Raw genomic sequence first — 72,089 nt, forward strand, 5'->3', positions numbered from 1 at the left:
ACCCAGCAATCCCACTACTGGGCATATATCCTGAGAAAACCATAATTCAAAAAGAGTCATGTACCACAATCTTCACTGCAGCACTCTTTACAATAGCTAGGACATGGAATCAACCAAAGTGTCCATTGACAGATGAATGGATAAAGAAGATGTGGCACATATATACAATGGAATATTACTCAGCCATAAAAACAAACGAAATTGAGTTATTTATAGTAAGGTGGATGGACGTAGAGTCTGTTATACAGAGTGAAGTAAGTCAGAAAGAGAAAAACAAATACCGTATGCTAACACATATATATGGAATCTTAAAAAAAAAAAAAGGTTCTGATGAACCTAGGAGCAGGACAGGAATAAAGATGCAGAAGTAGAGAATGGACTTGAGCACATGGGGAGGGGGAAGTGTAAGCTGGGATGAAGTGAGAGTGTAGTATTGAAATATATACACTACCAAATGTAAAATAGATAGCTAGTGGGAAGCAGCTGCATCACACAGGGAGATCAGCTCTGTGCTTTGTGACCACCTAGAGGGGTGAAATAGGGAAGGTGGGAGGGAGATGCAAGAGGGAGTGGATATGGGGATATATGTATACATACAGCTGATTCACTTTGTTATCTAGCAGAAACTAACACAACGAAAGCAATTATAGTCCAATAAATATGTTAAAAAAAGATAACGTTAGTGATCTGTTTTCCAATTGCGTAGTTCAACAATTCAAATACAGAATCTATAATATTTATGAGTCTAGAATCTTATCAAAAGAGGAAATGCAATATTTTTGCACATGATACCATTACTGAACTTATTCTAGTTTCTAAAAATTAATGCACTCTATCAAAAAGGATTTAAATGAGACTGTTTTAAACTTTTCTAAAATCTTGCTGAATGATAAGCATTATCTTTACTAATTCTTAATATCAGAAATCACATGATTTTGTTTTAAAATTGGAATAGCAGCTATTACTCTTTGCGTCTCTATCCTTTTAAGCAAATATTAAAAAATTATTAGATAGTGTGCCAATATTATCTGCAATTACATTATCTAGTAGGAATATTACCTGTAATGGAAGAAGTCCATGCATATATAACAGTCATGCATTTTATTTAATCTTGTTACCTCCTTTGCAATTGAATTGTTTCATAATATTACTTGTTTTACCATATCCAGGTCAATTATCATTCTTCTTGAGAACAAAGAAATAATCAATATAAGCAATGCATAATTCCCTATCCTTAATGTTGTCTGCTAATATAATACCTTTTCTCAAAGAAGGTGATTTCTTTATTCAAAAATTTTTTTTCTATAAAAATACGTTTTTAACTAAAATTTTAGACTTTAGATGTAGGGGATTTAATTAATCTTACTCTTAAATTCATAGTATATTATATTCATTGAGTCATGTAAAACCTTTTGTGATTTTAATTTTTTCACTTAATACTGATTTCCACTCATTTTCTTTCCATCCCTCCAGCACTGCTATATAAACTTACTCTGATATTTTTGATAAAAGTCCTTAAATATTCATGCGCCTGCACAAAGTGCATAATTATGTTTTTGCTTAATAGTTTTACTTTTGCATAATTGAAATTGTTCTATGAAATTTAAACATTTCCATGTTTTTGTATGGAAGTACATGGTATTTTACTAGATGGTGATTATTCCTTATTGATGGTTACTAGTTTACCACCTTGCTGATACAAATAATATGGGACACCTTATATTTACATCTTACATGTTTGGACTAAGTTTGGCTCATCAGGTCAAAGGGCATACCCATAATTAATTTAATTAAATATTACAAAATTGCCTTCCAGAATGACAGTTCCAATTTACTAACTTTCCAAGAGCTTGCTATCTTTCCAAAAATGCTCTTTCCAAATTGCCTATGTCCAAAACAACGCTTTGATAATTGAGGTCTAGGATTTTCTATACTTGGATGGATTTAGTTGTGTATATCATCACTGATGTAATTTGTATTCCGTATTACAGTGATTTGGACCATCTCTTGCAGCCTTTCAGAGTTCACCTTCTGTGACTTGAATCTACATATTATCAAATACATATATATATCTCATTGGAGATATATATGTGTATACATATGATATACATATCCTACTGGTTTCCTTAATTATCCAATTGGATTTACATTTTTATATTCAGCTTATACACTGTATTGTCATTTCCATGGTCAATATTTCATTTAGTACTTCTTCAATACTATTGTTCTTCCTTCTTGTTTCCAATTTTTAAACATCTTTTTGGATTTTAACTTTTCTGAGTTCTTAATTTTAATTCTTCTAATTTTTCCAATGTGAACAAATCTTGATTTGCTTGATATACTCCATACCTAGGCTAGTTATATCTTCTTGTAGCTATAAATCGAAGTTATCCCCTAAAGTGAGTTCCCGCCATGAGCGGAGGACGGGTGTCCATTTATGATTGCAGTGTGAGCCTCATCATTCCATGTGGACCCTGCCTCAGCTTATCTCCAAATCGCTGTATTACAGACCATGCTCTTGCTTTTAAATGTAGCTTTCCTTTTAATTATTCCCTATTCCAAGGGTTAGGTAAAAGAGAGTTCAGAGGTCTGCAGTCCAGATACCCTCAAGTTCTTGGCTTCTCAACCTGGTAATAATAGTCTAGCATATTCTTGATATTACCCTACCTGTTGGTTCTACTGCTTTGCTGCCTTTTTGATATGAGTGGATCTGGCAAGATTCTGGGATTACAAGGTCTGGGCCAGAGGTGCATAATAATTAAATCATTTCTTACTTATGTCTTACGTTAGTTTAGAGGGTTTGTGGCAGCATGAACACTCCTACTGGCTCGAAAGTGTGAACTGATGTTTGTGAGTACAACCTGGGTCATTTTCAACTTTGGCCTCATAATTATGTTGTCATACCTCTGGCTTCAGGCTCTCAGAGTCACAACATGAAGGGCAAGGGAAAAATTCTAGACTTCTTCCTCAGAATACTCCTACAATCTGATCCCCTAGTCCTCTCCAGCCATAAGCTTCCATTTCTCCCAACAGTTGTAAGCCAGCTACTGCCTAATTCTTCGGGGCTTTATCATATGTGTCCCATTATTTGGATTTAAATTTTATTGCATTGAAATATTTTTTCTTAAATTTCTACGTTTTTACTCAACAACTGGAGCCACTAGCCAGTTCCTATTTGCTGTTCTTACTCCACTAAACATTTCAATTCTGAGTCAATCAAGAAATAACTCGAAACTTTTGCCTTTATCAGCTCATGCTAAATCACAGTCTAAAAACCTATATCAAATATGACTGATGGACCATTATGTTTCTCATAATTTTTTTTTTCTTCCACTCAAATTCAGTAACTGGTGGGTTTCCCTTGGAACTGTTACATATTGCCATGTCATGTTTAAGTTTTCTCAGAGACAAATTTCTCACATTTTTCTTCTCTCTTGACTAAATGGGTAGGACTGAACATTTTATCCTTACTCTTAATTTCTCTCTTATTACCCCTTATTGAAAATTGTATTTCACTTAGCACAAAGTGTTTTCCTTGAGTCAACTAGATTGATTCTTAGAGAATATGTTTATATTCTCCACTATGTGGAAGTTAAAAAATATGTCCCATACCTGTTTTATGGTTTACTTGGTTCAAAATTCTTTTTAGTTTTCCTCAACATCTTTGTCTTGCTTTTAGTCAAAGTTTGGATTCCTTTCTGGCTTTTCAGAATTGTTTGTTCATTAAAATAAATTTATGTTCCATTAAGTATTTGTTATGGATTATTGGATTAACGTTATACAAGTTTATGGATTTCAGGGAGCAAGGACAATGGACAGTAAGTTATATGTTTGAATCATGGTCCTAAAGTAATATGAGCATCTAGAATAACAGGTTGAATATAAGTTGATTGAAACAGTGGAAAAATGAAGTTTATACTTCAGTGAGTAAAACAACTAATATTTGCAATGGGTATTACCTGGCTTAACATTAACATGTGGAAAATATGCCCTTTGGTTAACAGAAGTTCTATCAGTGTGTTGCAACTCTCAAAAATGTATGCAATTTTTCATTTTTCACTCAATGTGTAGAAAGAGGAGGATTATGGCTCAGTTTTAGTCTGTTCCTTTCTGTGTACAGTGTTTTCCAACAAGATGAATGTGTCAAAGGTAGTGGAGATCAAAAGCTCTGCCCAAAATTGGAAAATTTGAAGAAATAAGATTTATCACGCAATGCTTGTTTTCAAATATTATGAAACATTATTTGGTAACAATCACTTTTGCTTCTTCAGAGGAAATAATTAGCCTACTCTGTACAAGAGCGAATATAGAAAATAGACAGGCTTCTGGAAAAAACAGTAACAAAATCAAGAGTTCAATCCTCCAAAATGAGATAGCAAGGGATGGCATATTTATTTAGAAATCAGGCTCAGAAACCTCAGTCATGGAGTGAATCCATTGCCCAAATGCTACCTCTGATAAGGGCAAATAAAAAAAAACAAATTATCAATCTATTGGTCAGTCATGTGTTATTGTTTCCAGCAAGTTAAAATTTGAAAGGTTCAGATTTAATCTGTTTCATCACAAAGGAAAACTAATCTATGACATGTGGATCATGATTATAGGAAAACAGACTTAGATTAATGAAAATGATGCTTTTTTTTCTCCATTAGAGTGGTCAGAAAGCTACATGGATTGCCTTAGGTAAGCCTTAGGTAAGTCCATCATGCCTGGCTGGTGAAGAAGGAAAGGAGAACTAGAGTTTCAGCACTATTCTGCTTCGTGTCTACACTGCTTTAGAAACCAAGAAGGGACAGAACCTGCAGTAGGAGCTTCTGTGAATTCACTTCTTTGAATAAAAGAGGTAAGGGAAATGACAGGAAGCTGAAAACATGTATTGATTTTAAGGCTATTATTAAAAACACACCATAAAATTTCAACACCTTTGTAATCTGATGATTCTACCACACTCATCGTTACTCTTCCAAATTAGTTTGGGCTCCTGAATGACACTCATTCCAATTGACTAACCTGCCATCATCCTTCATGATGTCAAGAGCTATTAAACCTGGTCTCATCAATCCTTAAACTCATCCACTGCTGCAATTTTCATTCCATTCCACTTTAACTTTATATCCCATTGCCACACCAATACATCATCATAATCAGAAATACACAGAAATACAGTCTCTGAACTCTTAAACTGAAATATTCTACTTAGAATAATATTAATCCTTTCTCATCTAAGTCTCCTAAATTTGTTCTCCCACTACACTTACTGTTTTAATGCTTTTAGTGAACTACACCATATATAAAAATATGTATAATATAAATGAACAATTTAAAGAGTAATAACAAGAGAACTCAAGCACACAAGAAATAGTGTATGTATGTATATCTCTAGTATTCTATATATACATATATGAAAGTATACATGTATGTGTCTTTTATATAAATTTATTTTATACATTTAATGCATATTGATATGTAATGTGTAAATAATACGTATAAAATGTGTGTATATGTACTCTGTGTGTGTGCATGTGTATATATTATTACACATGCACACACACACACATATGTGTATCTCCAGTGTTTTGGAAACAACCATATATTCCTGCCTTATCACATACCCTCCCCCAGTGATAACTGTTAATTTGCACAGTATTTTCTATATTCCAAGCACAATTTTAGATCCAAAGAGAAAGAAAAAAATATCAGTAGAAAAACTGAAGAAATACTTTGCCTTTGTTAATTTTACATTCAAATATGTACCTTTCAGAGCATGGGAAAGCATACAACAATTACATGAAATATGTTGTTTTCTAAATGGTAATAAATACTATACAGAAAACAAAGCCAACAGTGTCATAAGGATTGTTGATTGGGAGGACTTGCAACTTTAAATGTGTCATTCAGGCAGACTTCACTGAGAAGGTACAACGTGTACTTTCACTCATGTATCATTGGTCAGAGCAAAAAGTTGACCACCCCTAACTTCACAATGATCCTTCCCTATGCACTAAATTGGAAAAGAACTGGACATTGGTGAATAATGACACTTTCACATCGAGTTAGTACTGCTGTGAGACATGATAACACATTTAGCATTGCAGAGTAATTACAGATATACAGAAAAACTAAGAATAGTGTTAGTACCATGAATTATGCTGTATATAATAGGACATTATCAATTAACAAGACTGGGAAGAAAAGTATTTGCAATATAAGGTACTAGGCACTGGGTGAAATAACATTTGAACAGATTCCTTCTCTATAAGAGATTAGAATTGAGACTGAAAGACTTACAAAGCAAAATCATTTGTTGTAAATGGAACCTTGACCCAACCAAATTTTCTTTTGTGCTCTGTTTATGCATACCATATTTAACTATCTGTTTACCAGTTTCTCTTATTTAAGAGATTATAAACTTTGTTTAGGTACAGAATCTAGCATCATTCCTGAAACATAGAAAGCAATAAATAATAATTATTAAATTGATAAATAGATGAACAAATTTACATTAGTGATATCATAGAACCCAGGCTTTAAAGTATCATCTTTTTCACATTTTATTTTGAAATGATGAAACAATGAAAATTTATTCATTTTCAGTTAGGTATATGTGTGAGAAGGAGAGAATGTCAAAACTATTTTTCATTTTGTCTCTAGACTTCAATTATGGAAAAAATTCTACTGCTTAGATATGTGTTATGTGAATTCTTAAATGAATTTTCCAGTAGTAGGGTAATAATTTTTGTTTAGAATTCATACTTTCTTGAACTATAGTCAAACACCTTTGAGTTTGCTGGGGCTAAGGTTTTAAGATGAAGATATTTGCGACAATTCACTACCAAAAAAAAAAAAGAAAATTTAAAAAAGAAAAAGAGGGTAACTGCCTAGTTTTGAGTTGTGAGCGGAAATTGCTCCGACCACTCAGTGACACGCAATGCAATTGCTGAAACATTAACAATAAGAAAGGCAGCCAAGAAAATTACTAGAGTGGACAGTCACAAAATGCTTTTCCAGTCCATTAGACCACAGCATATCCAACTAGATTTTAACAGATGTTCTGAGATGCCTGTAAAATATTAAAACGCTCTTTAATTCAATCATAGGGTTTCAGCTGAAGAAACAGCCCGATTTATTGCACCTTTTTCAGCTAATACCAAAGGTCCATTGATAGAACAGTGAAAGCACAAGGAAGCCTGGGCCAGCTCAGCCTCTTTGGCTCCAGGCCAGGGCTCTCTAGCTAGCCACTGGGTGTTACTGCGATGCAAATGCCTGGAAGCCAGGCATTAATAGAGAAGGAAACAAAAGTAACAAAAAGCAAAAACACAAGCAGAATCATAGTTTAGAAAACAAATCTTGGCATGTTCAGTGGCATTTCGAGCCTCTAAATAAGATATTTAAAGCAATTTATTCAGCAGGGCCAAGGAAAAACAACAGCATATCAAATCTACCTGAAGGGTTTTATGAGGTGGTGATGGCTTGACAAAATTTAAAAGAATGAAAAGAATCTTTATTTCCCTCTCATCCAAACAGCTTACCTTACAGACTTTTTAAAGTGTTTTTAAACTTTTGGTTTTAATTAAAAGTTTTAAAAAGTATATTGGTGAGATGCATTTCAAAATGAAAAAACTACGCAAATAAAAATCAGAATATATCAGTTATTCCAAAAGAAGCTTGATTACTATATTCTAGATAAAACAGATAATCTTACTATAAAAACTATACAATTAACCAGGATTAACTCCACATGTCAAAAGAGAATATATAATTATTGATTATTTTTTGTTCTAAGGACATGTGTTCTGAGCTTTATGATCTGTGAACACAATGAAACCCCTACCAATTTGCAACTCCTGTATCTTCAACTGTTTGCTAAATATTCAAAATAATATAACAAAATTAAATATAAAAAAGCTCTATTCAAATATTTGCAATGAAAGAGAATATGTATTAATAAAAAATTATGCTGGGCAAGTTCTAAACTTCCTTTCATTCTTTATGGATAGATTGTCTTACTTTCCTTTGTGTTGTTGGTATACAGACATTGTGTTAGACATTAGTGCTGTTCACCAAAGATTTCTGGGCCATCTCTTTAAAGAAGCACATGATAAGACTATGTTTCTCTATGCCCTTGAAGTTAGGAATGGACCTGTGACTTGATTTGGCCAATGGAGTGGTAATTTAAGTGATAGGAGACATTTCTGGGCAGAAGTATTACAAGCCACACTATTTATATTGTTTCTTTCTACTGTCATGGTGATCTTGGAAGCAGAGTCAAAATGAAATGGAACTAATCTGTGTTTTCTAGTGAGGCTAATGTCAAGCCAACCAACTCATATTGGAAAAAGTGTAAGTAATAAAATTTTGTTTTACTAAGCCACTGGAATTTAAAAGCAGTTTGTTACTACCTCAGCATAGCTGACCCCATTCTGATATACATAGTCACAGAAGGAGATGCTGCTTTAACAAATAACTACAATGTATGGCACATTTTAAAAGTCCTGCAGTGAGCAGAAAATAGGAGAAACTCTTATTGCAGCATGGAAAAATAGTGATTCAGGCAATAGAGTGATAAAAAGAACTGGTAAACTGGCTACTTTTGATAATAACAAGACAGATCATGGATGTAATGACCTTATATCTTTTAGATAAAAAGTTGGAAACCAAATATTAGAAGTGTGTATGATTGGATATTGACTGCGAAAAAAGGTCAGATATTAATTTTCAGGTTTGATAAAACGAATGAAAAGAGATAAGGAGTACAAAAACTTAGCAGTTTGAAAAAACAGCTGCTTCTCACATGCAATTTCTAAAATATATTTTTAAAAAAGAAAGTCTTGGACTACAAAAAACATTTAGAATTCACCATTACAATAATCATGAAACCAATCATATGTACATCATACTTACTGTTCAAAGCTCTGTTTAGATTAAGAAGTCTCAGATTAAAGGACTAATAGTGTGGTTTGCAGTAAATCCTGTTTCTTAATTGGACAAAATATTGTACTTCAGAGAAAAGAAGCTAATCATTTCTCCCAGTCTAGCACTGTGGGCTCACAGTACGTGAGACTAAATCATAAAGGGAGGCATAGGGATGGGAAAGCAAAGATGTATACAAATATAAGGAGTAGATTATGAAAATTATCATGAGTGTGATTATTGCCTCAGAGTAGTGTCCGTTACCACAGAAATAAAAATAAAAGCCAATTAAATTAAGGAGAGTTATGTTTTCTACTCTACGTGAATCAAGAGGCTAAAAACTTCTGAGATTTAAAGCTTGCCTTGGTGCCCCCTCTACAAGCTGTTGAAAGGAAATAGGATGAAATGTTTTCAATCTATCAGGTTACTGATGCCAAAAACAATGGAAATGAAGGGATCTTCCAGAAAGTGAAAACAGGGTTTCTGGAGAATCATGAACATGGAAGCTCCTTCCAGGGAGCAGAACTAAAGTCTCATCAAGTGTCCCCTTCCCTCAGGAAGACACAAAGCATCAACCAGAAATTCTGGACTCTGAGCTCAATCTCATAACTAGATTGAGATATAGGGATTTTGTCTCACTTAGGAACCTTGGGGGTATGTATAGTTTATGTAGAAATCAATCCTACTTCTGCATATACATCCAAAGAAATTTAAAGCAGGATCTCAAAGAGATATTTGCATGCCTGTGTTCAAAGCAACACTATTCACAATAACAAACAGGGGGAAGCAACTCAAAGGTCCATGGACAAATGAATAGGTAAACAAAATGTGGTGCATACATGCAATGGGGTATTAGGCAGCCTTAAAAAGGAAGGAGATCCTGTCGCATGCTACAATATGAGGACATCATGTTAGGTGAAATAAACCCGTCACAAAAGGACAATTACTACGTGATTCCACTTATATGAAGTATCTAAAGTAGTCAAATTCATATATATAGAAAGTAATGTGGTTACCAGTGGTTGGGGGAATGGGGCACAGGGGAGTTGTTTTTTTAATGGATATAGAGTTTCAGTTTTGCAAGATGAAAAAATATTGGAGATGAGTTTTACAACAATGTGAATATACCTAATGTCACTGAACTATACATTTAAAAATGGTTAAGACAATAAAATTTATGATGTGTTTTTTATTACAATTAAACAAAATTTAAATTATGCTCTTAGTAATGTTACATTACTGCTATTTTAGAGTTGCATTATTTTATTCCAGTAAATCTACAAATCTAGCCTATAATGTGATACCGAACAAATATTCTCTGGTTTTCTACTTAAGCAAAAAGAATAGGAAATATATATAGATTTCTACATGAACTGTTATTGTATGAAAGTGCTAATGACCAAAACACAAGCATAAAATATAACATTGGGCACACTGAATTGCCTTTCTAGTTCTACTCATTAATTAGGGTAACAATAATCAGGTAACAAAATTGCATTAGCTAGCCTGCTTTCTCTTGGACTTTGACTTTAGATCAGGGACAAAAGGAGTGCACAATACAGTAAACAAATAGTAACAATGTATCATGATAAAGGCATGCAAAAAGGCTATTGTGAGAAGGAGGGGTGCTGCTCCTGTTTCTAACAACAAAAATTAGCCAATCTCACATTCTTCTTGCTAGAAAACACCTCCTACAGTTAAGAGGAAATGTGAAACCACAACATGTTAACACCAAAATAGAGAGACAGTTTAGCATTGGTAGACCCTCATTTTAAGAACCAGTAAAAGGAGTGCACGCAAAAAAAGAAAAGACTGCCTATACAACTACTAAGCAGTAAATGCTTTCCTTATAAAGTAACAGTTAAGGGGTGTATGAATAAAAGATAAGGTTAGTCAAGTGGAAAGAAACTGAGGAATAGAATAGGCATGAAAAGAAATGTATTTCAGACATATGAAAGGTCACCCTGAGGTGCAGGAATGGGATCAGAGGACAGACTCAGGATATATGTAGATTCAGTATCAAAAGCTATGTAACAGTCATATTACAACGTCTTACGTGCTATACCAGGAAGGTGTTCTATTATTAACCAGGCAATGGGGAGGGAGGGTAAGGTCTTAAGTAGTTTGTTGACATTCAGATTGTGTTTCCAAAGCACAGATATTATAGCAGTTTTGTGGGTTGATTGTAATGGGAGGCCCATAAATATGCAAAAAAAAAAAAAAAAAAATCGAGCAAATCCTAAAGGAGAGTAAGGGAAGTGTGAATGAAAATTTTATGAAGTTGGAAAAGCTTTTGTGAATGAATGTGTGAGAAAGGAGAAAGGGGAAAAAGAATTTACTTTTTTTTTTTTGCTGAGTGTCTGGGAGGATATTGATCACATTTATTGTGGTAAGAATTAACCAGAAGGGAAAAACATGGAATGATAAATAGGAATGGGGAAAATGTTTAACTGTTTTCAGGAGGGAGTACATAAGGAGGAACGAATGGTGCAATCCCAATGTTCTTATTAGAAACATTGAGAGCTCAAGGCTTCCTTTCTTGCCATACACACAATCTTGGCAAAATCTAAACATAGTAATGATATTTTCATGTTTTTCTTATTTTTTTTTTTAAACATCTTTATTGAAGTATAATTGCCTTACAATGGTGTGTTAGCTTCTGCTTTATAACAAAGTGAATCAGTTATGCATATACAATATGTTCCCATTTCTCTTCCCTCTTGCATCTCCCTCCCTCCCACCCTCCCCATCCCACCCCTCTAGGTGGTCACAAAGCACCGAGCTGATCTCCCTGTGCTATGCGGCTGCTTCCCACTAGCTATCTATTTTACATTTGGTAGTGTATATATGTCCATGACACTCTCTTACCCTGTCACATCTCACCCCACCCCCTCCCCATATCCTCAAGTCCATTCTCTAGTAGGTCTGTGTCTTTATTCCCGTCTTGCCACTAGCTTCTTCATGGCCTTTTTTTTTTTTTTCCCTTAGATTCCGTATATATGTGTTAGCATACTGTATTTGTTTTTCTCTTTCTGACTTACTTCACTCTGTATGACAGACTCTAACTCCATCCACCTCATTACAAATACCTCCATTTCATTTCTTTTTATGGCTGAGTAATATTCCATTGTATATATGTGCCACATCTTCTTTATCCATTCATCTGTCGATGGACATTTAGGTTGCTTTCATGTCCTGGCTATTGTACATAGAGCTGCAATGAACATTTTGGTACATGACTCTTTTTGACCTATGGTTTTCTCAGGGTATATGCCCAGTAGTGGGATTGCTGGGTCGTATGGTAGTTCTATTTGTAGTTTTTTAAGGAACCTCCATACTGTTCTCCATAGTGGCTGTATCAATTTACATTCCCACCAACAGTGCAAGAGTGTTCCCTTTCCTCCACACCCTCTCCAGCATTTATTGTGTCTGGATTTTTTGATGATGGCCATTCTGACCGGTGTGAGATGATATCTCATTGTAGTTTTGATTTGCATTTCTCTAATGATTAATGATGTTGAGCATTCTTTCATGTGTCTGTAGGCCATCTGTATATCTTCTTTGGAGAAATGTCTATTTAGGTCTTCTGCCCATTTTTGGATTGGGTTGTTCGTTTTTTTGTTATTGAGCTGCATGAGCTGCTTGTAAATCTTGGAGATTAATCCTTTGTCAGTTGCTTCATTTGCAAATATTTTCTCCCATTCTGATGGTTGTCTTTTGGTCTTGTTTATGGTTTCCTTTGCTGTGCAAAAGCTTTTAAGTTTCATTAGGTCCCATTTGTTCATTTGTGTTCTTATTTCCATTTCTCTGGGAGCTGGGTCAAAAAGAATCTTGCTGTGATGTATGTCATAGAGTGTTCTGCCTATGTTTTCCTCTAAGAGTTTGATAGTGTCTGCCCTTACACTTAGGTCTTTAATCCATTTTGAGTTTATTTTTGTGCATGGTGTCAGGGAGTGTTCTAATTTCATACTTTTACATGTACCTGTCCAATTTTCGCAGCACCACTTATTGAAGAGGCTGTCTTTTCTCCACTGTATATGCTTGCCTCCTTTATCAAAGATAAGGTGACCATGTGTGTGGGTTTATCTCTGGGCTTTCTATCCTGTTCCATTGATCTATATTTCTGTTTTTGTGCCAGTACCTAACTGTCTTGATTACTGAAGCTTTGTAATATAGTCTGAAGTCAGGGAGCCTGATTCCCCCAGCTCCATTTTTCGTTCTCAAGATTGCTTTGGCTATTCGGGGTCTTTTGTGTTTCCATACAAATTGTGAAATTTTTTGTTCTAGTTCTGTGAAAAATGCCAGTGGTAGTTTGATAGGGATTGCATTGAATCTGTAGATTGCTTTGGGTAGTAGAGTCATTTTCACAATGTTGATTCTTCCAATCCAGGAACATGGTATATCTCTCCATCTATTTGTATCATCTTTAATTTCTTTCATCAGTGTCTTATAATTTTCTGCATACAGGTCTTTTGTCTCCTTAGGTAGGTTTATTCCTAGATATTTTATTCTTTTTGTTGCAATGGTAAACGGGAGTGTTTTCTTAATTTCACTTTCAGATTTTTCGTCATTAGTGTATAGAAATGCAAGCGATTTCTGTGCATTAATTTTGTATCCTGCTACTTTACCAAATTCATTGATTAGCTCTAGCAGTTTTCTGGTAGCATCTTTAGGATTCTCTATGTATAGTATCATGTCATCTGCAAATAGTGACAGCTTTACTTCATCTTTTCCGATTTGGATTCCTTTTATTTCTTTGTCTTCTCTGATTGCTGTGGCTAACACTTCCAAAACTATGTTGAATAATAGTGGTGAGAGTGGGCAACCTTGTCTTGTTCCTGATCTTAGTGGAAATGGTTTCAGTTTTTCACCATTGAGGACAACGTTGGCTGTGGGTTTGTCATATATGGCCTTTATTATGTTGAGGAAAGTTCCCTCTATGCCTACTTTCTGCAGGGCTTTTATCATAAATGGGTGTTGAATTTTGTCGAAAGCTTTCTCTGCATCTATTGAGATGATCATATGGTTTTTCTCCTTCAATTTGTTAATATGGTGTACCACGTTGATTGATGTGTGTATATTGAAGAATCCTTGCATTCCTGGGATAAACCCCACTTGATCATGGTGTATGATCCTTTTAATGTGCTGTTGGATTCTGTTTGCGAGTATTTTGTTGAGGATTTTTGCATCTATGTTCATCAGTGATATTGGCCTGTAGTTTTCTTTCTTTGTGACATCTTTGTCTGGTTTTGGTATCAGGGTGATGGTGGCCTCGTAGAATGAGTTTGGGAGTGTTCCTCCCTCTGCAATATTTTGGAAGAGTTTGAGAAGGATAGGTGTTAGCTCTTCTCTAAATGTTTGATAGAATTCACCTGTGAAGCCATCTGGTCCTGGGCTTTTGTTTGTTGGAAGGTTTTTAATGAGAGTTTCAATTTCAGTGCTTGTGATTGGTCTGTTCATATTTTCTATTTCTTCCTGGTTCAGTCTCGGCAGTTTGTGCATTTCTAAGAATCTGTCCATTTCTTCCAGGTTGTCCATTTTATTGGCATAGAGTTGCTTGTAGTAATCTCTCATGATCTTTTGTATTTCTGCAGTGTCAGTGGTTACTTCTCCTTTTTCATTTCTAATTCTATTGATTTGAGTCTTCTCCCTTTTTCTCTTGATGAGTCTGGCTAATGGTTTATCAATTTTGTTTATCTTCTCAAAGAACCAGCTTTTAGTTTCATTGATTTTTGCTATTGTTTCCTTCATTTCTTCTTCATTTATTTCTGACCTAATCTTTATGATTTCTTTCCTTCTGCTGGCTTTGGGGTTTTTTTGTTTTTCTTTCTCTAATTGCTTTAGGTGGAAGGTTAGGTTGTTTATTCGAGATGTTTCCTGTTTCTTGAGGTAGGCTTGTATTGCTATAAACTTCCCTCTTAGCAATGCTTTTGCTGCGTCCCATAGGTTTTGGGTCGTCGTATCTCCATTGTCATTTGTTTCTAGGTATTTTTTGATTTCCCCTTTGATTTCTTCAGTGATCACTTCGTTATTAAGTAGTGTATTGTGTAGCCTCCATGTGTTTGTATTTTTTACACATCTTTTCCTGTAATTGATATCTAGTCTCATAGCGTTGTGGTCGGAAAAGATACTTGATACGATTTTAATTTTCTTAAATTTACCAAGGCTTGATTTGTGACCCAAGATATGATCTATCCTGGAGAATGTTCCATGAGCACTTGAGAAAAATGTGTATTCTGTTGTTTTTGGGTGGAATGTCCTATAAATATCAATTAAGTCCATCTTGTTTAATGTATCATTTAAAGCTTGTGTTTCCTTATTTATTTTCATTTTGGATGATCTGTCCATTGGTGAAAGTGGGGTGTTAAAGTCCCCTACTATGATTGTGTTGCTGTCGATTTCCCCTTTTATGGCTGTTAGTATTTGCCTTATGTATTGAGGTGCTCCTATGTTGGGTGCATAAATATGTACAATTGTTATACCTTCCTCTTGGATTGATCTCTTGATCATTATATAGTGTCCTTCTTTGCCTCTTGTAATAGTCTTTATTTTAAAGTCTATTTTGTCTGATATGAGAATTGCTACTCCAGCTTTCTTTTGATTTCCATTTGCATGGAATATCTTTTTCCATCCCCTCACTTTCAGTCTGTATGTGTCTCTAGGTCTGAAGTGGGTCTCTTGTAGACAGCATATATATGGGTCTTGTTTTTGTATCCATTCAGCCAGCCTGTGTCTTTTGGTGGGAGCATTTAATCCATTTACATTCAAGGTAATTATCGATATGTATGTTCCTATTCCCATTTTCTTAAATGTTTTGGGTTTGTTATTGTAGGTGTTTTCCTTCTCTTGTGTTTCTTGCCTAGAGAAGTTCCTTTAGCATTTGTTGTAAAGCTGGTTTGGTGGTGCTGAACTCTCTCAGCTTTTGCTTGTCTGTAAAGGTTTAAATTTCTCTGTCGAATCTGAATGAGATCCTTGCTGGGTAGAGTAATCTTGGTTGTAGGTTTTTCTCCTTCATCACTTTAAGTATATCCTGCCACTCCCTTCTGGCTTGCAGAGTTTCTGCTGAAAGATCAGCTGTTAACCTTATGGGGATTCCCTTGTGTGTTATTTGTTGTTTTTCCCTTGCTGCGTTTAATATGTTTTCCTTATATTTAATTTTTGACAGTTTGATTAATATGTGTCTTGGCGTGTTTCTCCTTGGGTTTATCCTGTATGGGACTCTCTGTGCTTCCAGGACTTGATTAACGATTTCCTTTCCCATATTAGGGAATTTTTCAACTATAATCTCTTCAAATATTTTCTCAGTCCCTTTCTTTTTCTCTTCTTCTTCTGGGACCCCTATAGTTCGAATGTTGGTGCGTTTAATGTTGTCCCAGAGGTCTCTGAGACTGTCCTCAGTTCTTTTCATTCTTTTTTCTTTATCCTGCTCTGCAGTAGTTATTTCCACCATTTTATCTTCCAGGTCACTTATCTGTTCTTCTGCCTCAGTTATTCTGCTATTGATCCCATCTAGAGTATTTTTAATTCCATTTATTGTGTTTTTCATCGTTGCTTGGTTCCTCTTTAGTTCTTCTACGTCCTTGTTAAATGTTTCTTGCATTTTGTCTATTCTATTTCCCAGATTTTGGATCATCCTTACTATCATTATTCTGAATTCTTTTTCAGGTAGACTACCTATTTCCTCTTCATTTGTTAAGTCTGGTGTGTTTTGACCCTGCTCCTTCATCTGCTGTGTGTTTTTCTGTCGTCTCATTTTGCTTATCTTACTGTGTTTGGGGTCTCCTTTTCACAGGCTGCAGGTTCGTAGTTCCCGTTGTTTTTGGTATCTGTCCCCAGTGGCTAAGGTTGGTTCAGTGGGTTGTGTAGGCTTCCTGGTGGAGGGAACTAGTGCCTGAGTTCTGGTGGATGAGGCTGGATCTTGTCTTTCTGGTGGGCACGTCCACGTCTGGTGGTGTATTTTGGGGTGTCTGTGGCCTTATTATGATTTTAGGCAGCCTCTCTGCTAATGGATGGGGCTGTGTTCCTGTCTTGCTAGTTGTTTGGCATAGGGTGTTCAGCACTGTAGCTTGCTGGTCATTGAGTGAAGCTGGGTCTTGATGTTGAGATGGAGATATCTGAGAGATTTTTGCCATTTGGTATTACGTGGAGCTGGGAGGTCTCTTGTGGACCAGTGTCCTGAAGTTGGCTCTCCCACCTCCGAGGTACGGCCCTGATGCCTGGCTGGAGCACCAAGAGCCTTTCGTCCACACGGCTCAGAGTAAAAGGGAGAAAAAATAGAAAGAAAGAAAGAAAGAGGCTATAATATAGTGAAGTAAAATAAAGCTATTATAAAGCAAAGCTATACAGACAAAATCTCACCCAGAAGCATTTACATATACACTCACAAAAAAAGGAAAAGGGGAAAAGTTAATATATCCTGCTCCCAAAGTCCACCTCCTGAATTTGGGATGATTCGTTGTCTATTCAGGTATTCAACAGATGCAGGCACATCAAGTTGTTTGTGGAGCTTTAATCCGCTGCTTCTGAGGCTGCTGGGAGAGATTTCCCCTTCTCTTCTCTGTTCGCACAGCTCCTGGGGATCAGCTTTGGATTTGGACCCGCCTCTGCGTGTAGGTCGCCTGAGGGCGTCTGTTCCCCGCCCAGACAGAACGGGGTTAAAGGAGCAGCTGCTTCGGGGACTCTGGCTCACCCAGGCCACGGGGAGGGAGAGGTACAGAGGAGGCGGGGCGAGCCTGCTGCAGCAGAGGCCGGCGTGACGTTGCACCAGCCTGAGGCACGCCATGCGTTCTCCCGGGAAAGTTGTCCCTGGATCACGGGACCCTGGCAGTGGCGGGCTGCACAGGCTCCCGGGAGGGGCGGTGTGGAGAGTGACCTGTGCTCGCACACAGGATTTTTGGAGGCGGCAGCAGCAGCCCCAGCGTCTCACGCCCGTCTCTGGGGTCCGCGCTGATCGCCGCGGCTCGCGCCCGTCTCTGGAGTTCTTTTAGGCGGTGCTCTGAATCCCCTCTCCTTGCGCGCCACGAAACAAAGAGGCAAGAAAAAGTCTCTTGCCTCTTCAGCAGCTGCAGACTTTTTCCCGGTCTCCCTCCCAGCCAGCTGTGGTGCGCTAATCCCTTCAGGCTGTGTTCACGCCGCCAACTCCAGTCCCCTCCCTGCGATCCAACCGAAGCCCGAGCCTCAGCTCCCAGCCCCGCCCGCCCCGGCGGGTGAGTAGACAAGCCTCTCGGGCTGGTGAGTGCTGCTCGGCGCTGAGCCTCTGTGTGGGAATCTCTCCGCTTTGCCCTCCGCACCCCTGTGGCTGTACTCTCCTCCGTGGCTCTGAAGCTCCCCCCTCCGCCACCCGCAGTCTCTGCCCGCGAAGGGGCTTCCTAGTGCGTGGAAATCATTCCTCCTTCACAGCTCCCTCCCACTGGTGCAGGTGTCGTCCCTATTCTTTTGTCTCTGTTGTTTCTTTTTTTCTTTTGCCCTACCCAAGTACGTGGGGATTTTCTTGCCTTTTGGGATGTCTGACGTTTTCTGCCAGCGTTCAGTGGGTGTTCTGTAGGAGCCGTTCCACGTGTAGATGTATTTCTACTGTATCTGTGGGAAGGAAGGTGATCTCCGTGTCTTACTCTTCCGCCATCTTCTCTCTCTCCCATGTTTTTCTTATTGAGCTTAACATTTTAACTATGGCAAAATACTAGGCAGGATAATATTCATTTTGGAAGAACACAATCAAATAATTAACAATAATATTTTCCTCTATATAGTTGAGCCATGGGAAAAATAGATTTTTAAAATGTATTTTACTTAAGATTATTGCAAAGAATTCAAACACACAGAAACTACCAAGAGAGAACAACTTAGTGTTTTGGTGACTGTGTATGCACCTTGGTTACCATTTCTTTGTGAAGTTCAGAGGTACTAATTCCATGTCCTAGTTAGTGACAGCAGAAATGAAACTTATTAAATCTATCATCTTCCTAAGATGCAATCCATTTTTGATATGCACTGAGATATGCTCAAGTGTTTCCAAATATCTTGTGATGGAGGTCTCCAGACCTTCTGGATTTAATTTTACAGGACTCACTCTTACTGAGGAATACTGACTGCTAAGCAAAAGATGGTTTTTTGGGGCCATATCTAAAATGAAAAAGCTCAGAGGCATCTCTCTGTAGGGAAACCTGGCCCAAAAAAGCTGTATACGTGTCAGTTCTAAGAGTAGATGCTGCTATTTCCAATCCCTAGCCCCTTTCCTGGCCTACTTTCCATCCTCCAGCTCTGTTATTGTTGCCTGATAGCAGTTCAGGCTTCCCTCTTTTCTTAATTGAGCATGGTCAAATGGGAGCCACTCTACGCAGACCTTGCCTAATGCCTGACATAGGGATGCCAAAGGCCAGCCTTTTGTCTCAAGGTGAGAAAACTGTTCTAAGTTGTGCTCCAGGACTTGTCTGTGTTTCTAAAGCTAAGAATATATTCTTGCTTAACTTTATTTCTCTATCCCTTCTTGCTTTCTCAATTCCCCTTCTCCTGAAAGCATACCCCAAATAATACTTGAACAAGAATCCCCACCTCAGAATCTGCTCCTAGAGAATAACTGACCTAAGTCAGCTATTTTTTTTTTCAAAGTGAGCAGTCCCATTCAACATTATTACATTAAATTAGAAGTCCTTCCAGTCGAACAGGCCAGAAGCTTCTGGGTTAAAGCTATTTGGATCTTCTCACTCATCCCCTTGTATAGGAAGTTAGATTTCTCCAGATTGCTATTATTTTTATTTAGGGAAGAGTAGACATTGTTGCACTATGTTCAGAGCTATGGCAATGGCTGAGAGAGAGCAAGTATGTCTGGGAGGTAATATTATCCACATGCCAACTAAACTAACTCCATATATATATTATATATATATATATATATATATATATATATATATATATATATATATAATATATATATTATTCATTTCAGGCTAAAGAAGTCTTTTGGTATAGCTAGTGCAAATGGGAGACTGAGTGTGACCATCACATTTTTTTGGTTGTTGAAAGGAAATTCTCTTAGGTTAGTTTTATGATAGAAATAGAATCCATTATGGATTAGAAAACTTAATGTTAGTCAATGGTGTAGAAAATGCATTTGACAAAATCCAACACTTATTCATGACAAAAACTCTCAGTAAGCTCTTTCTTCAAGTTGATAAACAATATCTATAAATAACTTACAGCTAATATCAAACTTAGAAACTCAAAGTGAGAAATTCTCAGCTCTCCCACTAAAATCAGGAATAAAGCAAGGATTCACCCTCTCACCACTGCTGTTCAACATCATAACTAATGTACTAAGTAAAGAAAAGGAAGGAATAATTGGGAAAGAAGAAATAATAACTGTATTTGTCCCCAGATAACATGATGGTCTGTGTGGAAAATCCAAAAGAATCTACAAAAAGCATCCTGGAACTAATTGATTATAAAGAAGTTGCAGGATATAAGGTTAATATAAAAAAGTCAATCAACCTCCTATATACCAGCAGTAAGCAAATAAAATATGAAATTAGAAACAAAATATTCTTTATATTCACACCCCCCAAAATAAAGTACCTAAGTGTATAAATCTAACAAAATATGGACAGGCTCTATATGAAGAAAACTACAAAACTTTAGTACAGTATAAGTGGAGAGATACTCTACATTCATGTATAGAAAGATTCAGTATTGTCAATATGTCAGTGGTTCCCAGTCGATCTATAGATTCAAAGCAAGCCTACTCAAAGTCCCACCAATTTGTTTTGAGGATACAAAAAAAAAATTTTTAAGTTTATATTGGAGAGGCGAAAGTTCCAGAGTATCCAACACAATGCTTGAAGAATAAAGTTGGAGGACTAACACTGCTGCACTTCAAGACTTACTATAGATGTAAGTAATCAGGACTGTGTGGTGTTGGCAAGATAATAGACAAATAGATCAATGGAACATAATAGAGCGCCCAGAAATAGACTCACAAAATATGGTCAACTGATCTTTGACAAAGGAACAAAGGTAATACAATAGAGCAAAGATAGTCTTTTCAACAAATGTCACTGGAACTACAGGACATCCACAGGCAAAAAATAAAACTAGACATAAACTTAATACCCTTCACAAAACTTAACTCCAAATGGACCACAGACCTAAATTAAAAACACAAAACTGTAAAATTTCTGGAAGATGATGTAGAAGCATGATGACCTGGGGTATGATGATGAGTTTTTAGATTCAAATTTAAAGACGTGATCCATGAAAGAAAGAATTGAATAGCTGGACTTCATTAAAATTAAAACCTCTGCTCTGCAAAAGACAATGTCAAGAGAATGAGAAAACAAGCTCTTGACTGGAAGAAAATGTTTTCAAGAGACATATCTGATAAAGGATTGTTATTCAAAATATACAAATAATTCTTAAAACTCAACAGAAAAAAAAAACCTGATTAAAAAATGGGCCAAGACCTTAATAGGTACCTCACCAAAGAAGATATATATATGGTAAGTAAGCATATAAAAAGATGCTCCACATCATATGTTGTCAGAGAAATAGAAATTAAAACAGCAATGAGATACCACTACATACCTAGTAGAACAGCAGAAATCTAGAACACGAATAACACCAAATGCTGGCAAGATGTGCAGCAATGTGAACTCTTATTCATTGCTAGTAGGAATGCAAAATAATACAACCACTTTGGAAGACTGTTTGGTGGTTTCTTACAAAACTAAACATACCCTTACTATGCGATCCAACAACTGAACTTCTTAAACATATTTACCCAAAGATGTTAAAAACTTATGTTCATGCAATTACCTGCACATGGATATTTATAGCAGCCTTATCCATTATTGTCAAAACTTGGAAGCAACCAAGGTGTTCTTTAGTAGGTGAGTGGATAAACTGTGGTATTCTAGACAATGGAGTATTTTTCACAACTACAAAGAAATGAGCTATCAAGCCATTAAATGACATGGAGGAACATTAAATGCATATTAATAAGTGGGAGAAACCAATCTGAAAAGGCTAAAACTATATGATTCCAACTATGTGACATTCTGGAAAAGACAAAATTATGGAAACAGTAAAAAGATCAGTGAGTTCCAGGGATTGGGTGAGGATGAGTGGTGAATAGCTGGAACACAGAGGATTATTACAGGACTGAATATCCTCTATATGATACTAAAATGAAGGACATATTTCATCTCCATAAAAATTAAATGTACAAAACCAAGAGTGGATTTTGGGTGATATTGATGTCTCAGTATATATTTATCAATTATAACAAATGTTGATAATAGAGGAGTCTATGCATGTGTGGGGGCAGGACGTTTATGGGAAATCTCTGTACATTCCTCTTAATTTTGCTATGAGCGTAAAATGGCTCTAAAAATGAAGTCTATTAAAACAAATAAGTAGGGAGAGAATACTTACAAAGAAGAGGCTCAAGTCTTCTTGAGTTATTATAGAGTACAGATTTTGGGGATACATAAAGGAAAAATATGTAATTTCTATCTCTATCTCTATCTATCTATCAATCTACCTACCTATTACCTAGAGAGAAAGGTTTTAAATGAACAGTGTAGTAAGTTGATATGCAAAATAAAGCAGTTATCACGGAAAACCAATCTATGTCAAATGCAGCTAATACACTGAATGAATTGTAGAATGAAAATTGTCATTAGATCGGCATAGTGGAGATCATTGGGCTTCTTTCCTCTGTGTAGTGGGGACAAGGATCTGACTGGCCTGGATTCCAGAGAATTCAACAGGAGAGAATGGAGAATAATGTAAGTAGAACACTCCTTGATGATTTGCTACAAAACAGAAACATGCACAAGAGTAGTAAGTGGAGGAAGATGCTGCAAAAGGTTGTTTGTTCATTTGTTTTGCAGTGAAAAATATTAAAGTGTTTCCTACTGTTGACAGGAATTATTCTTGAGGGAAAAAAAAGGGAAACTTACAAATAGGAATTCTTTGTAGAGATACACCAGTGGGATTCAATGCACATGTGGAGATTTTGGCCTTGGATGGAAATATTTCTAAACCATTCATTGTAAAGAGGAAACAAAGCAAAAGTCTGATAATTTTTGCACTGGGTAGATATGGGAGACCTCTTTTGATTGCCTACATTAGCTCAGCGATGTAAGAAGCAAAACTAACTGAGGACTGAGAAGAAGGCATAGAGAATTAGTTGCATAGAAAAATAGGAAAAATGAATTGATATAAGTATAGGAGAACTCCCTTGAGGATTATACTGATTAATGAAAGGTGAGAATGTGCACACGTGTGCATGTTTGTGTGTGTGTCCCCAGCTATATTCACATGCTGCATTGCAGGCAGAATGTAAAATTCAAATGTGGTTGTAATCAACACCCCCCTGCCAATCTCAGGAATTTAATCAAGGGAGAGAGCAAACTTGAGGATATATGCAAGGAGAGAATTATAAATGTGGACAACTGGTTCTGTATGCAGAGAAGTCAGGCTGTGAGAGGTTGATGAAAAGTAAAAAAGGTCAGTAACTTGTAGGTTATAGAAATGACTATAAAAATTTAGAATCAAGTTATTTGAGTGATTGCATTATGAAGATAGAAGGCAATAGAAAGATAAAAGATATTGAAATTCAGGAGGTGGTTCAATTACTGCTCATTGAAAACCTAGGTGTCGCAATTAGTATGTCTGAGGTCAGGTGGAAGAAAAATTCAATAGAGGAGAAAACGTCAAGAAACTATGGAGAATAGATGATATATTTACATTGAATGATCATGAATGATGAAATATATAACTGGTAATATACAAGGAAGCACATTAAAATCTTCACTGAATGAGGGGAATTACAGAAGGACATAGATGACTGCAAACAGGGAGGAATCACATTATAACAAGCAAATCAAAGTGCTGGTCTTTTAAGAGTCTAAATATTAAGGAATTTGGGGGCGGTTGACTAGTTTGTGGGGACTGAGATCACCTAGAATGAAAGGCATGATGAGTCTAGCTCTCATGCTAAATTAGGGAGTTATGATGACCACGGAAGTGTAGGTAGCTATGCTAATAACAGTGTCCTTTTATGGGACTGGACGCTTAGGCAGGATATTTGAGAGAGAAAGTAAAGTGGCTGTCTCAGTGGGAGCATAAGAAGTTTTCTAGGTCTTACTTCAACCCTGTTATCTTACTGTGTGTGGAAAATAGTCTTACAGTTAATGCTAGAACCTGGATGAAAGCAGTATTGAACCTGAGGGAAAACTCATGCCATCCTGCCAACTACTTAACAGAGCACAAATCTTCTTTCATAAACTAGTACAGTATATGTCATGGTATTGGCCAGTATATTATTTTGTTAATATTTTGAATATTATAATAACCTTGAGGACTTACTGATGTATTATTTCAGGAATATTCTGATGGTTATAAACTTGTCTTCAGTGGTGGGAACCAAGCAACTAAAAATGCAAAACAAAAAATTACAAAATTACTGAAAATTCATACATGAAAAACTGACCTTATAAAATATCTTTCAATGTTTAGGAAAGTTTTGTTTACAGTAACTTTTACTTTTAACTTTTCTCAATCACTTGGACAATTTTTAAAGCAAGCATATATTCTTTTTATTTCTTTGTTTACAGAGATCCAAAACTATTATGAAGATTATCATTGCTTTAGTGGAAATAAGTCAAAAATGTATTTTATCAAATAAAAAGTGAATTATTTTTTAAAAATCATTGAAAAATTTAGTAATTTAGTAAAAGAGAAATAGAGGTGAAAGGATGGCAAAAGGAAAAGTGATAGAAGTTTGACCAAAATCACGAGTTGTCTGAAAGTCATTCAGATGCCTTTCTGTACAAATAATTGAGTTGGAAATACTAGAACAGACTGTTCTTGCCAGAATAAAAAGTTACTACTTTGACCATGCTAGGAATGTGACAGCTTCATCTACTGATATTTTCACATAAAATAGCTCTTCCATTCCCAGTTTCTTTGGGAAACAGAAGAGCAGGGATGTGTAAAAAATTTACAAATTGTAGAATATAAGATAAAATAGAACTTCAAGGACATATGAGTCAAAATGAATTTTCAATGTAAGTGAAGTAATATTAAAGTCATCCTTTATTATATTAGCATCATAGATTTCGATGTGTAAAAAACTTAGTATAAAACAGGAAGATTTAACATGGCTGGCAAAAGATCATGCAACAAGTATCATATAAGCATGAGTCAACATTATAAGAATAATGAAGATAACCATGTTTGCCTGAATTAAAATATTTTCGATTGTATATCTTTTCACAAACATTGCAATATTGGGGTAGAGAAACCAAAACACACTCATCTTAATTCAGTTTGGGGGGTTCATTTCAGCTATTGAGTATAGGGAAGTTTATTGATCAGTAAGAAAAGCTGATTTTCAAACAGTATTATTTTACTGTTTTTTCAATAATGCATTATGACAAGCATGCATAATAATATTACTTTGTTCTACTATTAGAATAGTAAAGTATTCCAGAAATGAAAAAATAAAATCCTTGGTACTGCAAATTAATAAAATTAGGGTTATTAAGTTGTTTAAAAATCATTTCAGGAGCTGACCTCATATTTTAAGAAGGCCATGTACTGGGAATTTCAGAGACTCAAGAAGCTATTAAAACACACACACACACATTCAAACACATGCACACACAGACTTCTTGGGTAGGTTTTTATATTGTAAGCTCTTTGATTCTCATGCTTTCGGAAAGTTGTTTGCAAGGGTTCCCTTAGTATAAAACATACAGTTCCAAATTAAAACGTGGAGACTTGGGTCCTGTTTTTGGCTCTGCTAGTTACCAAATCTATCACCTTGGACAGATCATCACCCTCTGAATATCCTTTTCTGTAGCAGGAATAATAACTAGGCCTACATCACATGCATATTGTGCATGCATAATTTAAAAAGAGCTCGGGAATGGCCTACAGTATAAAAATATGACAATATCTTAATAATTGTGAAAGGCAAGAGAAGTTCCAAAAATAGTTTTTTGCCTTCTCCTGAATTTCCTGATGCCTCTTGAAAGCTTTATTAAATGCCCACAAGATTTAGGCATTTAAGTTTTATGTAAGCTCCGTGGGAACCACAAAACAATAACCTATAGGAGATACACAGGGTCTACGTGAAGTTGTTCTGGGTTCCCGTCCTAAATTAAAGGAAACTTTTATAATGTCTGAAGATACCGATATGCTACAAATAAAGGAGAAGGATGTCCTAAATTCCTTTAAGCAGGAATCCACTTAGGAGGCACCAACCGTGACTTCCACATGGAACAGTACTTCAACTAGAGGTAAAGTGATGGTATCTGCATCATAAAAGTGAGGAGAACCTGAGAGAAGCTTTTGCCAGCAGCTCGTGCTATTGTTGTCATTGAAAACCTGAATGATGTAAGAGTCACATCCTCGAGGAATGCTGACCTGGGAGCTGTGCTGACGTCCGCTGCTATCACTGGAACTACTCCTATTGCCGCAGCTTCGCTCCTAAGCCTCCGGTTCACCAGATCCAGGAAGCCTTTCAGGAGCCGCGACTCCTGGTCACTGATCCTAGGGCTGCCCACCAGGTGTCACAGAGGTGTCTGGTATTAACCTGTCTACCAATGCTCTCGGTACCAGACCCTCCTCTGTGCTAACCAGACATCGTCATCTGAGCAACAACGGAACTCCCTCAGCGGGTCTCTCGCCGTGCAAACTGGCCTAGCCTGGGAAGTTCTGCGCATGTGCGGCATCTTCTCGCGGGAAAATCCAGGGCGGTCGCTCGTGATCTCCACAGGTCCTGAAGAGATTGGAAAGGAAGCGCAGGGTCTGCAGAAAGGGCCGCAAATGAGTAGGAATTTCACGGTGAATGGACTGCTACAGCTCCCGAGGTTACTGCTCCTCAACCCGAGGCCGCAGACGGTGCTGAAAGAGCCCCAGTGCCCATCCTGCCACTCCCTGCTGAGGACCGACTAGGCCTCAGGCCTCTGCTGGAGTCAGGACTGCAGCTCCCACTGCTCAGGCCTCTGAACGGTAAGAACAACCACTGAGTGGTCTTATGTTGTTTTTCCACAGAGTCTTAGAAAATGGAATAAGGTTAACAGAAAATAAGTAGTTTCTAAGGGAAAAGAAAAAAAAAAAAAATAACCGCTTCTTTGTTTGCTGTAGTGTGGGACTCGTCAATAGCTTTCATTGCCACGGGCTTTCACGGCTTGGCGTTTTGGGCCCCGCCCTTCCATTGGGAGTCTTACAAGTTTGGGCACTAGATGTGAGGTCCTAACTCTTCTCTCCTCAGGGAGAATCTGGGAGTTGGGGGTTCCCTCCTGATTGTAGGGTGCTGTGCGGCGCTGGGGTTTATGGCGGGAGTGTGTCTCAGCCGTTCCTGCTTTGATGTGGGTATTTTCTCATTAACTCAGCGTATAGGATTCACTCAGTTTGTTTCTGCATTTCTCTGGGGGTAATTGCTCCATTTGTAGCTGTAAATGCCATACACCTGTGGGAGGAGGGAAGTAAAGCAGGCTTTTATGTCATTATCTTTCTCTCTGTCTCTCTCTCTCTCATAGATAATTCACCAATCCTGATTTTTATCTCCAAAATTTTAGATGTTTACTTATTTTTTTTTTTTAAATGTTATGCTGGCTAATCAAAAGACACCTGACAAACAGATCTCATTCTTAAATATCCTTAGATCTTCTAGAAAAACTGTTTGGAAAAGTAATAGCAAGTCTAAAGGTCACATGAATATTAAAAATTGTGTTAAAGTTTGTGGCCTGAACTTTTCCTAGGACTGTTATTACATTTTGGTGTTATACTCCATGCTTGATAAGGGATTCCTTAAACGTTTATAGCTGTCTGTTTAGCAGTCTCTTATCTACAAAGCAAATTATTTTAGACTACTCTGTTTTTATATAATTTCTAAGAATAAAAGATCAAAATAAAACCTAAGTAAGCATTTGAGCTACCAAGATAAGTTCTTAGATATAATTAAAGACATATTACATATAAATTAATTATTCAAGTAGCAAACCACCTGCAAAATGATGTTTGAACTCACATGCCTCACTGATCCCCAGAAGTTCAAGGCAGCACATTTATTTTCATACTTCTTACAATTTTTAAAAGTACTTTTAATCATGGAATATATTATAAGTTGCTGTTTTTAGCTTCCACATAGGGGCCTGGGTGATGAAGGAATAAGAAAGACTCTGGTAATTTGAAAATTTCTCCAAATTACCTTATATATCTTAAATGCACTTAAAAGAAAATACGAGCATGCATCAAATTCTTTATTATACTGAAAAGGAGAACATAGAATTAGAACTCCTTGAGAAAATAAGTAAACTTCCAAGACTTGCCAAGAACACCAAAATCTTACGAAAAGAAAAAAGTGAAGACTGGGATGGTCTGCTGGAAAGCAAAACAAAATGTACACATACGGATTTTAGAGCTCGGAAAACCCGTATTCAGATATCAACTTTGACTTAAGATAGGTGTATACTTCATTTTTTGAACCTTTGTTTTTCACTAGTGAATTGAAAGTAGCAACCAAAGCAAAGAATTATTATTTTAATTTATTTTAAATTTTGTTGTTGTTTTACATTATTGAAGCAATCATAGCCCTTTAGGGTAATTTATTTACTTGTAAAACTCTATTGTTTTACAAATCAATCTTCACTGAGAGCAGTTCGCCACTTGACATAATCTTACTGATTTTTAGAGCCTATTGAAGATAAACAAATTATAATTATAAAGTTGTTTACCAGTTTTTTATTTAACTACAAGTTTGGAACTTAACATTTTTACTTAGTATATAAAGAGGTTGAATTATTTCATAATATATATATCATTCATCTTCAAAACGATTACATTGCTACCAGGCTAAGTATCATCTTCATTTTACAGAGGAGAAAGCTATGGCTCTGAGAATTTAAGCTTAATATCCTGATTTTCATAAAGTCAAAATATCACCAAAACAAAACTCAAAGAACATTGGACTCCAAAACAAAACATGCAACACTGCATAACCATTACCTGTTCACAATTTAGACTTGAAAAGAAATGATGTGCCATCGAATCACCTTCATTTATCTAAGTATATGATTTAACTGCTTCATATTTAAAGAAATTAAGAAAATATAGGGGTTTTTTTTAATAAAGTATTTCAAAACCTTCATTGTTCACACTGCCTTGGTTTAAATATGATGTGAACTCTCTTGCCTTTTGTTAACTGAAGCATTTCCTATTAGTATTCTCATTACATCAACCACACATACTGGATCTGTTATTTTGCACTTATTATTTCCATGTAGACTTCTTTGAAAATTAGGATCTAACTTACATTATCTCAGAGGAGTTCCAGAACATGACATTTAGTACTTTAGAGATCAAAGTTGCTTGCTTTTTTATGCTGTAACCGTATCGGATATATGTATGCCTCTTGTCTTTCAAGCCTGAAATTAATTTCCTGAAATGTGCATTTTAACTATAAGATGAGAATTGAGTCCCAAAAAAGTTTGCTTCAGTGAAGAATAACTAAGCCATAGACATTGCTTTCAGTCTTTAAGAGAATGCAGATTACCCATTAAAAAGCAAAACCTTCATTTCATAAATTGAATAGAAAGATGATTGGAAGTAATTATGACTGCTTAAAAGTAGGTCACTTGGAAAAGTCAAATCTAAGAATCTCTTCTGAGGGCCTGTAGTGTTTTTATTTAATTTTGAATAGAAAATATTTTCATTTATTTTAAGCATCTAATGTTTTATTTTATTCCCTTAAAACTAGAATTGATTGGTATGAATAATTCAGCAGTAAGTATTCTTTTATTTAAAAATAAATTCTGAAATTTATATTCATGTTAGGTAAAGAAGCACATCTTCAATATTCATTGAAACTAAAACCCTTACAGTAAACGTTTATTCTGCTTTGCTATCAACTCAACCTTATAATAAGTGGTATGGTCTACTAATAATAACTTACTCTTGATATAAGATGAGTGTAGTAAAATATTTGAAATGTTCAAAGAAAGAAACAAAGGCTAACCTAAAATTCTGTATCTAGTGAAATTATCCTTGAAAAATGAAGAAGAAATACTAAGACAAAAGTTGAGGAAATTTTTTGCCAGTAAGCCTATCTTGAAATAAATGTCATAAGAAGTTCTTCACAGAAAAGAAAAATAATATCGTTCAGAAACTTTGAAACACATAAAGAAAGCAAGAACATTAGAGAAGGAATAACTATGGGTAAAATAAAATATTTTATTTTTTCACTCTCAAATTATCTAACAGATAAGATTTTGTTTCAAAATAATAATAGCAATGTATTGGGTTATTATAGCATGTGGATAAATGAAGTAAATGACAGCAATGTTTTAAGAGACAGGTGGGAGAAATTGGTAATATTGTGTTGTGAGGTGTGTGTATTATACATGAAATGGTATAGTGCTATTGGAAAAGAGATTTATATTAGTTGTAAATTATTTTACAAACTCGGGTAACCACTAATAAAAGAAATAAGGGAAGTATAGTTAATATGCTGAGAGGATAGACATTGGAATCATGAAATGTGATCAATTAATTTCAGAGGAGGCAGAAAAGGAATGGAAGTAAAGAAATAAAGAACAAGGACAACAGACAGAAAAAAGTTCAGATATGGTAGATATTAATTCAACTATATGAATAATCACTTTAAACCTGAATGGTCTAGTACAACAAATAAAAAATAGAGATCGCTGGAGTGGATTTAAAAAAATCAAGATCCAACCATATAGGTTTCTATAAGAAACTCACTTTAAATTTAAGACCCAGATTAAAAGTAAAGAGCTGGAGGAAGATATATCATGCTACCAGTAATCAGAAGAAAGCTGGGGAAGTGTTAATAACTGTAGTGTGTCCTAGGGTTATCCTAACAAAGTACTAACAGACTGAGTGGCTTAATACACAGAAATTACTTTTCTTACAATTCTGAATGCTAGAAGTCTGATATCAGGGTATTGACAGGAACAGTTTCTTGTAAAGCCTCTAACCTTGGTTTATAGATGACTGTCTTCTTCCTAAGTCTTTACACGGTTTTCCCCCTGTATGTGTATCTGTGACCGAATCTCCTCTTCTTTTAAGAACACAAGTAATATTGGATCATTTTAATAATCTTCATTTTAGCTTAATTACCTTTTCAAAAACTTAATCCAAATACAGTTACATTCTGAAGTACTAGGGCTTATGACTTAAACATGAATTTGGGGGGAACACAATTCAATGCATAGCAGGTGGCCATATTAATTTTGGACAAACTAGACTTTAGAACAAAGAAAATTATCAGGGATATAGAGAAACATTATATGATGAAAAAGGGGTCAATTCTCCAAGATGGTATAATAATCCTTAATGTGTATATGTAAGGCAAAAACTGATAGAACTGTGCAATGATATAGACAAAGCTACTATTATAGTTGGAGACATCAGTGCTCCCTATCAGTAACTAACAGATCCAGGAGGCAGAAAATCAGTAAGGATATAATTGACTGAACAGCACCGTCGATCAACTGGATACCTGACATTTAAGGAATATTTTATCCCACAGCAGCAGAATATACATTCTTCTCAAGCTGGCATGGAACATTCATCAAGATAGACCACATTCTGGACAATAAAACACACCTTAACACATTTAAAAGAATAGAAAACAAAGTATGTTTTCAGGCTAAAATAGAATAAAGTAGAAATCAGTAATAAATTCCAAGTATATGGAGGTTAAACAACACATTTCTAAATAACACATGGGTCAGAGAATAATTCTCAAAAAGAATTTATAAATATTTTGAACTACATGAAAGTATAGCTCATCAGAATTTGTGGGATGTAGCAAAAGAAGTGTTTAGAGGGTAATTATTAGCATTGATTGCATACATTACAAAAGAAAAAAGATCTAAAATCAATATTCTAATGTTCACATTCACTCACTAGGAAAGGAAAAATAAATAAATCCAAGGGAAGCAGAAAAGAATTAAAATTAGAGCAGAAATCAATACCATTGAAAACAAATCAGTAAAGGCAATTGATGAAACAAAAGTTTGTTCTCTGGAAAGATCAATAAAATTCACAAGTCTCCAACCAGGTTAGCAAAAAAAAAAAAAAAAAAAAAGAGGAGGCCCAAATTACTAATAAAGAAATGAGAGTGACAGTGAGAGTCTCACAACTAATTCCATGGATATTAAAAAGATGATAAAGAAATGTTCTGTATGACACTCTATGCCCTGAAGTTGATAACGCAGATAAATGAGCAATCTTTCTGAAAGACACAAACTAGCAAAATTCAAAAGGATAAATAGATAATCTGAAATAAGTTTATATGTATCAAAGAAAATGAATTAATAATAACCCTTGAAACAGAAAGCACCAGACCCATATGGGTTCACTAGTGAATTTCACCAAATATTTAAGGAAGAAATTATACCAATTCTTTGCAGTCCCTTCCAGAAAATGTAAATAGAGGGACTGCTTCCTAACTCATTCTGTAAGGCTAGATTTACCCTTTAGTACAGTACTAAAACCAGACAAAGACAAGAAAAGAGAAACTATAGACCAACATTTCTTGTGAACAAAGATGGAAAAATGCTCAGTAAAATTTTAACAAATCTAACTCAACAATGTATAAAAATAATTATATACTATAATCAATTAGGATTTATTTCAGGTATGCCAGATGGTTTGCCATTCAAATATCAAACAATGTAATCCATCATCTCAATAGGCTCAAGAAGAAATATCATAGGATCATATCAGTAGATGCATAAAAATTGTTATTTGTCATTAGAGGATTACAAATTAAAACAATGAGATAGCACTACATACCTATTAGAATGGCTAAAATCGAAAAGATTGGCACACCAAATGCTGGCAAGGATGTGGAGCAACAGGAACTCTCATTCATTGCTGGTGGGAAAGTAGCCACTTTGGAAGATAATGTTAGTTTTTCTCAGCACACTCTTATGATAGTATCCACCATTCATGCTTCTTGATATTTACTCACATGAATTGAAGGCTTATGTTCACACAAAAGCTCACACAAATATTTATAACTTCTTTAGTCATAATTGCCAAAAATTGATGCAAAATGATATTCTTTTTTTAATTGAAAAAAATTAACAGACAAATAGATTAAACAAACTGTGGTGCACCCATGAAATGGAATATTTTTGAGCAATAAAGAGAAGTGATCCATAAAAAGACATGGAGGGATCTCAAACACATATTTCTAAGTGGAAAAAACCCATCTGAAAAGGCTACATACTCTATGTTTCCAACCATATGACATTCTGGTAAAGCCAAAACTAGAGAGAGAGTAAGAAGAGGAGTGGTTTTTAGAAGTTTGAAGGCAGGGTGGAGACATGAATAGGCAGAGCTCAGGGCATTGTTAGGGCAATGAAAGTTTTCTATATAAGACTGTAATGCTGGATATGTGACATCATGCACCTGTCAGAACCCATGAACTATACAACACAAGTGAACACCAATGAAAACTATGAATTTTAGTTAATAATAAAGTGTCAATATTGGTTCATCAATTGTAACAAATGTAGGTAAAAAATAGGGAAAACTGTGTGCCAGGGGTTATGATAGAGGTAGATGAGAAATCTCTGCACTTTCAGCTGCTCATAATTTATTGTTTTCTGTTGTTTGCTTTGTTTTATATTGCTAGATCTCTTTGGGGTTTTCACCAAAGAAGGTCTGTGCCACCTGCAAATCAGGAGAATAAGGAGAGTTTTATCCTCTTTTTTTTTTTTAATCTGCATGTGTTTTCTTTTTCTGGTCTTATTTGACTGGCTCAACCCACCAGTGCTTATGTTGAACAGAGGTGGTAAGGAAAAGGCATCCTTTATCTTATTCCCAGTTTTGGGAGCAAAGCATTTACTCCTTCATCATTAAATATGATGTCAGCCGTAGGTTTTCCATAGTAGTCCTTTAGCTGTTTGAGGAATTTCCATTCTATATGTAGTTTCCGGAATGCTTTTAACAGGAACAGATGTTGCATTTTGTCAAATGCTTCTCCTGCGCTTACACAGATAATCGTGTGTAAGTTTTTGGTTCCTTTGCTTGTATTGCTGTTGTTATTTGTTTGTCCTTTATTCTACAATTATAGTGTGCTATGTTCATTGATTTTTGGATTTTACATTACCAAACTTTCCTTGGACAAACTTCACTTGGTTATGATGTATACAGATTTCTATATGTTGCTGGATTCCATTTGTTCATATTTTTAAGGAATTTCGTGTGTATGTTCACAATAGATATTGATTTGTGGTTTTGATTTCTTTTGATGTCTTTGTCTTGCATCCATGTTGAGGTAATACTGGCCTAATAAAATGAGTTGGAAAGTTTGTGTAGGATTGGGATATCTTTTCTACCTTTAAAGTTTGATAGAACCACCTCAGCTTCTTTTGTGATAAATTCTTAATTCAATTTTATTAGCTCATATAAGTTTACTTACAAATTCTATTTGTTCTTGATTTAATTTCAGTAATTTCTGTCTTTCTAGGAATTTTTCAGTTTCATCGAATTTGTCTTATTTGTTAGCATAAAGTTGTTCATAATATTTTCTTGTAATTCTTTTAGTATTTGTAGGTTTTATAGAGGTGTTTCTCTTTAATTCCCATAAGTGGAATTTTAATAGTCATGTAGATTGACTATATGTCTCCCTCACTCTGTTACTAGAAAAACTCAGAATCAGTGCATTATATAAAAATAAGCTACTTTTAATATTATACATGACAGTAAAGTTCTTTATCTTCAAATATTTCAAGTAACATTTCCTCTATTTTTCACATTTTTATCCCTTTTTCTTTATTTATAAAGGAATATGAGTAATTATTTACTCAGTTACACTTACACTTTTATTCCACTGAAAATAAGCTAGTTGTATGATAAGGAAAAAATAAGAAAAAACAACGCTGACTTTAAAGAGTTTCTCACTACAGAAAGGATTCTCACAATTTTTAATGGCCGTCATGATTTTAATAACAATTCTCCATTCCTAACATCCTCCTACTCTCCCATATGATATATGTAATGCATAGTATATGACATACTAATATGTGATATAAGATAATGTTTCTCAAACTGCAGATTCTTAAGAACCTTGGGGTCCACACAGATTCTGAGTCAGTCCTTGCTCAGTAGTTTCTGGTGATTCTGATGCAGGAGGTCCTGAATACACTTAGAGAACACTGTTCTAAGAGGATCATATAACACTGATGTCTATGCAAGTCAACTCAGCGTTTCCTTTGATTACTCTCCCAAAGTAAAAACTGTCTGTTAACCCGTACTTTGCACTATCAAGCAAACATTTGATAAATACTATTTGACAAAACATCAAAATTGGGTTGGATTTAATTTTTATCTTCATATGTTACGCAGTTTACTGCTGTATAATTTTTAAAAATAATACTGAAATAGAAACAGAGAAGTTTCCAGTGTAATCTGACCTTTAAAAGACTAGTAGTATAGTATAATTTTCAAGATAAAATGGCAAGCCTGGCTTGATATATTTATTTTTCTTCACGTTTAAACTTTATTGACTGCCAGATGAACCTCATACACCTCAAAGCAGACTTTGATTCATTCAATCTTTGGACCATGTTGTACACAAATACATGTTTCAATTTTAAATTGTCATTTCTGTAAGTTGATGTTCAAAAATGATGTTTCGTTTTTGTGTATTTTTGGCTTGATCTTGGACCAGAAAATATAAATAAATTTCTCATCACATTTCTCGCCAAAATATAATTATGGAGGTAATGATTAAGACTCTAATGTGATGGCTGAGAAAATAATGACTCAGCATTTCAAGATTGTGAAATATATGGCAAAACAAAACTACTTTTTTTTTTAAACTGCCAAGCCACTTGATGCCATTTGACAGATGTGGTAGTCAGAATAATGTTCCCAAATATGTCCGTGTTCTAATTCTCAGAGCTTGCGAATGTGTTACCTTACATAGCAAAGGGCCTTTGCAGGTGTGATTAACTTAAGGGGATTATCTGGCTGTGCCCAGTGCAATCACGAGGATCCTTAGAAGTGGAAGAGATAGGCAAAAGAGGAAGAGTGACTATGGAAGAATGAATGGTCAAGGAGATGCAATGCCATTGGCTTTGAAGATAGCAGGGCCACAAGTGAGGAATCAAGCAGCCTATGGAAGTTGGAAAAAGCAAAAAAATTGACTCTCCTCTAAAGCCTCCAGAGGCTTCCTGCAAAAACCTTGATTTTAACTCAGTAAGACTCACATTGGACTCTGGCCTATAAAACCGCAAGGTAGTAAGTTTGTGTTGTATTAAGCAACTGAGTTTGTGGTAATTCGTTATACCAGCAATCGAAAACTAATGTAACGTGAGTAAGTATGATAAACATGAACCACCAGTGATCTATAGACCAAATTTTGTGAAACACTTGACTAGATTTTAAATTTTGTTAGCAATCAGAGCCATTAGAAATGGCAATTTTAGTATGATCAAATGGAATAGAAGTTGGAAAATTATTAAAATTCAAAAATACTTGAGTTAATCCACTCAGTTCTATAAAGATCAAGCTTGTATTTAGTCATCCCTATTATTGCAGTACAGCAAAAGTAAGCACTACTTAAAAGCAGATTTTTGTATACTTATTAACACCTAATTCCTAAAAGTGATTTTTATTAGATTCATTCTAGTCAGAATATTAAAACATTATTTGACTTCATATGTATATATGTGTTCACCAAGAAAGCACATAATTATGGTGTTTATTTTATATTTTAAAAGCATTATTAAACATGTTAAAATGTTTTTATTATCCAAAAATACTATTGTGAGACTTTTTTTATGCTTTCTATGTCATACACAAGAGTACTGTGCAGGTACTTTTCAAGTACCAAATTTAATGTTTACAAAAAACCCTATGTTATAAATGATATGATTCCCATTTTAAGTACAAAGATCTGAGATAGAATGCTTTAGTGACTTTTACAAATTCACCTTCTAAGCTTCAGAGTTGTAATCAAATCTAAGTGAGTCCTACACCCATGTCCTAAATCAGTGTACTACATATAAACCTCAATTTCACTTTTCCATGTTGATCACTGTATTTCTTCTCCTGCACACTTGTTTTTGACTCCATTTAAACACCCAGATGTGGTAAAGATTTTCTGATTTACTGAATATAAATATTTAATGACCTTCTATATTAATTCTTAGTTAAAATCAAATTTTAATTTCCTGAATGCATATGCTTTTACAAAAGAAATAAGACTGAAAAGTTGAATCATGGAGAGCACAGTGGATAAGAATACATAAAATAGATTTGATCACAATTAAAGAAAATATCAACATATATTGGCACATGGCTTTGTACATTGCGATACTCTTTTTTTTTTTTAATTTATTTTATTTTATTTTATTTATTTATTTATGGCTGTGTTGGGGTTTCGTTTCTGTACGAGGGCTTTCTCTAATTGCGGCAAGTGGGGGCCACTCTTCATCGCGGTGCGCGTGCCTCTCACTATCGCGGCCTCTCTTGTTGCGGAGCACAGGCTCCGGACGCGCAGGCTCAGTAATTGTGGCTCACGGGCCTAGTTGCTCTGCGGCATGTGGGATCTTCCCAGACCAGGGCTCGAACCCGTGTCCCCTGCATTGGCAGGCAGATTTTCAACCACTGCGCCACCAGGGAAGCCCCGCGATACTCTTTTAATAGAAAAATATCCTGAACATCACATGAGTTTTCTTATTCAGTGCAGTACACATCACTGTCATTCCATTATTTAAAACAGACAATTCCCCACATCTTCCAGCAGGTGGCAGCACAGTGTCACTATTTGAATCTCAGTTTGCACTTTTACAATAAATAGGCAAAACTAAATGGTAAAAACACAAGAATACAGAATATTTTAGAAACATTTTTGGGGGGTGTAAAACATCTTTCTTTATGAAAAATATATATTAATTATAGCAAAACTTTATATTCATTTATGATTATAAGTTATATTTAAGTGTAAGGAAAGTAAAATTCAAAATAGTGGTTAGTTACCCTTCAAATTATTTCTTTTCCCAGATCATTTCCAGTACATTAAGTGAAGTTATCTTTGAGAGAATATTACTGTTTAATTAATTTAAAATAAAATATGCTTTAAAAATCTGTTTGCCATTAGTGAGATATATTATTTATTGTATATAATATTAAAAACTATATATTTAGTGAATTTAAAAAATAAAACATACCATTAGAAACTCTTTCTAGAATGCTTAATTCTGTACAGCGTAGGGCAAAAAAACATTCTCATTATCCAAACTAACTTTTGTCCTCTGTTCCCTATCTTAATGACGTCACTGTCCGACTGATTTTATCAATCCAGTAAACTCAATTTTTTCAAGCTGGCCATCTCCCTTTACCTTATACCACACATCAACTCTTGTTCTGTCTTACCAATTTTACCACTTAAAAATCTACAGGATCTGTGCAGTCCTTTTAATTCCCCTGTCACTTCACTGGTCTGAGCCACTGTATCACCTTGATAACCTTGCCAGCCTCATAAAATATCTACTGGCCTCAAGATTCCACTGTTACTATGTATCAGTGTGAGAGAAATTTCTAAAACACAAATTGTGTCCTACCGATTTCTTTTTAAAAATCCATTTAAAGGTTTCTCATTGCTTTTGGGATATATTTAACAACATTTACACAACAAATTAGGAGAATTTTGTTAGGTGTTTGAGATTAAGTAATTAATAAAAGAGAAATTGGCCCCAACCATAGAGTTTAAATGTTTGACATAAACATAAATAGAAACTAAATAGAACTATATTATGATTTGATAGTATTGGAGAAGTTCAGGATGTTATAGGAGCATAACATAAAGGGAGATGATCACAAAAATTTTCCCTGAGAAATAACATTTATGTTGAGGGAGATGACAAGATTGGGGAGAGAGAGAAGAAATGGGATAGAATATTTGGGGGCCATGGTACTGGCTAGGGGCGCTTATATTCTCCCATGCAATTTGAGTGGAACATTCAAGAGTCTCAAGAGTGTACTTGAAGTTTGTAGTCACTGAGGAATTGATGCATGAGGAAGTTCCTGATCAGATTTGTATTTTAGAAACTCAAATTGCATGAGAAGACTGATTTGTGGCCCAGACTGAGGAGAATGAAGGAGAAAGCACAGAGATGAGTGAATAGTCTAATGATCAGAGAATGTAGTTTTTAAAGCTTGATAGCTTGATTTAATCTCCTTACGCGTTATTGGTCTGTTGAGATTTTCTATTTCATCAAGATTCCATCCTGATACGTTGTGTGTTTCTAGGAATTTGTCCATTTCTTCTAGTTTATACAATTTGTTGGCATATAATTGTTTGTAGTAGTCATTTATGTTTATGATCCTTTGTATTCCTGTGACATCAGTTGTAATGTGTCCTCTTTTATATTTTTTTTAATTTGAGTTTTCTTTATGCTTCATATAACAAAATGTGAAAGTTTCTGATACTTGCTATTCTAGCCTCCTTTCAATATACAGTATGGTCCATGATCTAGGCTTCACAAACACACCTACCATAGACTCAAATTAGTATCTAAGAATGTGAGGGATTAAGGACTACAGTGGGATAGCAGCAGCCATATGTCTAGTTCCTACAGCAACAGTTGTAGCTGTTTGAATGACAGCATCAATGCCTTATGTTTTTGAATTCAGTAATGCAATTTTTGTTGTTTGTCCCAGTGGAAACAAAAAGGGAAATAATTTAAACCCAGGAGAACTCCTGGAAGTGTAAGAGAGTGTAGCATACACTGGCCCTGTTCCACCCATATTTTCTTGGACCTTTTATATATTCTACAGGTGATTTCCAACAGCCAGTATCTACATCCATTTTACCTTGGATTTTTGGAAAGGCTAGCTTTCTACCTAGCTTTGGCAGCAGGTTGAACACGCTAAGGAATTACAGTGTCCAGGAGAAGCCCTCAACCAATGATGCTTATCCCATGAATAGGCTAAAATGGAAGTGTGCATTTGCACTCTTTCCCAGGGTTTCTCCAACAGATTCAGCTGATGAGCACTTTATGGTAGCTTTGTTAATATCACACCCATTATTGTAAGTTATTTCTTCCCTTATTAATCCTTTACTTATTTAATCTCATTTTATAACTAAAGAATTTCTCTTGAATTCTGGACTTCTTGGTTAATGCATATTAAGACATTCGATTTATACTGTGATGCTAAGTCAAATGGTATACCTTAAAGAAAAACACCACCACTTTACACAGGCAGAACCAACGAAGACTCAGATCCCTTAAGAACGAAGATATGTGTTACCTTACAGGAAAAATCTCTGAGCTGCTGGCTGAAGTTACAGGACATGTGATATGATTAGTGAAGTAGAAAAGTAATGAAAGCCAACTGTCATCTATTGACAAGTTGGAAAATGAGTACTATAGCAGCTACTCATATTTCTTTTTTGCTCTAGCATATGCATGTGCATATAGTATAATTAATTTCCCTCTTCTACACATTTATTGCATAAAGGGTATAAGTTATTTGTAATATCAAAATAAAAATTTTGACAAAATAACATTTTAATGTGCACGACTGAATGACTGTAGTCCAAAATTTGTATTCAGTGATTCATAGTAAGCTTTTCAATGGAAAGGTTAAATGTATTTGATTGTATAAAATATAATTATATGATGTTAGAAAAATAGTTAAGTTTTTGGTGTTTATTTTAGAAGTAAAAACGAGAATACAATGATATTGATATTACACAAAGGTGGTGATGCTAAATATTTTTTATTATTACCTTTTGCTCCTCAGTAAATTAATCTCTAGGGAATCTTCTCTGCTATGAAAAAGGCCCTGCTTCAAACAAGTGAATTAGAAAGTTTCAGTCTCTTGCTTTCCAGGTCTGTGGCAGATAGTGTGTGTTTGGAAACTAGACCCCATTAATCCCATGCACTTATCCCAGACACTGAATTAGAACCAAATAAAATAAATGGCAATGGCCATGTGGGATTTATGGTGGAGCTGGTGGAATCAGTAGTATCCATGTTCAGTTTACAGGATTAGCAGTGGCAGCAGTTCACATGAGGGCATCCTGGGTCAAGAGCACGATGAGGTCAGTACAGTCCAGTGTCTGGGCTGTTTGATGGTAGCAGTGGGGTTTTCCCTAACCACTCCTGTACTTGACTGTGATCACTCTTTCTGGCTATAAAGTGTCCAAGCCAGCTTCTCTAGACTTCTTGGAGATTCTGTGAGCCAAACAATAACCCTTAAGTAATACCATTACTCATTTATATTGACCAGATCGGATTATGTTTCTTTTAACACATAATCTGCACTAATGGGACAATGTTTCATTGTCATGAACTTACTCTGCATCACTCAAAGATAGTTCTATTTTAAAAGAAAGTAATTGAAAAATGTGGTTACATATAAAGTTGACAATATATCCTGATTTCTAATGGAAACTTAACATTTGCTGATGTGGCAGATGGATTTGAGAAATATTTTCACTAGAGGTTGATTCTTAGTTCCTTCAAACCACATTATGCAGGCAGCGGTCTCCCGTGGCTACTTATAAATAAGTGGTTTTATATGTACCCCAAATTTTTAACATTTATAGATAATGATTTTTTGTAGTGGTAAAGCCTTATCAAAAGTATTTGCACTCATTAGTCCTATAGATGAAATGTAAACTAAGAATCCACCCATTTTTTTTTATTCTATTACTTTCTATATGAAGCAGACCTGAAATAGCTGAAATGAATAATAGCCCAATTTTCAAAACTATCCCAACAACTGGAATTTTCAGTTGTTACACTGTGTGAAAAAGTTCAGATCTAAATATTGCAGTCAATTTGGTTTTGAGTTTAGAATAAGTTGACAAAGCCAGTTTTAGACTATGGATTCTCACCATCTATCAAATAGCAATAAAAATTCAAAAAGAAATAAGTAGGCCTTCATTATGATAATTTATTACTATAAGACAAGTGTATCTTTCTCTGGTTCCTTCTCTTTATCCCAGCAATCCCACGTCAAAATTATCTATCTGAAGTCAAAACAAGAGGGCCGATATGAAACTAACATACAGCATGCATAACATATATTTTTGTTGGATAGTTTTTTGAAACAGTTCAAATAAGAGGCAGGGGTTATAGATATACATATAGCTGATTCACTTCATTGTACAGCAGAAACTAACACAACATTGTAAAGCAATTTTACTCCAATAAAAAAAAAAACCAAATAGCCTGATCCATTAGTGAGCATTGTTTATCCATAATGAAAATGAATGTTATCAGCTATCAGGCTTTCCTCTTCTCTCCTCATCCCAAATAATGATGTTGATGGAATTAGTCTTTTAATGAATTTTAAAAAATTATACTACTTTCTCTGACTGGAAAGTGTGTGAAAATGGGCTGAGGATAACCAAGGTGAGAATAGATGTTTTCACTCAATACAGGTATCCTTTAGACTCTGAGGCAGATTCTTGGCAACAAACTAATGGCATCATAATAGGAAAAACAAAAAAAAAGTTTCTAATATGACATTTTTAAAGTCACTGCCCAAAAATGTATTTCACCTACTTACATGAGAATTGTTTTCAGTATGACTGGAGTATTTATCTTTCCTCAGCAGGGAAGGATCTCTGAGTTATTTATTATTAATAATTATATTTTCTGTGTTTTATGAGCATTTCTTATATGTATGTATTATATGGAACATTAATGTTTCCCATTTTCATTAGTTTCCAGTTCTGCTGTTGAAAATTTCTCTACCATTCTGATACTTGATCCTTTATAGCTGTTCTTACCTATTTTTTCTCTTTCAAATGATTTAGAAACTTTTCTTTATCCTGGATAAAAAAAAAAATTTGTGGTGATGTTCCTTCATGGGAGTATTTTTTTCATTTTATCAGGCACTTAGTCTGAAAACTAAAGAGGAATCAAATTCATGTTAGTAGATGACCACAATCAAGAGAGATATTGTATGGTATAAAAATCTGAAGACATGAGATTCAAAATTGGGGGCATTTATGGAGGAAGAATTGAATTTATTTTGAAATCAGAAATAAGCAGGGGTAAGTGTCTCTACCATATTTCTGGGCCCATTTGTATAAGATCTGGGAGAAAAAAGCTGCCACAATAAAAATTTAGAAGTAGCATTGTCCGTGGAGCAGACTCAGGACTGTTCAGAGAAGAGGTTGATGATTTAGGAATTTTCTTGATGATGGATGTTGAGTTCTGTATTGTATATTGTAAGAGTTTTCAAAGTTAGGAAACATGAGATATGAGGAAATTAAATTTGTGCAGAGAAGTGTTAAATGTATAGAAAATTATGACGAATAATTGTAAGTAGGAGTTGAGAAGGGACCTAGAATTCTGGGACCTTTCAGAGTGATTCACATTAACAGGGATAAAGAACATAATATTAGTCCTGGTATCCTTAAGAATGATAATAGTGACAACATTTATTGCTGGTGTTGTTTTCTTTTGTTTTATAAATTTTGTTTCCATCAGTAAAAAATCATTCATTATAATGGAGAAAAAGTAGCTTTATTAAATTATTTTCTGTAATGCATAAAAATGTATAATTTTTTTCATAACATTTCCCTGCAAGATAAATGGTTGTACTAGGTGCTACTAGGTAGGCTCTGAGGCTTAAAAGTGAGTAAAATAATCTCTGCCCATTTTAACAGGCTTAGAATTTTATAAGGAAGACCAAAAACAAATAACTTTTTTTTTTTAAAATTATTTATTTATTTATTTATGGCTGTGTTGGGTCTTCGTTTCTGTGCGAGGGCTTTCTCCCGTTGTGGCAAGTGGGGGCCACTCTTCATCGCGGTGCGCGGGCCTCTCATTATCGCGGCCTCTCTTGTTGCGGAGCACAGGCTCCAGACGCGCAGGCTCAGTAATTGTGGCTCACGGGCCCAGTTGCTCCGCGGCATGTGGGATCTTCCCAGACCAGGGCTCGAACCCGTGTGCCCTGCATTAGCAGGCAGATTCTCAACCACTGCGCCACCAGGGAAGCCAAAAAAACAAATAACTTTAAAGTGCAAAATTTGTCAGTAATTTGTCAGTAAGTGAGTAATGTGTCTTGTTTTATATCACAGACTGCATCAATTTACTAGAGGAAAAAAAATATATAAAGCTTATTATTAAAAAAAAAAAAGCTTCCTAACTCAAGGATGTATTTAGTTAATGTCGAATGTCCAGAAATATATACTCAAGATATTTTTTTCTGCATTCATTTCCTAAGAAATAGACTCATAATTCAAAATACTAGTGGTATGGATATCATAGATTCCTTCTTTTGTGTTACAATGAATGATCACACGATCACATACTTGACCTTTCTAGGGAAGTATATCTTGATCTACATTCCGAAGTGTGGTGGTAGGCTAAGGAAACAGCTGTTATATTGTGGTAAACACAGATTTCTCATTCTTTAGCTCACCTATGAGAACAACAAAATACACACTCATAATGTCCAAATGTCTAAATTACCATACAAATGAAAGGATTTTGGCGGGTGGTTCTTGGTACCCTCTCTAGTGATGAAAGTGGCAGGCGATAGATATGGGAATCATGATTTCTCTTGACTGTGACAAGACTTCTGTAGGTGTCCTCTATTTAAGTTTATGTTTATCTGCCCAAAGTTGCTAAAAAATATAATCAGCATTCTGGACATAAGCCAAAGCAAAAAGATCCAATATGCCAGCTTGTGAAATAGAGGCTGTTTAGATGTATGGTTTTATCCACGTTAGTTTTCAGTGCAAGGAGATTGTTTCTACTTCATTATTCCCAAAAGAATAAAACCCCCAACATCAGCAGAGGGGACGCACTTTGGCAGTACCAACAAATGCCTCTATGTTGCTTAAATATTTCCTGAAAGTTGTTTGTCCATCTAAGTCATTCTCTGCTCTGCATCATCGCTAACCTCCTTTGTTCATTACTTCCTGAAGTCTCATACGTGACTTCTTCATGTTTCTAACTACGATAAATGGAGACACCATGGTCCTCTCTTAAGTTCCTAAATTATAGTGGTTATTAAGCTTGAGTGTTTAATAATAAAACAACAGAAGGAACACTCATTCTGTTCTTCCCTGTCTTTCCAGGCCTATCACTGTGTGGCAGAAAGAAAGCAGCCTACTTTCCACTGTAGGTGTACCACGTCCCACCTTGTGCAGGCCAGACTCCACTGCACCTAGAGAGATCCTCCTGTTCCCAGTGCCTTGTGTAGTTTAAAGTGTAGGCATTTTAACTAATTGTTTTCATTTTCCCAATTTCAGTAAGTAGGAACTTGCCTTATATACATATGTTTAAACTGTTCACAAAAATGTACCATACCAGAGAAAATGCCATTAAGTACACACTGTAATTTCTACCCTAAAAGTAACGGTTTTACAGCTTTACTAAACTTATTATCCAGATTTTTATGGGAATCCACTTACACTCATAAATATTTTGCAAAGAAATGAGGACAAGTTGTGTTAAAAAAAACTGTCCAGATATTTCAACTTGATGCCCAGTACATAATATCCCATTTATTTACAAGGATCTAATTTTATTTCTGTGACCATGAGCAGTTTCTGAGCAGAGTCTCCTAATTTAAACTTATTTTGGGCTTCCTTCCATGCTGCTTTGAGCTGTGACTTGGGAAGCTAATTTTATTTTCTCTCTATTTGGACTATCCTATGCGCTGTAAAAAATGCTTGATTTCTCTCTGTGTTATACCTCATAGGATAAACTTTTTTTTTTAATTTTAGCTTTTTTAAATGCAGGGAGAGTTTTAATTTAAAGATAGAAGGAATTTCTTCCTACTAAGTTACTGGTTGTGGATCAGCAAAAGCGACGAACTTGGTATACTTAGTAATTCCTAACATGGAGCATATCTAGGTGTCTCAAGCTGTATGACTTTGCATTATTATTAGGATTAAACATTTAAGGATGTTATTAGAGAAAAGGCCTGAGATTGCTCCCAAGAGGAAATAGCCTGGAGACTGGTAAAGCTGGAAGATCTGTCATGTTGCCATGCAAGTTTGATTCTAAGTGAAGGAGAGAGAATAGGAATTTATATGAAAGAGTCCTAGACTTTTCTTAGTCTAAGAAAAGTTCAACAGGGAGACTGGAGAGTTCTGGAACCAAAGCTGGCTGTCAGAGGAGTTCTGTGTCTTCCAAGAAAAGGCCAGCTCTAGTCTCCTTGCCAGTCTCAGTCGTTAGCAGAGAGCAGTTAGCAAGAAACTTAACATCGTTACAAATGTGGTTGATGGATTTCAGAGCACAGCAGTTTGGGCCCTTGGTCAGTTATACTCCTGTTCCCAAGGCTAGCAGTTCTACTACTTGGGTTGTACAGACCAGCTCCTCCACACAGCTTCAGGCAACAGCTCTTCTGTGGTCCTCTGGGGCCCATTTTCTTGAGAAAAAACTTTAAAAAGTGATATTGCTTTGAACTTCAGTCCCAACTGATGCAATTGATCTTGAAGCTACAACTGATACTAACCTGTTCCCAACACCACTGTCCATTCTAAATCACTCCCAGTCTCAGTTATCTCTTCAGAGGTCATGCTGGCTTACTTAGTAGTGTGACCCAAAACTTCATTACTGATGGGTCTGATCCCTTGATGGTCATACCCTTCTCAGTTCCAGGTTGCTACGTGTATCTATTCACAGTTAAAATAGAGCAAGGAAGTACTAATGGGACAGAGGCAACCCAAGTGGATCACCTGGGTTCTATGCATCAAATTTGCCCCATTGTCTAAGTACAGTTATTCTTTCTCCTACTGATCAAGGTAAATTATCTCTGACATTAAAATGACCCCTCTGCTTGCCTTCTGATCCCTGGGCATATGAATTCTGAAGTGACCTGTTGGTGGCCATAACTTGTAGTTAAATGGGACCCTTGCTCTCACCTACTCAAATGCTACTCTGTGTGGGATTCCAAGCCTGTAGATCAAGCATTCTATAAGCTTCTGTGTGGGAGTGCTGGCTGAAGCTTTGTGTGCAACGAAAGCAAAACAGTGTCTGGAATAAGTATCTATCACTCTGAGGGAAAAATTTCTGGCACTTCTAGGACCTCATTTCTGAATCCTCCAAGAAGTAGATCCCAAATGGGATTAAATGTGATTAAATGTGCAGACATTTTGTTAGGAAAAAATGCCCATGAGAAAAAAATTGGAGTGAGGTTAGGAAGTTGGAAGAATCTGGGAGAACCTTCAAATTGCAATGCAAGTCTGACCCCAGTGAAGGAGAGATGAAAGAAGGTTGTTGGAAGCTTTCTAGACAGCAGCACAATCTAAGAAAAGTTCATCAAAGCTATGGAGGAGTTCTCAAGTCAAAGATTGCTGTCGGAAGACTATCATGCATCCCAGGAATGGGCCTGGTTTTGTATCCATGCCATACTTAGTCCTTGATTGGGAAGAAATTGTGGAAAGCATGGCCTTGAAATAAACATGAACATGGATATCAGAGCATAGCAACTAGGGCTTCCGGACAATAATGCTCTCATAGTTGGAAAGTCAATCAGTGTATTCTTATCACTGACACACTTCTTTCTTCATTAATATGATGGTTCATGAAAAGTGGTCAATACTTAATTAATAAAAAATAAAATTTATTTAATTGACATTGTTACAAAAGTGTATTTGAACTTCTCTCTTTAGAATTGCCTTGGAAGTCCAGTTAAGAAATACAAAATAAACCCACCATTTTGTTTTATAATGACATTCTTTTTACTCGGAAAATATTATCCAGCTTCTATATAACTTCGATTGCCAGGGTGGTTTTAAAGCGTTGTTGTTGTCATTTATAAATAATTTATTCACAAAAGATGATACATTTTCAAAATTGATGTTTAAATTTTATAAAACATGTTTGTGCAGAAATATAAACTCTACACATAAACTATATTATAACAGCAAGAATAACGCAAGGAGTGAGGTATGCTGCTCACACAATTATATGTGTTATATATAATTTTAATATCACTGATACTTTAATATTTAATATTTTAAAACAAGCCAGGACATATTTTGTGGAACTAACACATTAAATTTATTATGACAGTTTTCATAAACATTCAGCCTCTATTTTGCATAAAGGGCCACCAAATAGTATTATAAATGTTATCAGGGACATTTTTGAATAAAAAATCTTTTGAGTTATTTTGTGGCTACCCACACATACTACACATACTACTTTCACATACTATGGTTGAATTGTTTTAGGTTATATTTTCTTAATATCAACTAAACACCTGCTTAAATCATAAATATTTACTTATGATCACGTGTGTTTGAAGAGAAAGATATCATTTTACTAATTGCATAAACATATTAATATGAAAAGCATATATTTTAAAAATGTGGTATATATATAAATATGCTGTGATGTAACATTTTATTTATCCCTTGAGAAGTTTCTAGGAGAAATTTAAATGTATATTAATGCATAAGAACTAATTTCTAATTATTTGCAGAATTGTTCTGCATCATATTCAATATATTACACATTTCCCTCAAATTTCACTAGATGGTGCTATGTATTAAATATAATAAATTTAGTAATGGATAGTTCATTTTAATGAACTATCTCTTTTATCGTCATTTTATTATATTTATGACTATAAAACAGGAAACTGGCATTAGATGACTCTGTTTTTAACAGCATTTATAGGCCTCATTTATGGAGAGACACAGGTGATGAGAAGGCAAAATGGAAAAGTGCCGAAGACTTCCCCCTAACATGACTGCTGAGGCTGTTTAATGATGTGTGAGAGCTTATCCGATTTGTTATGGTTTATACTCACCTTCTGTGTTACCATACCTCTTCTTTGATGGCTAATTGAGTTATAATTTATAAATTCCATATAAATCTTTTCTAGAATGTGCAATAATTACTGATATATACTAATTGACCGTTCAGAATGGATCTGATGAGCCATAAAAAAACGCAGGCACTTACTTTGAAATTACATATCACAGGTGTTATCAGGCAGAGTTTATGGAGATCTCTGTCAAAGAAGGGCAAATGAAACTCTTTGAAAATGATAAAAAGCATAATCATTACTTTCTAAAAATAATTAAGTCTATTTTAGGTCTATGTCAGCAAACCATTCTTTTCTGATAAATCCAAATTAGAAAAGTTTTAGGATTCTGGCTAATATGTCATTACATAGCAACAAGTTTAATTATTTTACTCAGTATTTAAAAAACATTAGTAACTGAGCTGCTATATCGCCTAAAAAATCAAGACCTATAATGTCTCTGGAAGAAAAGCGGGCCACTTGAATCAAAGAAGAACTTGCGTTTTTAAAATTTCCCTTAAGATTTAACTGTGGAAGCTATTTTTTTAAATAATGTATGAAGGAAACTGGCTTTGCCCTTCATAATAGTATTTTATTATGATTCACTGACCATAAACCTTTCCCACTTTCCCAAGAAGGCCCTATTCTCCCTGGATCTGCCAACCATCCATAACTAACCTGCAAGCACATTTCTATGTTTCCACTGATTTCACTACACATTGGCCCAATTGTGCATAGTTCTAGAATCACATAGTGTCATATATACTTTTTCTCATTTATAACAGTTATTCTCTCTGCTTAGGAATCTTGTCCCTCAGATGATCCCATAACTTTGCTATTTATTTGCCCTTTGTTGTCTGTCATGTCCTACTGAGATTTAAGCTCCAAAAGAGGAGGAGCCTTTTATGTCTTATCCAAGGACATGTTTCCTGAACCTGGGATATACAAAGAATGGAATAGTCATTTGTGGTTGAAAGAATCAATACATTAGCTGAAATCAAAGGAGCTTGGCACATAATGTATGTTTTAATTAGAGCAAGTGCATTCAAATATTGTTGAAAAGTGCATTTTTGTCTAAGTATATGGAGTGCTGTTTTTCCCAAGCAGGTTTTTGAGAATAATTTTTTTTTTCCTATGTTGGAGCCAGTATATTTCAATATCCATCCTTTCATACTCAGCTAGGTTTCAATAGCATCCTTACTTTAATATCCTTTTTCTAGTTTTGTGTGTATGTGTGTGAGAGAGAGAAGAAAATTAAAAAAAGTTTTCATTTCATATTTTTAAATATGAAATAATATCACAATCTTTTGTTGGTTTTTTGAGTCTGTGTGTTTTATTCCTTATTATCCCTAACTTTTCTAGCATGTTTAGTTCAAACCATGATGCCTACAAAAAGATATAATTTTTGAATTAAGTTATTTGAACATTAGTACTGCTATTATTGATAGGGTAAAATGTGGGTTTTAAAAAGTATAAGTAGAAAAAGAATTGTGAAAATCCCAGGGCAAAATAAGACTTCTGAAAAGAATAAACAGACAAAGGATTATGAGAATGCCAGTATCTGAATAGATAATAGCACATTTCTTGGTCTACTGATTCACATGTGATTATAATTATGAATATAAATGCAGTCTAATTCAACTCTAGCCTGATTAGATCTGCATAAACTTTCAAAAGTTAATCAATCAAGTAAAGTATGGGATAACTGCTTGTGTAGGTCATTACCCTTAGTAGCTTTTGGATATGAAGTATGATTGCACTTTTATTTTTTCCTAAAATAAAATTGTTAATGTGTGAGCTCTTTTCACTCCACTTATCAGTAAGTAGTTAGTTCCACTCAAGTGTCTGTTACATGTTATTCTGCAAATGGCATTGTTAAGTTGACCTCTGATTGGATTGTTTATCATATCCTGGTGGCCTTGCCAAATGATACCCTCTGACATTGGGAAGGTGCTCATTCTTCTCCATGCTTGCTGGTGAGAAAAGGTTTTGAAATCACTCTTTAGAATTGTTAAGTATTTATAATTTATGCCTTGATATTCAATTCTGAAATTCATGTTGATAGTAATGAGAATGTTGCTGATGTTACTGTTGCTAACATAAAGAAGTGATTTGGCGTTGCTGTTTCTTTACCTCTACTTTGCCATAAGAATTTATAGCATCTCTACTATTTATCGAAACAATTATTCAAACCTCCCTACTTACCAGAATCTGGTTTCCAAAGAAAGAAGGAAATTCCTTCTTGTCAACAATATTTTCAGATTGGGCTTTTACTCAGATGTTTGAAAGTAGGAATGTCGACTTATATATGTATCCATTATATAATACATATATCCATTATATATATAATAGGTAGGTATAAGGTACATTATATAAGGTATAAAAAGCTAATCAAATAAGTAAAATTTATTGTAATTCACCCAACTTACAAAATATAGAAGAGTAGTTATTTGATCACCTGAATAGGTTTAGAAAAGTCTTTGGTCAACATTTGATCATAATAAGAAACTCTCATAAATTAAAATAGGAGGTAAGTCCTTTAAACCTGATAATGCAGATTTTCAAAAAACCTTACAGATAACATATTAAATAGTGAAAGACTAAGCCGTTTCCCTGAAAGACTGAGTGTCCACTCTTGCCATTCCCATTGACCACTATTGTGAAGGACCTAGCCATTGCAATAAGAAAAGAAAAATATTTACAGTGTGGAAAGAAACATCATTTCTCTCATTAAAGGCAACGTGGTTGTTGATGTAAAAAATCCAGGGGGATCTACAGAAAACCTTCTAGAAATAATGTGAGTTCAGCAAAGTTTCTGGATACCTGGTCAATATACAGATATCAAGTGTATTTCTAATGACTAGCAATGAACGATACTAAAATTTATGTAAATACAATGGAATATTACTCAGCTATAAAAAAGTGAAAATTTGCCATTTGTGACAACATGGGTGGACCTAGAGGGCATTATGATTGGTGAAATAAATCAGGCAGAGAAAGACAAATACTTTTTCACTTATATGTGGAAGCAAAAAAATAAAATGAATGAATATAACAAAACAGAAACAGACTCAGAGATATAGAGAACAAACTAGTGGTTTCAAGTGAGGGGTTGGCTGGGGGAGGAGCAAGATATGGAAGGAGCTTAAGGGGTACAAACTATTAAGTATTAAATAAGATAAAAAGATGTAATGTACAGTACAGGGTATATAGTCAGTATATTGTAGCACCTTTTTTTGGAGTCTAGTCTATAAAAATATCTAATCACTATGTTGTATACCTGAAACTAATATAATATTGTAAGTCAACTGTATGTCATTAAAAAAGCCAAAAAATTAAATTTATATACAAATTCAAAGGAACTAGAATATCAAAAATGGTTTTGAATAAGAAGAACAAAGTTCTCAGTCTACCTGATTTTACGACTTACTATAAAGTTACAATAATCAAAACAGTGTAATATTAGTGAAAAAAATAAGACAAAGAGGTCTGTGGATTATGAAATAAAGAGTTCTGAAATCAACACAAACAAATATGGTCATTGATCTTTGAAAAAGGTGCCAAGGTAGTTCAGTAAAGAAAAGGTAGACATTTTAATAAATGGTATTGGAAAAGTGAATATCTATATTAAAAAAATGCCTGGGCTCATGCTTGATACCTTATACCAAAATTATATCAAAATGGTTAACAGATCTAAATGTAAACCTTAGAACAATAAAAAATTTTAGAAACAAAATTTAGAGGATTTTTTTTGTGAAACCATTTATTGGGTTGTAATATTTGGTTTATTTACCTATGGCAAGATATTTCAGGGTTTTTTTTGTTATTTTTAAAATCAGGGCTATTACATAAAATACTGCTTTTGAACATCCTTATACAACTTTTGGTGTGAACTTAGTTTCCTTTCTCTAGGATAAATGCCCAGGAGTACAGTTACCATGCAGTTAGAGAAGTGGATTTTAATTTTATATATCAAACTTTTCTCCAGAGTGGCTGCCTTATTTTACTTTTCCACCAACAAAGTATGAGAAATTAAGTTAGTTTGCAATAACTCTGGGGTTTCACATTTTAATTTTTTTAACTTAGCTGTTTAATTAGGTACATTGTGGTATCTTATTATGGTTTTAATTTATTTAATGGCTAATTAAATTTAACATCTTTCAAAGTATTTATTTGCCATCTTTATATCTTCTTTAATCAAGTGTCTGTTTAGATATGCCGATCATTTTGTAATTATACTGTTTTCTACTATTGATTTTATAGAGTAATTTATATATTAAGGACACATGACAAATAATGAGATTTGCAAATAAATATTTTCTACAAGTCTATGTCTTGCATTTTTGTCTTCATCATAGAAACTTTCCCAGAGCAAAAGTTTTAATTTTGATAAATTTAAATTTATCAACTTTTTTTTTTTGGTGGACTGTTGCTTTTTTCATCATGTCTAAGAAATCTTTGTTAACCCTAGGTCATGAAATATTTTTCACATGTTCTCTTCTTAAATATGATATGTTTTTGAACATCATAAGCATCTCTATTTTTTTCATTTATTTTTGTCAGGACTTTATAGCTTTCAGCTTACAAAGCCTCTACATTTTTGCTGATTTATATCTAACTATGTCAAATTTTTGGAGCCATTATTAACAGTATTTTAATGGTATTTATAAAAAAAATTAGTTCTCAATTTACATTGCCCTCATAAATAAATATAATTATTTGCATGCTGACTTCTTATCCTGTAACCTTATAAAGCACTTATTATTTAAAGAAAATTTTAGTTTAGTTTTCTTCATATTTTCTCCATATGTAACTATGTAAGCTGTGAATGGGGAAACTTTTCCATTGATTCCTTTCCAATTGGCTGTCTTCCCCCCTCCCCCCCACCTTGGTCTATTGCACTGGCTTGGAACATCCAGTACAATGGGGAATAGGAGAGGAAAGAATGAAGATTTTTGCCATGTTACTGATGTTAGCAGGAAAGCAGCCAGTTTTTCACCATTATGTATTATGACAGATTTAGGTTTTTGTAATGTTCTTCATAAGATTGAGAAAGTTCCAATCTATTCCTAGTTTTCTGAGAGTTTTTATTAAGAATGAGTGTTGAATTTTGACAAATACTTATTACATCACTTACATGATTAACTGTTTTTTTCTTCTTTATGGAAATCATTTTGCATTACTAGAATTAAATGATTTTAACCAGAAAATAGAGGAAGCTTGACTCCTAGTAACAAAAGTAAAGTTGAATGACATTTTCAATCATAAAGTGGATAATTGGTTTATGTTTTTATCTTGGAAACAGTGGAATCCTTCTGTTAAAAATGGTGGTATGTATACTACTTGGATCTTTAAAACATAAGAATGAAATCCCACTAAAAGGTTGAGAAATCATTAAATGTAATATTGGATTGTTTATTTTTAAAATCCTTATTGATTTCAGTCTCTTGTAATTTTACATATTTCATCTCAAAAGTTAGTTGAGGATACCAATTAATTTAAGCCTAATAAAAAAGATTTTTCCTGACCTTTGGCCAGTAATTACTAAAACAGTTTAAAAATGATTGCTTGCATTTATATTTTGTTATTGTTATGACTTATTATTTTTTTTTTTTAGAAAGAACTCTCCCATTCTTTTTTTTTTTTAATTATTTATTTTTATTTATTTATTTTTGGCTGTGTTGGGTCTTCGTTTTCTGTGCGAGGGCTTTCTCCAGTTGCGGCAAGTGGGGGCCACTCTTCATTGCGGTGCGCGGGCCTCTCACTATCGCGGCCTCACTTGTTGCGGAGCACAGGCTCCAGACGCGCAGGTTCAGTACTTGTGGCTCACGGGCCTAGTTGCTCTGGGGCATGTGGGATCTTCCCAGACCAGGGCTCGAACCCGTGTCTCCTGCATTGGCAGGCAGATTCTCAACCACTGCGCCACCAGGGAAGCCCTGTTATGACTTATTTTGAGAATGAATGTGAACTTAAAAATCTAAGTTTAATCTTACAACAAGTAACAAAGTACACATGGATATATTTATCTATCATGGGAAAAACAGCATGTGAGGATAAAAAAAAAATGCATATTTTTTTAAGATTTTGGAGTTCTCATCTCAAAGAAGATCAAGTAATCCGGGAGTAGAAGATACCTAGTTACTTATCAGTGTTGTCCCATGGATTTCTTTTACCTTACCTAAGAATATGCATTGATTATATGGTGTGAAGTAGCAGGTTGTTACAAAAGTTATTTTATGGATTTTGAGTCATCCTTAGAAATAGAAGAATTTCTAGAGATCTGAGCAGTTCCTTACAATTTTAATGCATATTCTTTCTGAAGACAAAGCAGTAAAGCCTGAGCTAGTCCCTCATGAATCCAACACATACCACAAAATTACATATCATAGAACCCCAGGATCTAATAGTATCCTAGTTTCCAGTCCATAAGCCATAAATATAAGTTGAAATTTTCAAAGGACAAGCAAAATAGTCAGTGTATATATTACAAATTCCATGGATTTAGTGTTTCCTGGTTTCTTTTTATACAGTACTGAGCTAATGCATTGTTTATAAACATCTTGCAAATCTCTGAAAACATCCTGTTCTGTGTTTGCTATGTAAAAACTACAAAAGCTGAATTTTTTCTTAATGGCTAGATATAAAGCTAATAGATGTATAGCAGAATTATTTTCAGAGCTCTCACAAAATTCCAGGGACTGTGGTAGAAATTAAGGATTTCTTCATTTGAATATGAATAATTGCCCTATAAAAATTTATTAATGATACTAATTTCTAATATTGATGTTGTTGCAAAATTCCCAGTCTCCAATCCAAGGGGCACTGAGGGTTAATGATATACTTTGAAATGTTCCATAATCCCATACCTAGATTTATGATAACATTTGACCCCTGAAAATGACAATTATTAATTTACTCATATATTTTTCTTTTTGGTTATAAGTTTCTTGAAACAGGAACTGTGTCTTTCCATATTTGGGTCTCTAGCAGCTATCATATATCTTGCACATAACAGATATTTAATAAATAAGAAGAGTCATTTTAGGTAAACATTGACAACTTCAGTTGGGAAGTGAATAATTTCAAGAAAGTGTTAACTGGCACATTATACCTAATTTAACTGAATGCAGTAACATAGACTTGATGGATTGAAGTTCTTGTAGTTGTTCTGTCTGAGCATTTGACATTTTTGATGCTTATTTCCTTATTTGAATTAAAAGATTACCAAGCACAAATATACCAATTATGTAATGTTGGATTTATATTACCAGAGAAGAAAATGACTATTCTTAAAAGAGCAAAAGTGAACTTGATAATACAAGGGGGTTAAGGAGATTTGTCTATTACTCACAGAAATGTACTTGCCTTATTTTTTGTTTCTTCTGAAGTTTTAATTAAATTAGAGGTTTATGAAGATTGGCATAAAGCCATTTCTGATTTTTTATATATAGCAGACTCATATTTTTCTTCCTCATCCTAGCATTGGTTCAAGATAATTCCCATCACTTTGATAAATCTCTAGTGACCTGATTCATAGTGACATGAACTCTAACATTTATGATAAGGGTTAAAAAGTAGCTGAAGAGTATGGAAGACAAGACCATTACATTTAATCAGTTGATACTTGCTGTGCCCTCTTCAATTTAATTTGTATGTTAATGGCTAAAATAGCTCTATGTATATGGAGCTTGATTTTTTACTATAAAATCTATAGTAAATGATTGAAATAAATTTAATGGCTTATATGTTGTTATTACTTTGCAATCTTTTTTATATTTTAAAAATCTATCACTTTTATTAGTCAAGATAATCATTAAAATAGCTGTTTCACATTAGAAAAATTAAAACACAATCATTTTGATGATATTTTTTCCTCCAAGGTAGCCATCTTTACTGGGAAGTGCCAGTTCTAACAAATTTTAAAATTTGAGGTGCATATGTAAACAAGAGTGATTGAATCTGTGTGAGTTATTTGATGCCATATTATTAAGTTATCAGTACATCTAAATCAGAATTCCAACTTCAAATGGATTGTAAAATCTAGCGTTTTTTGCATAAAGTGCTTAGTCCCCTTCAGTTTGCATTAATTTTGATCTGATCAAGGGTTTGGAGAATTGACCCATAGGATTGAAACCTTGATTTCAAATCTTCTCAACTCTAAAAAGGCCAAGATTAATCAGTGGTTATTATTATTTTTATTGTTTTCTACCACAGAAAATTGAAATTATAGGGTCTCTGATAAGCTTCATTATGGTAACAAAAATATAAACATAAATCCTGAGAAGACCAAATTATCTGAGAAGTGGAATGATTAATCAGCTGTTTGATCCCACCCATTCAGATGTGAAGGGACACAAATGTCTGATAAACAGCTAAAGAGACACTCAGACAAGTGCTTTCCCCTGTTAATGTCAGTTACAAAACAAACAGATCCACTTGTAATTGGTGAATTACAATTTTAGAAGTCCGATTTTTTAAAAAGTTTTTTGAAGTTTCTTGAAAATCTGGCATGTGAGTCACCACTTACATGATGTTATGGTTGAAATTTCTGTAAACAGCAGCCTGAAAACATGCTTGTTCAGTGAATCATCAGTGGATAGTAGGAATGGCTCATAAATCTATCTCATTCACATTGCAGAAAGATAAATCACACTGAAGTTTTTTAAGTTGTAAACTATTATATCACGTACTTCTTATTCTAAAAGCTTTTTGTTGACATCACTGTTAGGAAATATGCCATGTCAGCTATTCCCTTTTATCAGTTAGAGTTGGCCCGTTGCTTTTCTATGGAATTTACTTTTTAATAGAAATACCTTACCTCTGGTTGCAATAGCAGTTACTATTTTTTTGTTAAACAAACAATTGATTTGTTCTTAAAATCTTGACAAAATAATACACTGCCTTGATGAGCTGGCAGCTTACTTTTTAATTATTTACCATTTAAACTGTACACTTTCACCTAAATTTGGATTAGTTTTGTAATAAAAGGTAAGTAAAAGAAAGACAAAAGGGGTAATTGAAGGGCAGTAATGGCAGGGTCTAAAATGAGTAACAAAGCTTTTTAGAGATCAACTTGACAGACTTCAAAGATATTGTATTCTTAAGTACTTATTATGTAGATGACTGTAATTTGTGTGGAATTAAGTTTAAAGAAATTGAAAGTTACTGACATTGTTTATAGAATTTTCCAGCATTGGAGAACGTGTTTAAGAAATTACAAATTTCTCCTTTCAATGCTTGCTTAGACTTGTTTATTGAAAAGAAAAAAAAAATCCAGAAAGACAAAGAAAGCTCTGAGGTCACTTTCTCTTGATATATTCATCCCTTTGTTTCATCTGTATACTGCTTAATGACCTGATTGAAATTGAAAGTGTCATCTAGTAATTAAAATAACCTTAAGCTGAAAGAAATAACATATTTATGTCCTGTTGATGGAGGTAGTAAAGGAAAAGCAACAAAGTACCTGCTCATTCTCCAAAAGTGAATTCAATGATTTAAGAAACTACTATAAGATCTCCATAGCCTAGGGTGAATAAGATCAAAATTATGTTGAAAATAAATAAGCAAAATGTGATTAAAAGACATATGCCAAAGTATGTATTTTATAATTAATATTGATATTATTAAAGCCATTTTATCTGAAGTTAACATAAAAATTGAAAATATTTATTATCAATAAAATTTGAATGAAAATCTATATAATCACTACTATTTTAATGAAAAATAAAAGAATCTCTTAATGTAGACATATAGTAATATGAAATAACATGGGAAGAAATGATTAAAAGTATACATATTATCATTAATGTCTTCAGAATAATAGAAGTATTAAATATATTTATGTTTGATCTTTTGTAAAGCCATCTTTTTAACCAACATGTTTATTGAGATAATTCACATATCATAAAATTCACCCTTTAGAAATGAGTAGTTCAGTGATTTTTAGTATATTCCCAGAGTTATGCAGGCATTACCACTGTCTAATTATAGAACATTTCATCATGCCAAAAAGAAATTGCCTACACATTAGCAGTCATTCTCCATTCATTACCACTTCCCTCCCCAGCACCTGGCAACCCCTAATATACTTTTTATCGTTATGAATTTGATAATCTGTACATTTCATATAAATGGAATTATAAGATATGTGGCCTTGTATCTGGCTTCTGCCACTTAGCATAAGGTTTGTAATGTTTGTCCGTGTTGTAACATGTATCAGTACTTCATTTTTCTTATTACCAAACAATATCTCATTATATAGATGAACAGCATTTTATTTATCCACTCATCTAATGATCCACATTTGAATTATTTCCACCTTTTGGCTATAAGGAATAAAGGTACTATGGTCATTTATGTACATGTTTTCATGGAGACATATGTTTTCATTTCTGTTAGGATAGAATTATTTGATCATAAGATAATTCTGCTTAACATTTGGGGGAACTACCTAACAGTATTTCAGAGTAGCTAGTTACATAGCAAGTTTTGAAAAAAGGAGAAAATCAAATTTGGTCTTTTTTTCCTCAAGATTTGTTTTTGGCTACTCTGGATACCTTGCATTTCTGTAGTAATTTTAGGAATATGATTTCAATTTCTGCAAAAATATTATACAGCTGAGTTTTTCATAGGGATTGTGTTGAATCTGTAGGTCATTTTGTGGAACGTTGATATCCTAACAATGTTAAATCTTCTGTTCCATGAAAACAGATGTCTTCCCATAGGAACAATAGAGTTCAAGTACTCTGGTTTAAACCTAAATACTCTCAGCCTTATATTGAGGCTTCCTTACTTCTTTCATATAATTCAGAGTCACTAGGGTCATAATTTGGAAGTATTCAGAACTCCCTCAGGAATAATGTAGTTTGTTCAGCCCAGACTGCCCACAATTCCTTGTGTACCTTCTCTCACCATTTCTCCAAAATTCATTGTTCATTTTAACCTGCCAACAGCACCAGATCTTGTTTGCTTATTCTCCCCAGTTGTTTTAAAACCACTAACTGTGTGAGCCCTTACTTATGTCATAGCTGTTTTAGGCATCCATAGCTCTTTTCAAATCAAATGGCCTCCAGCTTCCATGGTAGCTATGCCTGGATTCATTCTAAGTGCCACACTCTCCTCTTGGAATCTCCAGAGTTTAACTCTTCATAACTCTTGGCTGCTAACCAATGGTGGATTTACTCCCAGCAGCACTGTTTTTCACTTTTCATTTAAATTCCATTATGTATTTCACCCAGAAGTCTACAGGACACGTTAATACTTCAGAACAGATAGGACGCTATGATTTATTTTATTTTAGGTGGCTTTGCTTCTGTGACAAAGTAGTTGAAACTATTCCTGTCTGGATAAGGGGGAGATGGAGCTTGTCTAATTCCACATAACAGGCATATATGTATGCTTGGCAGCTGTAGGTCAGCCTGCATACAAATACTTCAATATGCCTATGTTAAATAGTAGTGTTTTTAATTATGTTTAGAGTAATCAGAAGATACCAAAAAGGAAAAAATTCAGAACTTTAATGTTCGTCTATATTTACTCTAAGAACATAGCAGAATTTATTTAATAACTCACCCTTTGAAATTTCATACTGCTTTTAACATTGCTATAGTAAAATAAACGGTTAAAATATAATAATATATATAAATATTAACATATAAAATTTAGAAAATGTATTAAATGTCCTTTGAATGGACTTTTACCAGTGGAGTTACTGGGTCCCAAATAGTCAAAGAGCTTTAAATAATGATGCACCTCAAGGCACCTTTCATCACATTCTTGCTAACATTTCATGAATGACAACCATGTGCAATTTTATTATATAATTTTACTGTTACCATTATATATTAATATTTTATTTTTTATTTATTGAGTATTACTTTTTCTTCTGTGATCCATCTTTTCTTCTCTTTGCACTTCCTACTAATCTCTTTATTCTCTTGCGCTACATTCTAGTAGAGTTTCTCATGTCTACATACTATAGATTTTTATTGCCTACAGTATATGAATAAAGTTATATTCTTCATCACTTCCAGCATAGATATTAATTTTGGTATTATGACTAGAGTTCCAGAGTAGCTCTTCAAAATTACATCCCTCTGCTTCTTCTCAACCTCATTCAGTAGTGTTTTCTGTCCCAGTTCCTTAGAGACACTGGCTTTTGTGTCCTACTGAAGAGGGCAACTTATTTCTTGTCATTACACAATACAATATTCAGAGTCATCCTTTTGCTGTAATTATGCAAGATGATTATACATTTGCTTTTTTCTGAATTTTTTTTTTAATGATTGACTAAGTCTCTACATTCATTATCCTGATAATGATATACAAGCCCAGTTGTTTAAATGTCATTTATGCTGTGATTTACTACATGTGTATTTCTAGTCTTGGTTTTTCTATTGATTTGGATGTTAGGTTAGATTCTGTAAAAGAGAGTCTGAGAAGTGGATCTACATTCAAGGAATTTACAATGGGAATGTTGCCATGGGTAATCTAAAATAGCCTGGGAAGACAATAGAAAGAGGAAGAAGCCCAACAAAGACTTGCTTTCAGATAAGTCTAGCCCTAGGATGATGGTGTAAATTGAACCTGAGGGTTTGTCTCACATGGAGGAAAGACATTTGAGCATACCTCCGAGATGTTACGGGTTTGAGTCCAGACCACCACGATAAAGTGAATATCGCGATAAAGTGAGTCACACAAATTTTTTGGTTTCCCAGTGAATATAAAAGTTATGTCTACACTATAATGTAGTCTGTTAAGTGTGCAATAGCATTATGTCTATTAAAACTATGTACATACCTTAATTTTAAAAAGCTTTATTGCTAAAATATGCTATCTGAGACTTCAGCAAGTCATAATCTTTTTTTGCAATACTAACATCAAAGACCACTGATCACAGGTCATCATAACAAATGTAATAATGATGGAAACGTTTGAAATATTGTGAGAATTACCAAAGTTGACCCAGAGACACAAAATGAGCAAACGCTATTGGAAAAAGTGTGCCAATAGACTTGTTTCGCACAGGGTTGCCACAAATCTTCAATTTGTAAAAAATGCAATACTTGCAAAGCTCAATAAAATGAAGCACAAGAAGAGGAAGTATGTCTGTATTGGTTTTTGCTCTTCATTCGCTATTGCCTTGAAATAAATTGGTTAATGTGAGGTGATGCCAGTAGCCCAAGTGCAACATATGAGCAGGTGTGGGCAGCAGTGCAGCCAGTGCATGTGTCTGCTGGATGAGTGGCGGCTCCAAAGCAGTGAATGAAATCCTAGGGCACACCAACAGTATGCGCTCCAGTGTCAGACTCCCTGCTTCGTATCTCCACTGTAATCTCCAGGAGTCACCTAACTAAAGCAGTTTTAAAGTAGAATCTTCTTCCTCCGGATCCAGTCCTCTAGTCTCTTGATTGTCCAGATTTTCCCAGCTCGTAAGTGGCACAGTCTTTCACTCGGTTACTCAGACCAGAATCCTAGATGACCTCTTTTATTAATTTATTTTGCTCATATCCCATATTCCAGGTTATTGAAAGACCTGTCACTCTGTATTCAAAACTTTTCCTGATAGTCATAGTAGTAGTTTATGACCTGAGGGGGAGTGGTGCTAAAAATACATAATTTTTCGTCAATCCATGCAACTATATTGTCACCTGATTGTTATAATTATGTATTCTAATTATAGATGCAATAGACATGGGAAAAAAAACAGACGTTTCAAAGCAGAATGCTAAATTGAGAAGAAATGTTTGCTAGGTAGGCTAGCTTGTTGACTATATCTAGTCATTGTCATGTTCCTGCTTAAAAAATAGAATTCTCATTTGTATATCAAAGAAAAACACCAAGAGGAAAGTCTGGGCACTTAATGGATCAATTTAACTCTTATGAATTATGATAAATTAGCTCTGTCTATATTTTAGTGTCTCTGTTGCTTCTTTTTCCTAGTTGTATCATCTTTCAGAGGAATCTGACAAAGAGGAAAGGAAAGGTTTCCAATCAAAGTCTGTAGCTTTTGTTGATGTAGATCCTATGATTACATCATAATCAGTTCATTAAATTTTCAGTCTTTAAAGTGCTTGAATGGATTTTCACTATTCTGCCTGTATTTGAGTGAAATTATGTAGCTCCCCTGACTTGTTCTAATTCTTTATCTGACTTTCATTGCTGGAACACCAAAGTAATCCAAACATCTTATCCAATGAACCAAACACTACATAATAAAATAATGGGGTGTGTGCTTACACGTGTATGGAAATGTGAAAGAATCATAATCATGGCACAAATTTAGCCAATCATAAATTCAGATATACCATTTAGGAACTTATTAAATATGGTAACATATTGGCTCTTAAACATGTATTTTCATTTAAAGAGGACAAAAAAAGACATTAGTTGATCTTATCCTTGGCTGTGAGTCTTAACTTTCTTGGAAGTAGGACATTCATAACAATTTTTACTTCCTAGGACTTTTTCTCAGTTGGATGTTTCAAAGTAGCCTATTTATTTTTAATGATTTGATACTCTGTCTTCACTGCCTTTTACAAGGTTAAGTTACTTTTACTTTTATATCACTAAAAATACTGTTCAACCTAAAGTACTAAAGTCTCAAAAGTTGCACATATAGGCAGAATTAATGACTAGCCGACTGTGTTCTTCATTTAGTCTGTCCAAAATGCAGAGTGCTGCTTTAGCTTTTAACTGTGTCATGGGGTCTTTGCACATATCTGCCACTTGGTAGATCTCAGCAGGATGATAAAATAAATATTCTTTGTTAGAAATCAAGATTTTTAAAGCCTTTAACACAAAGACCTAACAATGAACACTTTTTCCAGTGTCAGTGGTTTTATAGAGAAAATATAAAAAGGCCAATATCGTGCAAGTAGAAAATCTACTTCCAAGCTACATTTTGTTAAATAAACATAGAAAAGAATTGGTTATTCATGCTATTATTTCTACTTGAGACACCAACAATAGTACAAAAGTAGTATCTTGACTTGCCTCATTTTATACATAGGGACCGCGTTTGAAAATTTAACTGAAAAATCAAATTGTCATTAAAATTGATGTTTCTCTATTTTCAGAAACAAAGTATTAGAAATTATTGAAAGAAACATATTTCCAAAAATCAAAAATAATGATAAATAATAGATTTTGTTTTTGATAGTTTTCGAAACCTAATATTGTAGGTATGGCTAAGCTTAGCTTTATTCAAGATCATAGGTCCATTTCCTTGGCTAAGTTCTAAAGGCTGTGTGTCTGACCTTATTCCTCTAATTTAATTTGATATACATGTCAAACATCAATTTACCATATAGAGCATTATGTGTGTATTTCATGTGAATTATGAAAAATTACATAACCTACATCTTCATTTTATTGTCTACTCATAACTGCATTTTATGATCTAATTTTATTTTCATATAAATTTCAACTGCAAAGTTTTCACCTTTGTGAATAGATACCATATTTTAATGTCTTAATTATCCTATTGTGGACATATGCTTTGTTTCCAGTGCTTCTCCCATAACAGGCTGCCGCAATAAGCATTCAGGTCTAAGTGCCCTCTTGTATTTGTGCCACAAATGCAATAGGGTATTTAAGAATGGAACTGCTGGGCCTTAGCTTTGCACACTTTCAGTTTAATTAGATGCTGAAAAATGGCTCTCAAAATAGTAATATCAAATCACCCTCTCAGAATCATTTAAGAAAAATAATTTTATCTTTATTCATGTCAACATCTGTCTAACATACTTCTTTATTATTCCCAACACTGTGGTTTGAAATAATAGCTTTTAATTGCTTTAGTTAATATTTCTCTGGTAGCTTGTAAGATTGAGCTCCTTTTCATATCTTTAATTTCTGTAAAGACTTTCAATTCTGTGAGTTCTTAATTTCTATTCATGAACTTTGTTCTAAACACAGGTTCTTAATCTTTAAGATTAATCTTAAGGTTCTTAATCTTTAATCTTACTCTTTTTCTTAATTAGGTTTTTAATCTTCTTTATATATTTTAGATACTAAATATCTTCTATTATGTTGAATTCTCTTTATCAGTTGTTTGGATCTCTTCCTTTGATAAGAACATTATCAGAATCCAATATTCTAAAATCAATCATGGGAAGTGCTACTTAATTTTAAATAAATTAACTATAAAGACAAAAGGTATGGTATGTTGCATTGGTATGGAAAAATATGTGACTTGGTTGATCATTTCTGTATTTATTGCTTCTTAAGGCAGTTTATTCAAATGCATTTTTAGAAAAGATAATGGTTTACATTTATCAGCTTTATGTATACCAAGGATATGTATTGTTCAGATAAAATAAACTATTGTTTATTTTACCTGCTCAAAGATTTTGGGTTTTGTCTCGACTATTTATTAAAAACCCTAATTTTTATCCAGTGTAGGGATAAGAAGAGAGAACACATTGTAAGAAACATAAAACAGTCATAGAGGAAAGGACTTAATTATGAGGTAGAGTTTTCCAGATTATAATTTTCAAGCAAGACATACTTCATCTTACCACGTCCCTGTTTTTTTTCAGAGGTATATACTTTTCTCATCAAACAGCAAATTTGCTCATATATTTTTGTTATAGTTTGATTTAGGTCTAAATTGTCTACACTAAAAGTCATAATTTTTAATGTATAGTTGTGTGAGATTCGAACAACACATAGAATCGTGTAAATGCAACCACAGTCAAGATATAGTACCACATGCTTCGAATTCCCTCATACCTATTTGTAAACGACCTTTGCCCTCACTTGATCTCCTGGAAACCCGTGATCTGACTTCTGTCAGTGTAACTTTCGTCTAACTCAGAAAGTCATTAAAATGGACTCTCACAATATGTAGACTCTTGGGTCTGTCTTTGTTCGCTTAGCATTATGAATGTGAGATTAACCCACATCAATGCGTGTGTCAGTAATTTGTTGTTTCTTTTAGTGGTCAGTAGTACCTCATTGTACGGATGTGCCTTTGATAGTTTATCAGTTCACCAGCTGAAGGACATTTGGGCTATTCCCAGATTTTGGCAGTTTTGAATAAGGTTGCTCTAAATATTCACAAGGGATATTTGAATGAATACAATACTCATACCTTTGAGTAAATACCTCAGATTTCTGATTCTTATGGTAAGTGTGCACTAGCTTTATAAGGAACAGTCGAACTGTTTTCCAAATTGACTGTACAAAATTTTCTCCCAGCAGAAATGTATGTGAGTTCCACTTCATTTCCTCATCAACACTTAATATTGACAAAATTGGGATCTTAGCCATTCTAAGAAGTGTTTAGTGGTATCTCACTGTGGTTTTAAATTGATTTTACTGAGGACTAATGATATTGAACTATACTTTTAAATGTTTAAAGATGTGCTGTCTCCAATGAGAAGAAAATTGAAAGTGTGACATGTACACAATAGAAATTAATCACGTTTAAAATTTTGACTAAATAAATTTTTATTCGCTAAGTACGACTTCATGCTCTTTATACCTGCTCCCATTTATACTTTTTCCTAATGTCATCATATTTTAAACAACAGGAAGTATATTTGTCATTTTTTAGAAGTAACAAGAATTATGAATATAGTAAAGTTCTTGATATAATTTATTTTAATTTTGGTAAAAAATAATCATACTAAGACTTCCATTTCTAAAGCAGGTATAGTGTACCCAAAGTAAAATTCTGGTGATCATCTATTTATTAACTGTTTACATTTTCTTCATAGGCTTGTTAAATATGGGAATTGTAAATAATGTGAAACTGTGAGAAGTTGTGGATACACACTCTTAAAAGTAAGAGAAAAATTGTCAAGCTTGAGTACATGGATTTTAAAAGCAGGCTCATTTCTCAACAGGCAGTGAGATTAAAAAAAAAAAAATTGTGGAAATATATTCCAATATACCATCTTAAATACCTAGTATAGAGCTGTAAGTGCTCTATTTCCTATTAAATTGAAAGGAAAATCTCAGTGCTTTCAGTGCTTTTGTCTGTAAGGGTAATGATGTCTGGATGTTAAAAATTCCACTCCTATTTCTAACCTAAGAACAAATATAAAATATCAAGAAATAAAAATGTTTTAAAGTTCCAAAGCATGATAAAAATAGATGCTGACTTAGAATTAGCCAATAGTCCTACCCATGTAAATAACCCATCTCTTTCATTTATGTGACATATGATGACCTAACTACATCTTTAATTTCTTTTCCAATTTACTGGTTACCAGGAACATTATAGTAATTTTATTAGTTATTTTATATTCAGTTGTCTGCACCTGTGTTAGTAATTATAAACAAATGATTAATGTGATAGAAGCAGCTCATTTCATCAGAGAATGGCATTTTCCCTTGCTCTGACACTTCATTGTGCCAGTCATCTCCAAACATAAGGTCACAGCTGTTCTGTGACATTTTTACACAATGGAAAATCAGCCTGTTCCATAGAGAAATGAAAAAGAAATTTAATAACCTGACATTTGAAAGTAGAAAAAAACATTTCAAATACAAGTAATTTTATGAGGATCTTATGTGAAAACAACATCAGTGTTAAAGAAATAAAAAGGAATATTTTCTTAGGTCAATTTTAATATGGAACTAACAAGGCCATCATTCCAAGTCATTTATCCAGTGAGCAGGACTGACAAGCTCATGAAACCTTTCCAGCAGCCTACATGCATGCAATGTAAAAACCTCTCCAGTTTTTACTGTACAGCATGTGGAAAATCACTGTTCACTTATATTTTAATTGTGCTTTTATAACTTTATGTACATATCTATTTTGATGTAGAGCTACCATAAGTAGGTACATCCCTATCTTAAAATGACACATTTTAATTGGAAACGCTTCTGTCCTTTCTCTTCAGTCCATGAATTTGTCTGTCTATTCTACAACCACTGTCATGCTGCTTTAATTATTTGAATTTTTATTCTCACTAAATTTCTATCTTATCTATAGTATACTTGCTAGATTTATGTTTATTATTATTGGCATTTTAAGAATTGCTTACTAAAATGTAAGTCTGCATATTTAGACTTTTTACGTAGAGTATTGACATTGTTTCATCCTTTGAGAAAATATCTCTACCTTAAAAACTATAGTTCTCATTATAGTAATGAAGTATTTGGGCTATTACTTTTGATAGAACTTGAACATCACCATTCATCTGTCAGGTATGACTTTCAATAAAGGAAATGTTAATGACCATTATTAATAATTAGAGTTCTGATTTTTAAAATTTTGCTTTTTAAGCATATTTCACTACCTGTCCTGTAAAACGATTGAAAGCAGGGAGTCTTTCTACCATTTAGCTTTTTGTCTTGTGTTTTGGCCATGCCCAAAATTCCAAAATGTATATATCTACTAATATATTCTGTTCAGTGATTTCATCCAGCTCAATGTCTTTAAAAGGTTTATATATACTGATGATTTGAATTTGTAGCCCTATGCTTCACCACAATAGCCTATTATATACTTTCTATATATTTATATCTGTATTTGGATCTGTAATGTGTATCTCAAGTTTAAAACTAAGCCTATAAAAATTAAAATATATTTTTTAACCACACAAAATCCATGCCCTGCCATCCATGCTCCCACAACCAATCAGCAGCAATTTGTTCATCTCTACATGCAACATTCTGTTTAAATCCATCTTTCCTACTCTCCCCTAGTTTAAGCTATTTGCTCAGACTACTGTAATGTTCTCAATTGATTGATCTGCCTTTATTTTGTTCTTTCTTATAGTTCCTCTTCTAGATAGCAGCCTGGGGGCCATTTCTAGAGTATCAATCAAATAACATATAAAACAGTCCAATAGCCTCCCATTTCAATTGGATTAAAATTCTTATTTCTTACCATGACTTACTGGGTGCTACCTAATCTGGCCCAAATCTGCCACTCTAAATTCATCTCCCACAGCTCTCTATATCAGAGAGATTAGAGAGATTCAGAATTCCCTAGTCTTGTTGCTTTCCCTTGGACATATCAGGCTCATTCAGTTTCAGAGCTTTTGCAGAAGCTTCAGCATCCAGTTAGAATTATAGTACCCCATATCTTCAAAGAGCTACGTCCTTTTTGTTGTATAGTTTTAAATTCAAATGTCACTTCATCAGAGAACCTGTCCCTGTCATTCCAGTCAAATGTCAGTTAATTTCTGTGGTATAGCAAGTTTATTTTCTTTATATTACTATTATCTAAAAATATTTTAATTACTTTTTTTTACCTGTCTTTTCAATAAGATAGTATTTTCCTTGAGGTCAAGGATTCAAATTATTCAATATACAGTATCCTTAGAAACCAATATAATTCCTGGATTATAGCAGTCAACTCAATAAACATTTGTTGACTTACTGATATGTACTGAATGTTTGTATCCCCACAAAATTTGTATGTTGAAACCCTAATGTCTACTGGGATTATATTTGAATATAAGGACTTCAGAGGTAATTAGATCATGAAGGTGGAGACTCTGTGATGGGATTAGTGCCCATGTTAAAAAGATGAGACTGGAGAGAGGTTGCTCTCTCTCAGCCATATGAAGAAACCAGGAATAGGGCCCTTAGCATACGATTTCTAGCCTTCTGAGCTGTGAGAAATAAATGTTTGTTGTTTAAGCAACCCAATCTATGGTATTTGTTGTGGCAGTCAAAGAAGACTAAGACACTTACCAGGTTCTTTTGTAAGCAGAGGCAAGAATATTTTTCAGAACACATTTCAGGAGACATATAATTATTGTGGCATTCAACCTTTATCAAGTATTATACACATTTTTCTGATATGTTTGTCTTCTTACTTGCTTATTTATTTTTATTCTCATGGAATTTTTTTTTCTGATTAATAGATGTGTTTATTTTCTCTGGACTAGCAGAATTAGGGGATGAAATAACCACTGTCTCTTTGTCCATCTGTTCATTCATTCAGCACTGTTTATGAAGTGCCCACCACAAGCTAGGTACCCAGGGTGCTACCTTCAGAATCTACTGTTCTAATTAGGAGAGAATCTCAATCAATCAATCAATAAATAAGTGCTGTGGGGACAATTAAGCAAGATAAATAATGTGGTGTGTTCTAAGGAAATGTTTACATAGTGCATTTAGGGAAGTATTTGTTGATAAGATGAAATTTGAGTACTGACATCAATGAACTGAGGCCATGACTCATAAGATATCTACGGAGGAAGCATTCATGACATAGAGAAAAACAAGAGAAAAGATAGTTGTTCTGCTTCAGGAAGAGAGTCCCCTGTTGCTGTGGTTGAGTGAGTAAAGGCAAGGACTAGTAGAGGTGAAAATGATGTAACTCAGGCTGAGTTGTACGATCCAAAGAAAAGACTTTGTTGTTGTTAGTAAGATGGGCAGCCACTTAGAGGGCTTCATGCAGAGAACTGATATAATCTGACATGTACTTTAAAAGGCCCACTTTCACTGCTTTTTGTACAGGACAGAAGCAGGAGCATCAGTTGGAAGATTTTGTAATTATCTAGGTGGGGGTATTGTGTGGGCTTGGGAAAGGATGGATGGTAATAGTGAAAGTATTTAGTTGTGAGGTTTTTGTTTTGTTGTGATTTATTTTGTTTTGTCAGAGGTAGTTGGGAAACATTGGATTTCTAGTGTCAGTTTGAACGTTTATTAGCTATCCAACAGGAAACATTAAGTACATAGCTTTATATACAAGCGTGGAATTTAGAGGTTTGGGCAATGGGTATATGAATACAAATTGATGAAACTAGTTGAGACACTAAAGGCTTATATATAGAGAGCTAATAGAAAATATTCCAGTGGTGAGCACTGGGCCATGTTATAATTTAGAAGTGGTCAACTGTTGAGGAACCATGGAAAGAAACTTATATGTCCCAGTAAGTATAAAAAAAGGACCAGGAAATGACAGTGTTTAGGAAGCCAGGTTAAGAGGCGTTTCATGACTTAAGGGTGTGGAAATAAGACTTTACTAACAAGATTCCAGGGTCCCTGGAAGCCAGTATTCAAGAATGGTGCATTACATAAAGTAGTATCATGAGTAATGATGAAGCCTGCAGTACATAAAAGGTGATATGAAGCAGCAGAGGCAAGAAGATCTGTATTGGTCAATGCATACTGGTCCTAAAGGGCCATGGCATTGGGTAATAACAGAGGTGCTACCATTCTTTTATGTTGAGAGATAATAAATCAGCCAGGGATAGCATTTTTGACAAATAAAAAGGTGAAGCGGTTTCCTAGACCTAACCAGGAAGAGATGGTGCTTTGACACCATGAAGAATCTCCACATGCACTTTTTGGATAATAAGTAAATACTCTTCTCTACCTGTAATTCTAAATCATCATTAAATCACTATATGAACCCATATTTTTTCTAATACATTTTAAAATAAATTGGGTATATAGGAAGGGGTACCATAAAAATATTTCCCTTGGGTCCTATACAACTTAAGGATGGCTCTGGTATCAATACTGTGTTCTGATTTTGAAATTGTACTGTTGTTATGTAAGAAAATTCTCTTTTTTAAGGAACATATTCAGGAAATATTTAGAGATAAAGGGCTCAATGTCTGAAATTTACTTTTAAATGATCAGAAAAATATTACGCACCAACACATATATTCACTTCGTAATTTTTTAAATATTTCAGCTCTATTTTATTTGAATTTTTAGAGATATAAGGTAAACTGAAGAGCTACTTTTTGAAATTGTTAAAGTAATTTTGAATCTTAGATATGTGTACTGTTCTACCTTATGTTATTCTATTTTACTTTGGTATACTCAATTGTAACTTAATATTATTTCCCAAATATAGTGCTATTAATCAGGAAGATGTAGCAAATCCTGGCTCTGTGAAACCATAAATAGGTCCTATACCAGTCAGGAGCATAATATAAAATCTAAATGTTCATGAATCAAATAATTTAAAGATGAGTTACCATCTTTTTTGATATATTTTGTCATTATATGTTCTACTTTTTCAACTGCATCTTTTAAAGAAATTTATTTACCTCATATAAAAAGAAACCAATCTCTAGATATACTTGCTAAAAAAGTTGTTGGTGTAAAAGAATATAATGATTGTATATAAATTAAGTGGTGGTCTCTACTTATTTCAACATAATCTGATTTGTAAAAATACTAATATAATATGTATCTGTTAATTTTATTTATAGCTGTAGACTGATGATTATTCAGTCACTAAGAGGCAGTTTGGTACCTGGAATGGGATGGCACTAGAAATAATTTGTAGGACAGAGGTTTTATAATGAGATGAATCCGAGGCAAATGCAGGCTGAAAGACTGAGAGGAAGTGACCCCACTTCTGATCCTACTTTTCTGCAAATATCATATGATCATGGACATGAACAAAATAAGTATTGAAATACTCAGAATTAAATAATTCAAATCCAAAAGAA

This window comes from Balaenoptera borealis (assembly GCF_965194805.1).
Source record: "Balaenoptera borealis genome assembly, chromosome: 18".
Lineage (NCBI taxonomy): Eukaryota > Metazoa > Chordata > Mammalia > Artiodactyla > Balaenopteridae > Balaenoptera > Balaenoptera borealis.